The sequence below is a fragment of the Lactuca serriola genome, chromosome 7 (assembly GCF_051521515.1).
Source record: "Lactuca serriola cultivar US96UC23 chromosome 7, Lser_US96UC23_V15, whole genome shotgun sequence".
Classification (NCBI taxonomy): domain Eukaryota; kingdom Viridiplantae; phylum Streptophyta; class Magnoliopsida; order Asterales; family Asteraceae; genus Lactuca; species Lactuca serriola.
This window is the reverse complement of record NC_136414.1, coordinates 202,315,938-202,388,026: the sequence shown is the minus strand read 5'-3', so window position 1 is coordinate 202,388,026 and position 72,089 is coordinate 202,315,938. Positions and strand designations below refer to the sequence as shown.

General features: G+C 39.6%; 2 protein-coding genes and 1 non-coding gene across 4 annotated transcripts; 1 reads left to right on the top strand and 2 right to left on the bottom strand.

Annotated features, from left to right (window-relative positions):
- Positions 1-41,943: 41,943 nt before the first annotated feature.
- Positions 41,944-45,357, top strand: LOC145062641 (putative WD repeat-containing protein C2A9.03). 2 transcript variants are annotated; one of them, XM_079010223.1, is made up of 10 exons: positions 41,944-42,041; positions 42,801-42,944; positions 43,013-43,180; positions 43,268-43,354; positions 43,467-43,601; positions 43,700-43,810; positions 43,946-44,037; positions 44,130-44,235; positions 44,478-44,564; positions 44,775-45,357. In XM_079010223.1, the coding sequence occupies exons 2-10, from the start codon at positions 42,804-42,806 to the stop codon at positions 45,186-45,188; spliced, it is 1,341 nt and encodes a 446-aa protein (XP_078866349.1). In that variant the 5' UTR covers positions 41,944-42,041; positions 42,801-42,803; the 3' UTR covers positions 45,189-45,357. The 2 variants fall into 2 exon arrangements, with proteins under 2 accessions (XP_078866349.1, XP_078866347.1); XM_079010221.1 differs by having other exon boundaries at positions 42,035-42,170.
- A 2,109-nt stretch (positions 45,358-47,466) lies between these two features.
- Positions 47,467-47,538, bottom strand: TRNAW-CCA (transfer RNA tryptophan (anticodon CCA)). The gene has a single exon. It is a non-coding gene; the product is annotated as a tRNA-Trp (tRNA).
- A 1,091-nt stretch (positions 47,539-48,629) lies between these two features.
- Positions 48,630-50,679, bottom strand: LOC145062338 (WPP domain-interacting protein 2-like). The gene is made up of 3 exons (XM_079009955.1): positions 50,470-50,679; positions 49,228-50,199; positions 48,630-49,116 (listed from the first exon to the last, which is right to left on the bottom strand). Exons 2-3 carry the CDS (start codon positions 50,195-50,197, stop codon positions 48,662-48,664), a joined length of 1,425 nt encoding a protein of 474 aa, XP_078866081.1. The 5' UTR covers positions 50,198-50,199; positions 50,470-50,679; the 3' UTR covers positions 48,630-48,661.
- Between the last annotated feature and the right edge of the window lie 21,410 nt (positions 50,680-72,089).

Here is a 72,089-nt window from a genome sequence, read left to right as displayed (position 1 = left end):
AGTGACCGGAAAATCGATGGTAAGCACATCTGCCGCCTCTCCCTCTCCTCTCCGCCGTTATTCCCGGTTATCCGGCGTCGTATATATCGATTGCTGCCGTCGGCAGCCTTGTGGTCGTCGTTTTGGGTCGCCGCTGCCATCTGTCGCCACCTCTGTGCATTCCGGCGATGTTCTGCCACCTTGCAGGTGGCTGATTATGTGTGTGTGTTCGACTTTATGGGTTGATTTTGGGGCTAACAGTGGAATGTGTGTGTTGTTTTGGGCATGGAAGCAAGGTAAACTGCCACCACCACCACGTGAGGTGGTGGCTGTCATCACAACTGCCGATGTTGTCGCCTCGAGATGTGTGTGTAGGTGTTTTAGTGTGTGTATGAGCGTTTTTGATGAGTGTAATATTATATGTATCAGTTGGTTGGCTGGAAAACTAAGAACCGCCACCACCACCACCATGAGGTGGTGGCTGCCACCATGCACCTCCGTGTGTATGTGTGTGTGCTAGTAGGTGTGTGTGTGTTTATTTGAGATTTAGCATTGTAAAGTGTAATTACAAATGGGAATAATGAAAAGATATTGAAAACCACCACCTTACGGTGGTGGTTGCCGCCTCTTGCTGCCACCGGGCGCCGTGTCGGGTGGCAGTGTGCTAAGTTGTGTTGGGATTGCTAGTGTGGGATGTTTGGTCAAGGGACTAAAACCCTAATGGGCCCAATGAGGCTTAATGGACATAAAATCCCAAACATGTGATCGATGGGATTAAGGAAACCCTAATGGGTCTAATGGACCCTAATTGACCCAAAGAGACCTTAATAGGCCCAATAAAGCCCTAAATGACCTAAAAGCCCAACAATTTAATAAATGGGCTAGTATTTGGGTTGGAAAACCCTAATTCCATCAAAACCCTAATTTTGGGGAATTTAGTCGGAACACACGGGAATTATTAATATCGTGGAATAATAAATAATAATCATTGGCCGAAATTAATATAGGCAATATTCGGCTTAATGGATTAAGTCCTTAGTGGATTAAGTCCCTAATGGGTTAAGTGAGAAACACTTAACCCTAATCATCATTTTATGTGAAACCCTAATTTCTCTTGGGTTTATTGTTGGGTCTTGATGGTTGGATTATTATTGGGTCATCCAAAGTCAAACAATTAGACTAGAGTAATTAGTTGGGCTTTCGGGTAAGGCCCATATGAGGAGTTGGGCCCAATTTAGAAAATTGGGTCATAGATGGGCCATAGTTTGGGCCTTAATGATTATATGAGGTTGGGCTTTAGAATAAGACCATGTGTAGGCCTAGGCCCAATTTGGAAAATTGGGCCATGTGTTGGGTTTTGATTCCTAGTTAAATTTGGGCCTATGGATTGGGCCTTGGGCTTGAATAAAGCCAACCTGGGGTAATGTAGTAATTATCCAAGTATGTTTTTATGATTATGTGCTGGGACCCAATTATTAATTGGGTGTTATTTTGGTATTGACAGTTCGGGAACCTGTCATCCAACAGCTAGGGTTGAGTCTGCGGGACTACAGTAGTGTGGGATTGTGTCTACGGGACTTCAGCAGTGTGAGGTGAGTTACCTTCCAGTAGGGGTGGGTCTAAGGCCACAATGCTGACCCACCAACAGGGGTAGTTGGTTGTCTTTGTGATAATTATCTTGGTCTGTTTATGTGATATGCTCATGTGATATGCTTATGAGATATGCTTATGTAACATGCTTATGAGATATTATTATGAGATATGATTATGTGATATGCTATGTGTGTCAGTGGTAGTAGTAGGGAATAGTCCTTCCTTGACTCGGTCGTTAGGATCGAAGGGTAGGTCAGTACCCCAGATATGCTTGACTATATGCTTATATCATGTTATTATATGATAGTGGTAAGGGGTGAAATAGTCCCTGGTTACTGTGACATCCCCAAAATCACGGCCAGAAAAGACCGATTTTCATTTATGCTTTTTAAAATAATTTCAGAGTAAATCCTTTTGATTTAAAAGTGTTGCGGAATTTGTTCCCAAAACAAAACATGATAAAATAATATTTATCAAAGCATTTCATCAAGAGATGCATTTCATAATCAAAACTCGGGATGTCATGTTCCGATACAGACCATAAAGCATAAACGATAACATTACAAGTCATTCAACAAATATATACATATACAGACTTGTAAACAAAACAACTTGATGATTCAACCATCTTATGCCCTCGCGCCACTACCTGTAATACAAATAAAACTGAGTGGGTCGGGCTTGGGAGCCTGGTGAGCATATAGGGTTTTCAACCCACAATAAATAAGTTATATTTAATTTCACCAACCAATCACTATCCCGATTACCCATTCCCGTTATCCTCACTTTACGTCCCTAAAATAACATCTATCTCAAGGGACCTAATCTAGGATTTTCATCGGGACGGACATCACTGCGAAGGGGTTTCCTCAACAATAGATATCCTAAAGGCAACCATGAGGGGGATAGAGTACACCGGTGAACACATCGTTCACAACACCTACAGGTTATGAACCTGCTAGCGTTCCACTGGACTGTCTAGAAAGAGTCCGTGGTCGTTATCCATACTCCGCTGAATAACTAGATCAACAACAACAACAACAACATCGAGGCCTCTCATCTGTTTACTACACACCAACTATCTACCCATGTTCTACCCAACATGTTAGTAGATAAAATATATATTCTCATACATAGTTTAAAACTTGTATATCATTTTCATTCAATATATATTCCACATAACAGATGAGGCATACCACATAACACGTATTTCATAGAAAAACAATTCAAATCTATGAGATAGAATAAAGTGAATATCCATTCACGCATACAATCACAAAATATACACATAACAAGTATATCGTATAAAATACTTCATAGTTACTCGTTAGAAGAAAGTAACTACACCCTCACACATATAAACCACAATTTACTTAATACACTCAAACCGCACTTGTATTATTATCGTTTTTATGAAAGGTAGTATACACTCACTTGATCAGAAGATGATCGGACATCACTACGACTTGCAGAAGTAGTAATCCTCAGCAGATCTGGAAGATCTCCACAAAAATCGAACTTCTCGCGGGCAGAGCTTCGGCTCGAGAACCGCACTTCTCGGGATCTTCAGGATCTCGGGACTTGCCTCGGGGCTAGAGTATGATACCGGGGCTTCGGGGTATTTCTGGCACGCAAAACGATGCAAAACGGGTGAGAGAAGAGAAGAAATTGGCAAAAGACTCGGCTGCCTTCGGATCCTATTTATAGAGGCTGAGCCTCGCACGTACGCGGGGCGTACAGGTCCGAAAAACGTCACTGCTTACGTATCCGAAGCCACTTGCTGCGATGTCGACACCTTCGGAGTACGCAGGGCGTACACGAGTACGCGGCGCGTACCTCGGATCAGATCGATGACTACTCTTCGGATAAAGCTTCTGATTTTTCAATTAAAAATAAATATAATTTATTTATCAAACTTTGGAAATTCATATCTTCTTCATACGAACTCCGTTTTCGACGTTCTTTATATCCACGCGAAGGTGAGACTACGCTCTACAACTTTCGTTTAGACTCCGTCGGCTAATTTTGATTTTATTTTTATTATTTATTTTTAATAGGCCGCGACAGAAAAACTTCGCTATAAATTCATAACTTCTTCGTTTGACGTCCGTTCTCGCCTAACTTTTTATCGCTTCGATACCAACAACGAGACCTTCGATCCTCGTTTAGAATGCTTCGGCTAAAAACCGCTCGATCTCAAATCGAGTATTTCAGGCTGGACACCGCTAAGCAGAAACTTCGATAAATTATAACTTCCTCATACGAAGTCAGATTTGGGCGTTCTATATATATTCGGAAACCTCGTTTCAACTACTACAACATTATCCAAAGATATTAAGTTTATTTTACACTTAAATTTTGACGCTTATTTTTTATTCTTAATTAATCAGACCACATAATTAAGCAATTAAGCACAAACACACATAATACTCAAATCATACATTCTTATTATTTCAAAACGGGTTACAAAAGTTAACTTAGACTATTACATTGCTAAAAATGGCAAGCCCGGAAACACAGGCGTTACAATTCTCTCCACCTTAGAATGATTCCGTCCCCGGAATCACACATCGACAAACAAATGCGGATAGCGACCCATCATGTCACTCTCCGTCTCCCAGGTGAGATTCGGCCCATTCGCGTGTTTCCATCGGACAAGCACTAACCCAACCATCTTGCGTCGCAATTTCTTAGTCTTTTGGTCAACAATTGCCTCTGGTTCCTCAATCAACCTTTTGTTCTCATCAATTCTCAATTCAGAAATTGGAATTATGTCGGGAACTTCTCCCGTGAACTTCCTCAAATAACACACATGAAAAGTGTTATGAATTCCATTCAGTTCTTCTGGTAGTTCGAGCTTCTAAGCTTGGTTCCCAATCCTCTGAAGAACTTTAAACGGTCCAATAAACCTTTGACTCAACTTTCCCCTTCTACCAAATCTTATAAGTCCCTTCCACAGCGAGACTTTAAGCAAAACTGAATCCCCAACCTCAAAAGTCATCGGTCTTCGCTTTTTGTCAGCATAGCTCTTTTGACGATCCTGAGCTGCTAACATTCTTTCCCTAATTATTTTCAACTTTTCAGCAGTTTGATGAACCAATTCCGGTCCCATAAACTGCTTTTCCCCAGCCTCAAGCCAACAAGACGACGTACGACACTTCTGTCCATACAATGCTTGATAAGGTGCCATCTTAATGCTCGAGTGGAAACTATTATTGTAGGAAAATTCTACCAATGGTAAATGTTCATCCCAATTACCTAGGAATTCCAAGGTACACGATCTCAGCATATCTTCAAGTGTTTGTATCGTTCTTTCGCTCTGACCATCAGTCTGCGGATGGTAAGCTGTACTTAAACACAACTTAGTACCCAATTCCTCTTGTAGACTTTTCCAAAATCTCGAGGTGAAACAGCTATCACGATCCGACACAATCATTAACGGAACACCGTGAAGCCTCACAATTTCCTTCACGTAAGAACTCGTAAGCTTTTCCATAGACCATTTCTCCTTGGCCGCTATGAAATGCGCACTCTTAGTGAATCGATCAACGACCACCCAAATCATGTCGTGACCATTCTTTGTTCTGGGCAGTTTAGTGACAAAATCCATAGCAATGTCTTCCCACTTACCCATTGGCACAGGCAAAGGTTCTAAACTCCCGTACGGTTTCTGATGTTGTGTCTTTACTCTCGCGCAAGTCACACACTCAGCCACATACTTTGCACCATCAAGCTTCATCGTCGGCCACCAGTAGTAGGGTTTCAGGTCCCTATACATTTTAGTGCTACCCGGATGAATCGAGTACATGGTCTTGTGAGCTTCTTCCATCAGAAGATCTCTGACTCCTCCTGTCTTAGGTATCCAAATCCGATCTTGGAACACCTTCAGTCCGTGACTGTTTACACTGAACACCAACGTTTTACCCAAACGTTCCTCCTTTCGGTCATTCTTCTCAGAAGCTTCGCTTTGAGCTTTCTTGATACTTTCCAAAATGGTCGAGACAACTTCAATTCTCAACGCTCTTGGCCTTTTCCTTTCAAGATTGACTTTCCGACTGAGAGCATCAGCAACAACATTAGCTTTACCGGGGTGGTAAAGTATCTCACAGTCATAGTCTTTAAGTAATTCCAGCCAACGTCGTTGCCTCATATTCAATTCCTTCTGATTAAAGAGATATTGGAGACTCTTATGATCAGTGAAAAGTTTGCACTTCGTGCCATAGAGGTAATGCCTCCATATTTTCAAAGCGAAAACTACCGCTGCCAACTCCAAATCATGAGTCGGGTAATTCTTTTCATGCTCCTTCAGCTGTCGAGACGCATATGCTATCACCTTTTCTCTTTGGGTCAGAACACAACCCAATCCAACCCCAGACGCATCGCTATAAACAGCAAAGTCTTCAACTCCATCGGGTAGAGAAAGTATCGGTGCCTCGCATAGCTTCTTCTTTAGTTTCTCGAATGCTTCTTTATGCTTATCACTCCAAGCATAAGTAGCTCCTTTGTGGGTCAAAGCTGACAATGGACTAGCAATCGAAGAAAAGCCTTGGATAAACCTTCGGTAATATCCAGCTAATCCCAAAAAGCTTCGAATCTCCGTGGGACTTTTTGGTTGCTCCCACTTTGTCACAGCTTCAATCTTTGCTGGATCAACCATTATCCCTTCTTGCTTGACCATGTGACCCAAGAATTGGACTTCATGAATCCAAAAATCACATTTGGGGAACTTATCATACAGCTTCTCCTTCTTCAAGACTTCTAACACTTCTCGCAAGTGTCTGCCATGCTCCTCTTGGCTTTTCGAGTAAATCAGAATGTCGTCTATGAACACTATCACGGATTTATCAAGGAAAGGATTACAAACCCTATTCATTAAATCCATGAATGCTGCCGGAGCATTGGTTAGTCTAAACGACATAACCAAGAACTCGTAGTGTCCATATCTAGTTCTGAATGCAGTCTTCTCTATATCCTGCTCTCTTACTTTCAGCTGATGATATCCTGACCTAAGATCGATCTTCGAGAAATAGCTCGAACCTTGAAGTTGATCGAACAGGTCATCAATCCTCGGCAACGGATATCTATTCTTTATTGTTGCCTTGTTCAGCTCTCTGTAATCGATGCACATTCTCATACTTCCATCTTTCTTCTTTACGAATAACACCGGAGCTCCCCAGGGTGATTGTAACGCCCGTGTTTCTGGGCTTGCCATTTTTAGCAATGTAATAGTCTAGGTTAACCCTTGTAGCCTCGTACGCCCCGCGTACATGCGAGGGTCCAACACTATAAAAGGGGATTCGAAGGCAGCTCATTTCTCATTCAAAATTTCTTCCTTCTCTCTAGTTCTTTGCCTCGTTTTGCGTGCCGATTGTACCCCGAAGCCCCGGTATTATTCCCGAGCCCCGAAGCGAGATCCGAAGCCTCGAGAATCCCGAAGAGCGTTATTCCCGAGCCGAAGCCCTGCCCGCGAGGAGCCCGTTTTTGTGAAGATCTTCCAGATCTACGGAGAGACGCTGCTTCTATAAGTCGTAGTGTTGTCGGATCATCTTCTGATCAAGTGAGTGTGTAGTTATTTTCTTCCAAATACAATAATATGAAGTATTTTAAATAAAATACGTGCTATGTGTATATATTTTGTTGTTATATGTGTGAATGTATATTCACTCTCTTCTATCTCATAGATCTGAGTTATTCTCTATGAAATATGTGTTATGTGTGTGTGCCTCATCTGTTATGTGAAATATGCGTTGATCAAAGCATGCTATAAAGGTTTTTATCTATGTATAAAAATGTATATATTTATCTACTAATATGTTGGGTAGAACATGGGTAGATAGTTGGTGTGTAATAAACAGATGAGAGGCCTCGTTGTTGTTTGATTTAGTCATCTAGCGGAGTTTAGATGACGACCACTGGCTATTCTAGACAGTCTTGTGGAAACATTAGCAGGTTCGCCACTTGTAGGTGTTAATGAGCTTGGGTGTTCATTCGCTGTACTCCATCCCCCTCATGGTTGCCTTATTTGACTTATATTGCTGAGGTACCCCCGAAGCATGTGTTGTCGCCCCGATGAAATATTCTTAGACTAGGTCCCTTGTGTTAGTTGTTTTAGGGACATAAAGTGAGAATAACGGGAATGGGTAATTGGGTTACTGTTGGTTGGTGAAAATTAAATATGATTATTTATTGTGGGTTGAAAACCCTATATGCTCACCAGGCTCCCAAGCCTGACCCACTCAGTTTTATTTGTATTACAGGAAGTGGCGCGAGGGCATGAGATGGATGAACCATCAGTTGTTTTGATTGCAAGTCTGTATATGTTTATATTTGTTGAATGACTTGTAATGTATTCGTTTATGCTTATTGGTCTGTATCGGAACATGACACCTCGAGTTTTGATTATAATGAAAAATACATTTCTTTTAAGAAATGCTTTGGTAAACATTGTTTTATCATGTTTTGTTTTTGGGAACAAATTCCGCAACTCTTTCAAATCAAAAGGATTTACTCTGAAAATATTTTTAAAGCATAAATGAAAAACGGTCTTTTCTGGCCGAGATTTTGGGGATGTCACAGTTGGTATCAGAGCATTAGTTTAAGCGAACTAGGAATTTGTAGGATTTCTAGACTTAAACTTAGAATGCTAAGTGAAGTTTTGAGATGTGTGTCTGTTGTGTTTTAGACACGAGCACTGGTTTATTTTAGGAAAATTGCCTAAAATGCTTTATGTGCTAAATGTTATATGTTGCCATATATGATATTATTTGTTCGGATCTATGGTCTGTTGCCGACCGGATCTAGAAACCTTATGTGTGTAGGATTCTAAGCGTACGTCTACGATATTAGAACTAGCATGTAAATGTTTCGGAGTGATAAGGATGATTTGATTATCTATCGTGATTGAGGATCTAATTTCACCTTATTCGGTGTGTAGATCAAAATGGTGAGAACCAGAAGTGGAGTTGGAAATGCTGACGAAAACAGGAATCAACCACCAGTGACTGAGCAAGTACCTGTCGTAGCAGCAGCACCTGAGCCAATAACCATGGCTGGTGTACAAATGATGATTCAGACGATGTTGGATCGTCAGATGGATGAAACTAGACGGTTGCTTCAGCAGCATCGTGAAGAACTGTCAATTCGTGTGGAGGAGCCTGAATTAAATGAAGGGCACTCGGAAGGGGGAAACTTCAGTGGGTCTATTGGTCAAGCCAACCCACCGATAGTTAGGCAAGATAACCGTGATGAAAGGAATGATGGAATGGGATGCAAGTACAAGGACTTTCTAACTTGCAAACCATCAACCTTCAATGGAAAGGAGGATCCGATTGGAGTTATGGATTGGATCTCCGAAATGGAGTTAGCCTTTATGACTTGTGGCTGCAGAGGCAATTTGCAGACTATCTATGCCGTGCGACAATTCCGAGGTGGAGCCGTTCGTTGGTGGAACACTCTAGGGAAGAAGTTGAGCCCTAATGAGCCACTGCAATTGTCATGGGCAGAGTTCTTGGTGCAGTTCAAGCGCAAGTTCTGCTTGGCTCAAAATTTGTTGGAGTTGGAGAACAAGTTCCTGACATTGACGAAAGGCAGCATGTCAGTTGATGAATACACCAATAGCTTCACCGATAAGATGGATTTTGCCTTGCGTATCGTCCCAGATGAGTTGACAAAGGTGGACCGGTATGCGAAGGGACTCCCATGGGAGTACGAGGTGCCAGTACGTTAGGCACTTACTCTAGAGGCAGCTATCTGGGCTGCCAAGTCTGTTGAGAACATGATAAAGGGAAGAACCACCGTCAAGGTTGAGGTTGGTGAGAAAAGGAAGTTTGAGGGAACATCTGGTTCCGGTAAGAAGGGAAAATTTTCGAAATCTGATTCGAAAAAGTTTGGAGGAAAAGGAGGCGAAGCAAAGTGGTGTGATAAGTGTAAGAAAACGCACTTTGGGAAATGTAGCGAGGATGTGACCTGCTACAAGTGTGGGAAGGTTGGACATTTTGCCAATGAATGTCCGAACAACAAAAGGATGTGTTTTGGTTGTAATGAAGAGGGGCATATTTTGAAAGACTGTCCGAAGAAGAAGGAGGCAGCTAGGCCCAACATTCCACCAAAGCCGAAGGCGAGAGCCTTCCAGATGACACTCGAAGCTGCGAAAGATGAAGCTGATGTCGCTTCAGGTACCTTTCTCGTAAATAAATTACCTTCTCAAATTTTGTTTGATTCTGGAGCCAACTACTCCTTTATTTCGCATGAGTTTGGTAGAAAGCTAGCTTTGCCTATTGATAGACTAGATGATGCTTTATTAGTCGAAGTAGCTAGTGGCAAGTTTGTACCTGTTAGCCATCGTATGAAAGACATCTTAATCGACCTTAATGGGAATAAGTTTCGCGAGGAATTATTGCCTATCGAGCTTAATGGTTTCGACATCGTGTTGGGAATGGATTGGCTTAACGCCAATGATGCCGAAATTTTGTGCAAGAAGAAGATAGTTAAAGTAAACCCGCCGGGGAAGGATTCATTTATGGTGTACGGGGACAAACGGCGAGTAAATTCTGGAATCATTTCCCTAATGAAAGCCAGGAAGTGTTTGACCAAGGGATGTACATCATCTTTAGCATTCGTGATCGATGCTAAGAAGGAAAAGAAGGTGATACAGAGTATACCAATGGTGTGTGATTATCCGGAAGTATTTCCCGAAGATCTTCCTGGATTACCACCTGATAGACAAGTGGAGTTCAGAATAGACTTGTTACCAGGGACAACGCCAATAGCAAAAGCACCTTACCGATTAACACCAACGGAGATGAAGGAGCTAATGATGCAACTTCAGGAGTTATTGGACAAAGGTTTCATTAGACCTAGTTCATCGCCCTGGGGAGCTCCGGTGTTATTTGTGAAGAAGAAAGATGGAAGTATGAGAATGTGCATCGATTACAGAGAACTGAACAAGGCAACAATAAAGAATAGATATCCGTTGCCGAGGATTGATGACCTATTTGATCAATTGCAAGGTTCGAGCTATTTCTCGAAGATCGATCTTAGGTCAGGATATCATCAGCTGAAAGTAACAGAGCAAGATATCGAGAAGACTGCATTCAGAACTAGATATGGACACTACGAGTTCTTGGTTATGTCGTTTGGACTAACCAATGCTCCGGCAGCGTTCATGGATTTGATGAATAGGGTTTGTAACCCGTTCCTTGATAAATCTGTGATAGTATTCATAGACGACATTTTGATTTACTCGAAAAGCCAGGAGGAGCATGGCAGACACTTACGAGAAGTGTTAGAAATCTTGAAGAAGGAGAAGCTGTATGCTAAGTTCTCCAAATGTGATTTTTGGATTCGTGAAGTCCAATTCTTAGGTCACGTGGTCAACCAAGAAGGGATAATGGTTGATCCAGCGAAGATCGAAGCTGTGATGAAGTGGGAACAACCGAAAAGTCCCACGGAGGTTCAAAGCCTTTTAGGATTAGCCGGATGTTACCAAAGGTTTATCCAAGGTTTTTCCTCGATCGCTACTCCATTGACAGCTTTGACCCACAAAGGAGCTACTTATGCTTGGAGTGATAAGCATAAAGGAGCATTCGAGAAGCTAAAGAAGAAGCTATGCGAGGCACCGATACTTTCTTTACCCGATGGAGTTGAAGACTTCGCTGTTTATAGCGATGCGTCTGGGGTTGGATTGGGTTGTGTGTTGACCCAAAGAGAAAAGGTGATAGCATATGCGTCTCGACAGCTGAAAGAGCATGAAAAGATTTACCCGACTCATGATTTGGAGTTGGCAGCGGTAGTTTTCGCTCTGAAAATATGGAGGCATTACCTCTTTGGCACGAAGTACAAACTTTTTACTGATCATAAGAGTCTCCAATATCTCTTTAATCAGAAGGAATTGAATATGAGGTAACGACGCTGGCTTGAATTACTTAAAGACTACGACTGTGAGATACTTTACCACCGCGGTAAAGCTAATGTTGTTGCTGATGCTCTCAGTCGGAAGGTCAATCTTGAAAGGAAAAGGCCAAGAGCGTTGAGAATTGAAGTTGTCTCGACAATTGTGGAGAGTATAAAGAAAGCTTAGGAGGAGGCTTCTGAGAAAAAATGACCGAAAGGAGGAACGTTTGGGTAAAACGTTGGTGTTTGGTACAAACGGTCATGGACTGAAGGTATTCCAAGATCGTATTTAGGTACCTAAGTCAGGAGGAATTAGGGATCTTCTGATGGAAGAAGCTCACAAAACCATGTACTCAATTCATCCTTGTAGCACTAAAATGTATAGGGACCTGAAACCCTACTACTGGTGGCCAACGATGAAGCTTGATGTTGCAAAGTATGTGGCTGAGTGTGTGACTTGTGCGAGAGTAAAGACACAACATCAGAAACCGTACGGGAGTTTAGAACCATTGCCTGTGCCTATGGGTAAGTAGGAAGACATTGCTATGGATTTTGTCACTAAACTGCCCAGAACAAAGAATGGTCACGACATGATTTGGGTGGTCGTTGATCGATTCACTAAGAGTGTGCATTTCATAGCAGCCAAGGAGAAATGGTCTATGGAAAAGCTTGTGAATTCTTATGTGAAGGAAACTGTGAGGCTTCACGGTGTTCCGTTAACGATTGTATCGGATCGTGATAGCCGTTTCACCTCAAGGTTTTGGAAAAGTCTACAAGAGGAAATGGGTACCAAGTTATGTTTAAGTACAGCTTACCATCCGCAGGCTGATGGTCAGAGTGAAAGAACAATACAAACACTTGAAGATATGCTGAGAGCATGTACCTTGCAATTCCTAGGTAACTGGGATGAACATTTACCTTTGGTAGAATTTTCCTACAATAATAGTTTTCACTCGAGCATTAAGATGGCACCTTATCAAGCTTTGTATGGACAGAAGTGTCGTACGCCGTCTTGTTGGCTTGAGGCTGGGGAAAAGCAGTTTATGGGACCGGAGATGGTCCATCAAACCGCTGAAAAGTTGAAAATAATTAGGGAAAGAATGTTAGCAGCTCAAGATCGTCAAAAGAGCTATGCTGACAAGAAGCGAAGATCGATGACTTTTGAGATTGGAGATTCGGTTTTGCTTAAAGTCTCGTCGTGGAAGGGACTTATAAGATTTGGTAAAAGGGGAAAGTTGAGTCCAAGGTTTATTGGACCATTTAAAGTTCTTCAGAGGATTGGGAACCAAGCTTACAAGCTCGAATTACCCGAAGAACTGAATGGAATTCACAACACTTTTCATGTGTGTTATTTGAGGAAGTTCACGGGAGAAGTTCCCGACATAATTCCAATTTCTGAATTGAGAATTGATGAGAACAAAAGGTTGATTGAAGAACCAGAGGCAATTGTTGACCGAAAGACTAAGTAGTTGCGACGCAAAATGGTTGGGTTAGTGCTTGTCCGATGGAAACACACGAATGGGCCGAATCTCACCTGGGAGACGAAGAGTGACATGATGAGTCGCTATCCGCATTTGTTTGCTGGTGTGTGATTCCGGGACGGAATCATTCTAAGGTGGAGAGAATTGTAACGCCCGTGTTTCTGGGCTTGCCATTTTTAGCAATGTAATAGTCTAGGTTAACCTTTGTAACCCCTATTTGAAATAATAAAAATGTATTATTTGTGATTTATGTGTGTGTTCTTAATTATTATAATTTAATGAATTAAGAATAAGATAAGCGTCAAAAATTAAAGTATTAGATATGCCCGATATCTTTGCATAAAGTTGTAGTGGTTGAAACAAGGATTCCGGAGATATAAGAAATGCCAAAATCCGAGTTATAACGAAGAAGTTATGACCTGTCGAAGTTTCGCGACGGAACCGGCACGACGCCGAGTGACGTAAAATATGAATTTAAGATAGAGCGATATTTAGCCTTAGCGATCTAAACGAAAGCCGTAGATTTCGTTAAACCGAGAGCGTGCATAAAAGGAACGCCCAAATCTGACTTCGTATGAGGAAGTTATGATTTTCTGAAGTTTCGACGTGGCAGTATGCAGCCCGAATACTCGATTTGAGATCGAGTGGTTTTTAGCCGAAACAATCTAAATAAGAATCGAAGATCTCGTTGTTAGTAGCGAAACGATGAAAAGATAGGCGAGAACGAACGTCGGATGAAGAAGTTATGATTTTATAACGAAGTTTTCCTGTCCGAGCCTCCTAAAAATAATTAATAAAAATAAAATTCAAAATGAGCCGACGGAGTCTAAACGAAAGTTGTAGAGCGTAGTCTCACCTTTGCGTGGATATAAAGAACGTCGAAAACGGAGTTCGTATGAAGGAGATATGAATTTTTGAAGTTTAATAAATATTTAATATTTATTTTTATTTATTCTCCGATATTATCCGAAGAAGGGTTAGGCGGTCTATCCGAAGTACGCGCCGCATACTGCTGTACGCCCCGCGTACAGCGAAGGGCACTCGAGTATTCCGAAGTCGTATGCAATGACGTATGAGGGCCGATGACGTAAGCGCTGACAACCCCCGAGGCGTACGCCCCGCGTACGTGCGAGGGTCCAGCACTATAAAAGGGGATTCGAAGGCAGCTCATTTCTCATTCAAATTTTCTTCCTTCTCTCTAGTTCTTTGCCTCGTTTTGCGTGCCGATTGTACCCCGAACCCCCGGTATTATTCCCGAGCCCCGAAGCGAGATCCGAAGCCCCGAGAATCCCGAAGAGCGTTATTCCCGAGCCGAAGCCCTGCCCGCGAGGAGCCCGTTTTTGTGAAGATCTTCCAGATCTACGGAGAGACGCTGCTTCTATAAGCCGTAGTGTTGTCGGATCATCTTCTGATCAAGTGAGTGTGTAGTTATTTTCTTCCAAATACAATAATATGAAGTATTTTAAATAAAATACGTGCTATGTGTATATATTTTGTTGTTATATGTGTGAATGTATATTCACTCTCTTCTATCTCATAGATCTGAGTTATTCTCTATGAAATATGTGTTATGTGTGTGTGCCTCATCTGTTATGTGAAATATGCGTTGATCAAAGCATGCTATAAAGGTTTTTATCTATGTATAAAAATGTATATATTTATCTACTAATATGTTGGGTAGAACATGGGTAGATAGTTGGTGTGTACTAAACAGATGAGAGGCCTCGTTGTTGTTTGATTTAGTCATCTAGCGGAGTTTAGATGACGACCACTGGCTATTCTAGACAGTCTTGTGGAAACATTAGCAGGTTCGCCACTTGTAGGTGTTAATGAACTTGGGTGTTCATTCGCTGTACTCCATCCCCCTCATGGTTGCCTTATTTGACTTATATTGCTGAGGTACCCCCGAAGCATGTGTTGTCGCCCCGATGAAATATTCTTAGACTAGGTCCCTTGTGTTAGTTGTTTTAGGGACATAAAGTGAGAATAACGGGAATGGGTAATTGGGTTATTGTTGGTTGGTGAAAATTAAATATGATTATTTATTGTGGGTTGAAAACCCTATATGCTCACCAGGCTCCCAAGCCTGACCCACTCAGTTTTATTTGTATTACAGGAAGTGGCACGAGGGCATGAGATGGATGAACCATCAGTTGTTTTGATTGCAAGTCTGTATATGTTTATATTTGTTGAATGACTTGTAATGTATTCGTTTATGCTTATTGGTCTGTATCGGAACATGACACCCCGAGTTTTGATTATAATGAAAAATACATTTCTTTTAAGAAATGCTTTGGTAAACATTGTTTTATCATGTTTTGTTTTTGGGAACAAATTCCGCAACTCTTTCAAATCAAAAGGATTTACTCTGAAAATATTTTTAAAGCATAAATGAAAAACGGTCTTTTCTGGCCGAGATTTTGGGGATGTCACAGTTGGTATCAGAGCATTAGTTTAAGCGAACTAGGAATTTGTAGGATTTCTAGACTTAAACTTAGAATGCTAAGTGAAGTTTTGAGATGTGTGTCTGTTGTGTTTTAGACACGAGCACTGGTTTATTTTAGGAAAATTGCCTAAAATGCTTTATGTGCTAAATGTTATATGTTGCCATATATGATATTATTTGTTCGGATCTATGGTCTGTTGCCGACCGGATCTAGAAACCTTATGTGTGTAGGATTCTAAGCGTACGTCTACGATATTAGAACTAGCATGTAAATGTTTCGGAGTGATAAGGATGATTTGATTATCTATCGTGATTGAGGATCTAATTTCACCTTATTCGGTGTGTAGATCAAAATGGTGAGAACCAGAAGTGGAGTTGGAAATGCTGACGAAAACAGGAATCAACCACCAGTGACTGAGCAAGTACTTGTCGTAGCAGCAGCACCTGAGCCAATAACCATGGCTGGTGTACAAATGATGATTCAGACGATGTTGGATCGTCAGATGGATGAAACTAGACGGTTGCTTCAGCAGCATCGTGAAGAACTGCCAATTCGTGTGGAGGAGCCTGAATTAAATGAAGGGCACTCGGAAGGGGGAAACTTCAGTGGGTCTATTGGTCAAGCCAACCCACCGATAGTTAGGCAAGATAACCGTGATGAAAGGAATGATGGAATGGGATGCAAGTACAAGGACTTTCTAACTTGCAAACCATCAACCTTCAATGGAAAGGAGGATCCGATTGGAGTTATGGATTGGATCTCCGAAATGGAGTTAGCCTTTATGACTTGTGGCTGCAGAGGCAAGTTGCAGACTATCTATGCCGTGCGACAATTCCGAGGTGGAGCCGTTCGTTGGTGGAACACTCTAGGGAAGAAGTTGAGCCCTAATGAGCCACTGCAATTGTCATGGGCAGAGTTCTTGGTGCAGTTCAAGCGCAAGTTCTGCTTGGCTCAAAATTTGTTGGAGTTGGAGAACAAGTTCCTGACATTGACGAAAGGCAGCATGTCAGTTGATGAATACACCAATAGCTTCACCGATAAGATGGATTTTGCCTTGCGTATCGTCCCAGATGAGTTGACAAAGGTGGACCGGTATGCGAAGGGACTCCCATGGGAGTACGAGGTGCCAGTACGTTAGGCACTTACTCTAGAGGCAGCTATCTGGGCTGCCAAGTCTGTTGAGAACATGATAAAGGGAAGAACCACCGTCAAGGTTGAGGTTGGTGAGAAAAGGAAGTTTGAGGGAACATCTGGTTCCGGTAAGAAGGGAAAATTTTCGAAATCTGATTCGAAAAAGTTTGGAGGAAAAGGAGGCGAAGCAAAGTGGTGTGATAAGTGTAAGAAAACGCACTTTGGGAAATGTAGCGAGGATGTGACCTGCTACAAGTGTGGGAAGGTTGGACATTTTGCCAATGAATGTCCGAACAACAAAAGGATGTGTTTTGGTTGTAATGAAGAGGGGCATATTTTGAAAGACTGTCCGAAGAAGAAGGAGGCAGCTAGGCCCAACATTCCACCAAAGCCGAAGGCGAGAGCCTTCCAGATGACACTCGAAGCTGCGAAAGATGAAGCTGATGTCGCTTCAGGTACCTTTCTCGTAAATAAATTACCTGCTCAAATTTTGTTTGATTCTGGAGCCAACTACTCCTTTATTTCGCATGAGTTTGGTAGAAAGCTAGCTTTGCCTATTGATAGACTAGATGATGCTTTATTAGTCGAAGTAGCTAGTGGCAAGTTTGTACCTGTTAGCCATCGTATGAAAGACATCTTAATCGACCTTAATGGGAATAAGTTTCGCGAGGAATTATTGCCTATCGAGCTTAATGATTTCGACATCGTGTTGGGAATGGATTGGCTTAACGCCAATGATGCCGAAATTTTGTGCAAGAAGAAGATAGTTAAAGTAAACCCGCCGGGGAAGGATTCATTTATGGTGTACGGGGACAAACGGCGAGTAAATTCTGGAATCATTTCCCTAATGAAAGCCAGGAAGTGTTTGACCAAGGGATGTACATCATATTTAGCATTCGTGATCGATGCTAAGAAGGAAAAGAAGGTGATACAGAGTATACCAATGGTGTGTGATTATCCGGAAGTATTTCCCGAAGATCTTCCTGGATTACCACCTGATAGACAAGTGGAGTTCAGAATAGACTTGTTACCAGGGACAACGCCAATAGCAAAAGCACCTTACCGATTAGCACCAACGGAGATGAAGGAGCTAATGATGCAACTTCAGGAGTTATTGGACAAAGGTTTCATTAGACCTAGTTCATCGCCCTGGGGAGCTCCGGTGTTATTTGTGAAGAAGAAAGATGGAAGTATGAGAATGTGCATCGATTACAGAGAGCTGAACAAGGCAACAATAAAGAATAGATATCCGTTGCCGATGATTGATGACCTATTTGATCAATTGCAAGGTTCGAGCTATTTCTCGAAGATGGATCTTAGGTCAGGATATCATCAGTTGAAAGTAAGAGAACAAGATATCGAGAAGACTGCATTCAGAACTAGATATGGACACTACGAGTTCTTGGTTATGTCGTTTGGACTAACCAATGCTCCGGCAGCGTTCATGGATTTGATGAATAGGGTTTGTAACCCGTTCCTTGATAAATCTGTGATAGTGTTCATAGACGACATTTTGATTTACTCGAAAAGCCAGGAGGAGCATGGCAGACACTTGCGAGAAGTGTTAGAAATCTTGAAGAAGGAGAAGCTGTATGCTAAGTTCTCCAAATGTGATTTTTGGATTCGTGAAGTCCAATTCTTAGGTCACGTGGTCAACCAAGAAGGGATAATGGTTGATCCAGCGAAGATCGAAGCTGTGATGAAGTGGGAACAACCGAAAAGTCCCACGGAGGTTCAAAGCCTTTTAGGATTAGCCGGATATTACCGAAGGTTTATCCAAGGTTTTTCCTCGATCGCTACTCCATTGACAGCTTTGACCCACAAAGGAGCTACTTATGCTTGGAGTGATAAGCATAAAGGAGCATTCGAGAAGCTAAAGAAGAAGCTATGCGAGGCACCGATACTTTCTTTACCCGATGGAGTTGAAGACTTCACTGTTTATAGCGATGCATCTGGGGTTGGATTGGGTTGTGTGTTGACCCAAAGAGAAAAGGTGATAGCATATGCGTCTGGAATGCTCTCGCCTTTGGCTTTGGTGGAATGTTGGGTCTAGCTGACTCCTTCTTCTTCGGGCAGTCCCTCGACATGTGTCCTTCCTCACCACAACCATAGCAAACTTTCTTAGTGAGGGTACATTCATTAGCATAGTGCCCTGGCTTTCCACACTTGTAGCATGTGTTCGCCACCTCACATCTTCCATGATGCTTCTTCTTACATTTGTCGCACCACTTCGCTTCACCTCCACTTCCCCTCGAACCAGACTTCGAGAACTTGTTTGTCTTGTTGGACCCTGAAGTTCCATCGAACTTCCTCTTTTCCCCAACATCTATCCTTTCCAGACCCTTTTCCTTCTGCTGGGCCTCCACATTCTTAGCTGCACGAACAGCCGTTTTCAGAGTAGTTGCCATCTTGACTGTCGGACCAAAGTCGGCAGGCAGTCCATTGGCCGACTTTTTTAATATCGTGGAATAATAAATAATAATCATTGGCCGAAATTAATATAGGCAATATTCGGCTTAATGGATTAAGTCCTTAGTGGATTAAGTCCCTAATGGGTTAAGTGAGAAACACTTAACCCTAATCATCATTTTATGTGAAACCCTAATTTCTCTTGGGTTTATTGTTGGGTCTTGATGGTTGGATTATTATTGGGTCATCCAAAGTCAAACAATTAGACTAGAGTAATTAGTTGGGCTTTCGGGTAATGCCCATATGAGGAATTGGGCCCAATTTAGAAAATTGGGTCATAGATGGGCCATAGTTTGGGCCTTAATGATTATATGAGGTTGGGCTTTAGAATAAGACCATGTGTAGACCTAGGCCCAATTTGGAAAATTGGGCCATGTGTTGGGTTTTGATTCCTAGTTAAATTTGGGCCTATGGATTGGGCCTTGGGCTTGAATAAAGCCAACCTGGGGTAATGTAGTAATTATCCAAGTATGTTTTTATGATTATGTGCTGGGACCCAATTATTAATTGGGTGTTATTTTGGTATTGACAGTTCGGGAACCTGTCATCCAACAGCTAGGGTTGAGTCTGCGGGACTACAGTAGTGTGGGATTATGTCTACGGGACTTCAGCAGTGTGAGGTGAGTTACCTTCCAGTAGGGGTGGGTCTAAGGCCACAATGCCGACCCACCAACAGGGGTAGTTGGTTGTCTTTGTGATAATTATCTTGGTCTGTTTATGTGATATGCTCATGTGATGTGCTTATGAGATATGCTTATGTAACATGCTTATGAGATATTATTATGAGATATGATTATGTGATATGTTATGTGTGTCAGTGGTAGTAGCAGGGAATAGTCCTTCCTTGACTCGGTCGTTAGGATCGAAGGGTAGGTCAGTACCCCAGATATGCCTGACTGTATGATTATATCATGTTATTATATGATAGTGGTAAGGGGTGAAATAGTCCCTGGTTACTGTGACATCCCCAAAATCACGGCCAGAAAAGACCGATTTTCATTTATGCTTTTTAAAATAATTTCAGAGTAAATCCTTTTGATTTAAAAGTGTTGCGGAATTTGTTCCCAAAACAAAACGTGATAAAATAATATTTATCAAAGCATTTCATCAAGAGATGCATTTCATAATCAAAACTCGGGATGTCATGTTCCGATACAGACCATAAAGCATAAACGATAACATTACAAGTCCTTCAACAAATATATACATATACAGACTTGTAAACAAAACAACTTGATGATTCAACCATCTTATGCCCTCGCGCCACTACCTGTAATACAAATAAAACTGAGTGGGTCGGGCTTGGGAGCCTGGTGAGCATATAGGGTTTTCAACCCACAATAAATAAGTTATATTTAATTTCACCAACCAATCACTATCCCGATTACCCATTCCCGTTATCCTCACTTTACGTCCCTAAAATAACATCTATCTCAAGGGACCTAATCTAGGATTTTCATCGGGACGGACATCACTGCGAAGGGGTTTCCTCAACAATAGATATCCTAAAGGCAACCATGAGGGGGATAGAGTACACCGGTGAACACATCGTTCACAACACCTACAGGTTATGAACCTGCTAGCGTTCCACTGGACTGTCTAAAAAGAGTCCGTGGTTGTTATCCATACTCCGCTGAATAACTAGATCAACAACAACAACAACAACATCGAGGCCTCTCATCTGTTTATTACACACCAACTATCTACCCATGTTCTACCCAACATGTTAGTAGATAAAATATATATTCTCATACATAGTTTAAAACTTGTATATCATTTTCATTCAATATATATTCCACATAACAGATGAGGCATACCACATAACACGTATTTCATAGAAAAACAATTCAAATCTATGAGATAGAATAAAGTGAATATCCATTCACGCATACAATCACAAAATATACACATAACAAGTATATCGTATAAAATACTTCATAGTTACTCGTTAGAAGAAAGTAACTACACCCTCACACATATAAACCACAATTTACTTAATACACTCAACCCGCACTTGTATTATTATCGTGTTTATGAAAGGTAGTATACACTCACTTGATCAGAAGATGATCGGACATCACTACGACTTGCAGAAGTAGTAATCCTCAGCAGATCTGGAAGATCTCCACAAAAATCGAACTTCTCGCGGGCAGAGCTTCGGCTCGGGAACCGCACTTCTCGGGATCTTCGGGATCTCGGGACTTGCCTCGGGGCTAGAGTATGATACCGGGGCTTCGGGGTATTTCTGGCACGCAAAACGATGCAAAACGGGAGAGAGAAGAGAAGAAATTGGCAAAAGACTCGGCTGCCTTCAGATCCTATTTATAGAGGCTGAGCCTCGCACGTACGCGGGGCGTACAGGTCCGAAAAACGTCACTGCTTACGTATCCGAAGCCACTTGCTGCGATGTCGACACCTTCGGAGTACGCAGGGCGTACACGAGTACGCGGCGCGTACCTCGGATCAGATCGATGACTACTCTTCGGATAAAGCTTCTGATTTCTCAATTAAAAATAAATATATTTTATTTATCAAACTTTGGAAATTCATATCTTCTTCATACGAACTCCGTTTTCGACGTTCTTTATATCCACGCGAAGGTGAGACTACGCTCTACAACTTTCGTTTAGACTCCGTCGGCTAATTTTGACTTTATTTTTATTATTTATTTTTAATAGGCCGCGACAGAAAAACTTCGTTATAAATTCATAACTTCTTCGTTTGACGTCCGTTCTCGCCTAACTTTTTATCGCTTCGATACCAACAACGAGACCTTCGATCCTCGTTTAGAATGCTTCGGCTAAAAACCGTTCGATCTCAAATCGAGTATTTCAGGCTGGACACCGCTAAGCCGAAACTTCGATAAATCATAACTTCCTCATACGAAGTCAGATTTGGGCGTTCTATATATATTCGGAAACCTCGTTTCAACTACTACAACATTATCCAAAGATATTAAGTTTATTTTACACTTAAATTTTGACGCTTATTTTTTATTTTTAATTAATCAGACCACATAATTAAGCAATTAAGCACAAAACACATAATACTCAAATAATACATTCTTATTATTTCAAAACGGGTTACAAAAGTTAACCTAGACTATTACATTGCTAAAAATGGCAAGCCCGGAAACACAGGCGTTACAGTTACCGGTTGAAAGATACCGATGGCAGATACCGGTTGAAAGATACCGATGACGGACACCGGTTGAAAGATACCGATGGCAGTTACCGGTTGAAAGATACCCGAAGGGGTATACAGAACCCACACAATGCTAATCTGTCTTTTTATGATATGTTAGTATGTGATCAACATGTTTATGATATGTTAGTATGTGATCAACATGTTTATGATGTTAGTACGTGATCAATATGTTTATAACATATTATTATGTGATAGTGGTAGGGGTGAAATAGTCCCCGGTTACCGGTTGAAAGATACCGATGGCAGTTACCGGTTGAGAGATACCGATGGTGTTATGTGGTATGTGTTATGATGGGGGAACTCACTAAGCTTCGTGCTTACAGTTTACAATTTTGGTTTCAGGTACTTTGTTTCAAAGGAAAGGAGCCGGCTTGGTCGCAGCGCATCACACTATGTTTTTCGCACATAAGATCCTTGGGATTATACTCTGATATGGTTTCATAATATGTATATTATGATTATTCACACTTTGGTTTTATGTAATAACCTAATTAAAAATGAAATTTTTGGCCTTGAATTTTGGGACGTTGTAATGTTAGTTATTAGATCAATCACATGTGATTAATAACTAGCATACAAACGGATTTTCTATACTTTAAACTGTTTTACCAAACAAATGACTTCAAACTGCTTATCAAACTATTTTACATGTCAAACTCTTTATCAAATTCACTTTTGTATACTAAACCTTTCTTTTACAGTTTTCAAACTTATATATTGTTAAAACCATGTCTACTACATATATAGTTATTAAATAAGGTTTGAAGGACTTAGGAGAGATAACCCACTTTATTTCCTGTCCTTGTTTGGTTGTGGACTTAAAGTACTCGGTTGTTTGTCCGAGTGTCGTTGAATCCTTACTTATATATTATGTATATATGTATAGATATAAAGACTTTTATCTCAGTTCAACACATTCAGTCGTACAAACAAGTGTACTAATAAACTATAATAGGTATAGTTTAGGGTTATACTACTTACTACTTCTAGTCCAATGAAGCATACAGGAGTCAGTTCATTCATGAGTCATTACTTACTATTACGAGAACTTATACATCTATACTACTATGAGAACATATACAACTATACTATGATGAGAACTTATACAACTATACTAGGATGAGAACCTATACAACGATACTATGATGAGAAACAATACATTCATTACACAAGTACATACATTACATATACAAGTATACTATAACATAAATGCGATCCACTGTATCGGCGCATGCCTTCATCGTCATGGCCTGAGTTGTAACCATAATCTCTTGGAGGGAGAGCGTGAGTTTGTGTATAGATCTATACTACATTGACTATCCTACACCTTGCTGCTAGCTACAGTGGGACCGGCAGGTCTTCGGGTGCCAAATGTCATACCTTTTGACGACTTACATTGTCGTGTTTCATAGTCGATAGTATGGTACAATTTATCACATAATACCTTGATATAAATCCGGTTTAACGTAGTTAGTACAACAGTAGTTCCTATAATACAACACTACAATACTACATTAATTTACCCTTTACATTTATTTGGTGATTACTTCACTTAAACATTAATGTACAAACTATATTTTGATAATGATAGTTACACTTGGGAAAATTACACACTTTTACAAGAAACAAGCATACAAACAGTTGTGCCTTCATAGAAGGCTGCTTTTAGTAGAAAATATAGGATTTTCTAGGAGTTACAAACTTTTACAAACACTTACAAACATATTCATACTTTTACTACAAACGTTTACAAATTCGTACTTCAAACACTGTTTCAAACATTTTGATACAAACATAGACACTAAATACTTATGAACTCACCAGCTTTAATGTTGATAAACCCTTTCAAAATAACTTGTATAGCTTTTGAGAAGATGGAGCGCATACAAGACTCATCTTCTATTTTGATTCATGTTTTGGTGTCTTATATACTACAGAACACACTTGTATTAAAATTATATATTTAATGCAATGGATGATGTTGTTTACTTGTTTACTATTATACTGTGTTGTGATACTGTAAACGTCCTCCGCTCCAGAACGTTTCCACCGTTCTTGGTTTTGGGGTGTGACACCTCTCATCCACCGTTCTTGGATCCCAGGATGGTGGGAAGAATCTGAGATTTTGTGTGGTGTTTCTTTTCAGTATGGAGATTACGAGGCATGATGAGAGTGGATCCAGGTCAGGATCGGGAGCTGGAGAGAGAGTTCCGGGCGGATCGGTGCCGCCCGAGGTTATCGGTCAGATGAGCACGAGCGAGTTGGATGCGAGGATTCGTGAGATCCTGCGTGATGAGATTGCTGAGTTGTTCCGGGCTGAGTTGCCAGAGTTGTTTGGGTCGATTAAGACCGCCATGGTTGAGTATTTTGATGAGCGCTATGCAGCTCTCACTGAGACGGCTGCCGCCGCGGCTACAGCGGTTGTAGCAGCGGCAGGGGGAGAAGCTAGTCGGGGTTTTCAGTATCGGGACTTCGATAATACGAAGCCTCCCACATTCGATGGAGTTCAGGACCCGATTGTTGCTATGAGGTGGTTATCAGACGTGGAGGGGTGTTTCTTCACGTGTTCATGCCCTGCTGATCAGAGGGTGAGGTGTGCTCTGAACCTGTTGAGGCTCGGGGCGAAGGATTGGTGGAGATTGACCACGGGGTCATATTCGGATGCGCAGAGGGCTGCGGTTTCATGGGATCAGTTCAGAGAAATGTTCAGCACTCGTTATGTTCCGCAAGTTGAGAGGGAGAGATTGGCTCAGGACTTCCTTGAGCTGAAGCAGGGTTCAGAGTCGGTGACTGAGATCACCAGGATGTTCACTGAGAGGGCGATGTTTTGCCCAGAGTTCGCTTCGGAGCAGGCTCAGATGTCTCGATATCTGAGCATGCTCAAGAGGGACATCAGACAGTTTGTGTCTGCGCAGAGGTGCGAGACCTTGTTGGAATTGTAGGAGGCCGCTAGGCGGCGTGAGTTAGAGATTGAGTTGTAGTTGCGTGAGCTGAGGCAGGCTCCGATGCAGTCGCAGTCGACGTCGAAACGGTCCAAGACCGTTGATGTGTAGAGTGGGGGATCTGAGCAGTCACACTTGTGGGAAGTGTGGGAGGGGTCACACCGGGGTTTGTAGGTCCGGTGGTGCATGCCGCAAGTGCGGAAAGGAGGGGCACTATGCGAGGGATTGTCGGCAGTCAGCGCCAGTTCGGGATTTGAGGATTTGCTATCATTGTCATCAGGTTGGGCATTTGAGGGTCAACTGTCCACAGCTTGTTGCAGGACCGGTGCAGGCTCCAGCACCGGCCACTTTGAGGATCACAGGTGGAGGTCAGGGTGGAGCAGAGCCCCCAAGGGCTCAGGGTCGTGCTTTTCAGCTTGTAGCAGAGGAGGTCAGGGCAGTGCCGGATGCAGCTGCGAGTATGTTTCTTTCTTGATGTCTTGTTATCTTGTGATTATTGTGGTGAAATGTTTATGAGCTGGTATTTTGTTTGGTTTTCGATGTGGTATTCGTCATTTTGCGGGTTGTGGTTTTGGTTATGGGTTATTGTTTTGGGAATTCCGTTGGTTATCATTCATGAGGGTTATTAGTGGAAACCCGACATTGGGTTGCACGCCGGGTAGCATCTGCTTTTTGAGGAGTGGTTAGATGCAGACTGAGTTTCATTCGAGCAGGTTGATTAGTGTTGATGTGAGATCTCATTGAGGTTGTTTATGCTTGTGAGAAGCAGTCCGCGTGTAAGTGTTTTCTTTGTGCAAGAGTTGTTCTGGGAGGTCGGTAATGGCGACCGGTGGTCGATAGTTAGTGCCCAAGTGGGGGAGAATTGGAGAATTCTCCGGGAGATCGATGAGTAATTGTAAGTGTTTAGCTGTTGGGATTCAGCAAGTGTACTGTCAGCCCATAGTATAGACTGATAGGAGTAAGAGTCGGACATGCGGGGCGGGATTCAGACCTAGGGCATTTGATTGTGGAGGGCCTGGGAGCAGGCCGAGATTGAGTATGTATGATGGAGTTAGAGTTCGGAACCCCTAGAGGGCTAGAACGGTATGCATGGGAGGATTTCCGGGGGGGATAGCTCGGAATGTTGAATGCTAGTTGAGCGGTCCGGATAGACTGAAGACCGGAAGGCGTACAAGTCAGGCCGAAGGCTCGGAGAACGGTCCATCCAAACTAAAGGCACTGAGAGCGGTCCAGATTAGCTGAAGGTTCTGAGAGTGGTCCAGATGGACTGAAGGCCTGGTGAGGCGGTCCAGTCATGCTGAAGACTCTGCAGGTATTGTTGGATCAGTTTGAGGATATGGGTTGTGTATGTTGCAGTGTGATTGCATTAGAAGGTCTGGCCCCGGGTAGTGATCTTGATTAGTCGAGATAGTGTAGGGGCTTGAGATTCCCTGCGATGAGAGTCAGAGGATGTGTGTTGGATGGATAGCGGATACGCTAAAAGGGTGGTGTAGTGTTGGGAAAGCATCATGGCACTTGTTGGAGTGGCAATATGGCCAAGTGGATTCCTTGGAAAAGGAAGTGAGAGAGGTGTGTAACTCCGAGAGGGAGTGCAAGTTCACGGAAGTGAAAGCGGCAGAGCAGAGTTTTAATTAGAGTAATTCGAGTATGGTTTTTGGAGCAGCGTGTTTGCGGCAGTGGAATAGAAGCTCATCCAGTTTGGGATGTCTGTTGAGGTTGCGGAGGAATTCCGCAGATGTAGAGCCAAGAGACTCGGAAGGGATGCAGGGAGAGAGTCTTGGGCTCTCAGTGTGATTCTGATCAGGGTATTGGATATGTAATAGTGGTTCATCCTGGGGGATGTTGGAGGATATCATCAGTGTATCAGGTTTTCCCAACCTGAGGGTGCTGGAGAAAGTTCAGCATGTGTATGTGATTGCAAGAGGAGAACTCGTGGGAGTTGCTCTAAGATTGAGAATGGGTCTTTCCGTCGTCACGGAATGGATAGAGTGGGATTCGGATCGGGGATCCGATGGTTCATGGCTTTCTAGCCCTTATGGGTCGAGTGATTGTTGGGATTTGGGGCAGTGATGCTTCATGGGTAATTCTCGGTTGTTGAGTGTGATTATCAGAGGGTACAGCCGGTGCCCGGCTGTACCCGGTGGTCAGGACACGGTAAGGAAAGAGAAAGTGTGTTTGAGTTTCGATGGGTATGCCTTGAGGGACTTGGCCCGGTTAAGGCCATGTGGCGCGTTGTGGGAGTATCGTTGGGATTGAATTGCAGTAAGCTTCGAGGACGAAGCCTAATTTAAGTGGGGGAGAATTGTAACATCCCGAAATATCAAGAGTAGAGTGGAAGGGCTAAAAGAGTAAATTGGGAAAGAGTGACTCGGCGAGTCCATGGATGGACTCGGCGAGTAGAGTCGCGATTTGGTCGCGTGTTAAGTAGCCGACTCGGCGAGTCAATGAGGTGGACTCGGCGAGTAGGTGCTGAGTGGAGAAACCCCTAATTCTTGGGTTGAGCCCTATATAAAGTACATTATGTTTTCCTCCCAGCCTCTTTATCACCCCTTGAGTCCCAGAAACCCTAAAATCATGGAGAAGCACCATTGTTGAGCAAATTAGAGCTTGGAGAGGTGGTTATTGAAGAGATCTTAGAGAAGGAGAGGCTTGGAGCAAGGGGCTTTGCTTGGATTCAAGTTTCATTGCAGTTGGGGCGTTCTTTTGAGGTAATATCTCGTCTTTGAGCTGCTATTTCCTTGATGCATCATTTTGGGGGTATTAGAGATTATATTTGGGAGTGTTTGAGTTTAGAGGTTAGATCTAAGGTTGCTACCTCAGATCTGGAAAGGAGAAGAGTTGGAATGCATGAAAGTCCCTATGTTGAGTGTTGGATGAAGCTATCATGTCCCAAACCTTAGCCCTAATGTGCAAAATGCATAGATCTCTTTGGATTCACGTAAAGTTTGCCACTTTACGTGATGGATGAGTTGTAGGAGGCTAGATCTATGTTTTGGAGCAATTGCATGGCCTGGAATGCTTCTGAATGGTTTCAGACCGGTGGTACTCGGCGAGTCACATGGGTGTACTCGACGAGTTGCTTGAAGATGAGCTGGAACTCGACGAGTTGGAAGAACAACTCGGCGAGTTGGATGAAGATGGCCTGGAACTCGGCGAGTTGTATGAACAACTTGGCGAGTAGGTTGAAGATAGCCTTAGACTCGGCGAGTCTGTTCTTGGGCTCGGCGAGTCTTGTCGAAGAGTCCCTATATTTTTCTGGTCGAGTCGAGAATCGGGGAGTCAAGGGATGACTCGGTGAGTTGTGTGCGAGTGGACTCAGAGTTGTTGAACTCGACGAGTCTTGGGGTGACTCGGCGAGTTAGGTCGCGGATTGAGGGAAGTTCTGAGTATGGGGACTCGGCGAGTCATCGGGTTGACTCGGCGAGTAGAGTCAGTCAGGGGTTGACTTTGACCTTGTCTTTGACCAAGGGTTGGCCTGTGGTTTCCAGGGGCATTTTGGTAATTGTTGATTATTGTTTTGAGTTCAGTGAATTGGTGGTTGTCCAGTGGTGGAGATCGTATCAGTGATCGGAGTAGCTTGGGTTATCTGTTCAGTCGGCAGTTTCGAGGTGAGTTATCCTCACTATATCAACAGGGTCTAAGGCACCAAGGCCGGCCCTTATCGGATTGAGATCCGGGTAGTTGTTGTTACGTTGTTGCTATGATTTGTTGCATCCTGAGAGCTAGGATGGTATATGTTAGAGACCTGATTGAGATCGGTATCCTGAGAGATAGGGAGATGCTATGCTAGTGACCTGTTAGGTCGGTATCCTGGTTAGGATGATGATATGCTATGTGATCTGTTTGATATGCTTGTTGACTGTGAATTGTTATATGATTGTATGTATATGTGCACATGGTTGTTTGGACTGGAGTTGGGTTGAGGTGGGTCCTGCTGTGTGCTGTAGGCCAAGATACCCAGGGCGGACCGGTTGTCCCGAAGGCCCAGCGAGCGGTCCGGATAGGCTGTAGGCCCCGAAAGGGCGGACCAGACGTGCCGAAGGCTCGGAGAGTGGACCTGATAGACTGAAGGCCCGGTGCGGGCGGACCAGTCATACTGTAGACTCAGAGAGTGGACCAGGTGGATTGAAGGCCCGGGAGCGGGCGGACCAATCATACTGTAGACTCGATGTATGTGGATAGACTCAGAGGGTGGACCAGGTGGACTGTAGGCTGGTGCGGCGGACCAGTCCCACAGTAGACCCGAAGTGCATGGCTGTTCTGTGATCGGATACGTTATGGCATGTTATGCGTGTATGGTATTTGTGGTTGGCATTTTGGGGATATCTCACTAAGCTTTCGGGCTTACAGTTGTGGTTTCATGTTTTTCAGGTTCTTCAGGAGACTGTGGCAAGGCGAAGGCGTGATCGTACCGCTCCTCATGATTTCATAGTATTGTGATTCTGGGAACACGTTAAATGTTTTGTATTGAAAACCTTTTTGTAAAGATTTAATGGAATTGAGATGTTTTTGAAAAATTTGAAATTGGTTGTATCTTTCGGTTGTTACATTAGGAAATGACAGAAACCCCTGAAGGCTGAATTAGAAGCAAAAACCAAAGACTTTAGGAAGCTTCAGGAAGAGTATAGCAACAAGTGTGAAAATTATGATTATATTAAGAGAAAACTTGCTGTTGTAACTGAAGAACTTGACGCTTTAAAAATTAAGTGTGGAAAAACAGATTTCAGTTTCAAAAATTATACTGCGTCAAGTCAGACAGTCGAGTCCTTATATGAAACCCAATTAAAATTCAAAGAAAATCAAAACAAGGGTATAGGGTATGATAGTGTACCTCCTCCTTATAATCATAACTACACATCCATCCCTATGACACAGGATGAAACTGACAGGGAGCCACATCTTCAATATGGCAAATGAGCTGGATTTGTGTCAGGAGGAGTTATTAATATTGAAGATACTAATGTTGTTACTTCTTGTGCAGGCAAAGTAACAGAGGATGAGAACAAGGAGAGCTCTTCTGAACAAACAAACGACCCCTTGAACTCTAAATCTGTTGCTTCTAATCAACATGCCGTTGGTAAATACAGGCCACCATTTCAAGCTAAACAGAGTGCCTGTTGCAAATGTGCGTGTGGGAAAAATAAGAGACAAGGCAAGGATACGCCACCAGGGACAGGAAGAAACAACTTCACAATAGGCCTGTCAAAAAAACCCGAAACCCGTTCTACCCACCCGACCCGTTTCGCATTTGGGTAGAATGGGTCGGGTAGAACGGGTAACGGGTATGAACATTCGGGTAATAGGTTAACCCGATAATAATATAGGTCGGGTTTTAGGTATGAATATTTATTTTCGGGTATACCCGAATACCCGCATTCATTTTTTAAATAATATCAAATATACAATGCAGTCACGTACGCACACTTCAAATAAAACAAAACCATTTGTTTCCTACTTATGAACGATGACTCGATAGTCGACGCAAACTTGCAAAGGGAATACGACGCTAAAGCTGAAGTCCTGAACCGTCATCACAATTCTCAGTTTCTCACTATCGCACAAAATGGAATTAAAAAAGTACATAACATATTATAATGATTTGTATTGTTATTATATATGTACTTGTTAATTGTATGGAGTATTTTCCTACCCGATTCATTATTAAACCAACCAACATGTAAAAATAAATAAATAAATAAATAAATAAATAAATTATCAATAATTACCCGACCCGACCTCAAACCCGAATACCCAAAACCCGAAAACCCGAATTACAATATAGGTCGGGTATCGGGTATTATTTTCTTAAGGAAATACCCGTTTTACCCGACCCGTTCTACCCAAAACCCGAAAATTTTACCCGTTCGACACCCCTACTTCACAGTGAAGAAAAAGACATGTTTTCAGTGTGGAACACCTGGTCACATTGCCCAAAATTGTCCAAATCGCGCATACGTTCCTTACTATGCACAAGGCTGGCAGAACGCGCCAAGAGGGAGATACTCCAAAAGAAACCCCTCAAGGTCACGTTCAGACCATGATGATTGGAACGCGCAGAAGGCCAAGAATCAAACCCACAAGGCCAAGAATCAAAATCCCAAGGGCAAGAAGGGAATGTCGGCCAAGAAGTCCAATCCAGGAGATGCTCCCGTGAAGCCAAAATCAAAGCCATCTCAACGGCCGACATCAAGTTCAAAAGCAAGTACCGAGCCACCCATCAGATCGAAAAAGAAATGGGTTAAACCCAACTACAAATGGGTTCCAAAGACTCACTCTCCCAAATCAACTAACGACTCCAATATTTCTACATCTTCTGTTTGTGATAAACAGGATATGTCATGGGAGAATGTACCGTGCAAGGATGACAAAGGTCGACCCGATTACAAAATGGACTGGGTTCCAAAGACCAACTGATCCCGCTCTGTGTCGGAGCAGCTATGGAGGCATATCATCAGACTTCGGTTTGTTGGTAGTAGCTGTTCCAAGCACATGATAGGAGGCATCTCTCAACTATACAACACTCAGAATTTTGTTTGAGAGTATGTGTCCTTTGCAGGAAAGGAAGAAAGGAAGAGATCACAAACAGGATTAGTGATTAATGACATGAAGAATTTACGGATCTGTTCTGAGATTATGCGTGTTGTTCTCAGACCTTCTGGATGCAAATTCAATCGCTGACTTATGGTTTGCGTTTTCTTCTCTATACTCCTGATTTTATCTTATTCTGATTCGCTTCAAAGACAAATTTTTGTTTTAGGATAGTTTAAATTTGCGCATTTACTTTCGTTTCTCTCCTATGCCCAAATTTAGGGGGAGAAATAAAAACAAAACAAAAATTAGAAAAGTTTCAAAAATCCAAAAACATTAGAAAATCAAAAAATCAAAAAAATATGTTGGTTATGGAATGTGTTTGTAGAAGATGTTTTAGGAAGTGATATTATCAAGTGATAACAGGCAACCTGAGTCTGCGTAACGTACCCAAAGTTGAAGGGTCTATGCTCTGGTTTGATGCGTCGGTAGGCACGAAAGATTCTAAATGGACTTGACTAGGCAGAGTTGAACTTAGGAAATTTATAGACTTGACAAATTTTGACCTAGTTAGATCCGTTCAGCCTGACAATACGACGCTCGGATAGGTTGAGCAGGGAGATATATATGGGAATCTACTCGTCACATTAAATGAACCCGTATTTGGAACCGTGGTTTAACTTTTCCTCGATGTGCGGATTCTGTCCTTAATTCCGGTTGGATGGGGTGACTGGTAAATTCCGATAAATTAGGTTTGTAGAATATCATTTTCTTTATTTCCGTCTGTTAGTCATATGTTGTCTCCTTTGCGTAACTTCCAATCCGACCTGGTACACAACATATGCAACTTTATTTCTCTGCATGTTATATATGTGAAATACCTCTTATCTGTTAGCCATATGTTGTCTCCTTTGCGTGACTTCTAATCCGACCTGGTACACAGCATATGCAACCTTCTACTTCTCAACCCCTCTGAAGTAATAAGTAATAGAATTCTGAATCTATCCTCTCTCTGAGTGGTTGTCTGCTCACCCGGTGTAAGGAGTACTCTGGAAGTTCTTGATGGCTGGGGCATATCAGGAAGCGGGAAACACGTTCTAGTACACTTAAAATTGAACACATACAGATTGTCTATAGATCTCGCTGCTCAATTTAGGTAGACAACAATATCCCTGGTCGTCGTCAGCTGAATGGTCCTTAAGATATAGTATTTAGGAACTTAGGATCAAATATAATATCTAAGAACTTAAGTTCACCTGTCTTGTAACAAATAGTATGTCCTAAATTTGTCACAATTTTCGTGTTTAAGTGGACAACAATACCGACAATCGACCAGACAAAGACGTGAAGATAGAAGGTACCGACAAGTGGACAAAGGCTGTCTAAAAACTTTGATCCCAAATCACTCTTAAAGTTAGATATAATTTTTATTTTTGTTAAATTTGTCATAGTTTCTTCTAATTTAAATATTAGGGGAGAATTAAAAATTAAAAATAATGAAAATAAAAAAAAATCAAAGAAAAATCAAAAAATTAAAAATCCAAAAATAGTGTTATTTCTGTTTTATTTCTTGTTCAGAAAAAATTAAAAATCCAAAAATAGTGTTATCTCTGTTTTATTTCTTGTTCAGAAAAATCAAAAAATCAAAAAATCCAAAAATATTTTTGTTTCTGTTTTTAATTTGTATGCTAAGTTTTCTTTTAGTTTTGTTTTGTCTTGAAAAGTGATTTCAGATATAGATAAGACTCATGGAGTTTGTGTTGAAGATTTCTGAGCCAAATATTCGTCCGTGAGCATCGAAGAATTCGCATTCGAAGGAGCAAGAAATGAAGATTATTCTTTCGACATTCAATCTTTCAACCCCAGAAGCAAGGTGAAGCTGAAATTGAAGAATATGTGACGGATTGCATTGAAGCCTCCTCAATCAGTTTGCTGCTATCTTAAACCTGCTGAAGTGATCCAGAAGATTTGTTCTCTCTGATGTTCTCTCTGAAGATTCTCAAGCTGAAAGCGCTATCTTTCAAGAATCAGTACATCAAGCCTCCTCACCCAACGTGCGTTCAATGCCAAATTTTGAAGAAATGCCCAACTGCTCAAGATGAAGTCATTCATTGAAGATAAATGTTGAAGCCAAGATCTCGATGAAGATTAACAAGATAAGCCAGCTACTTTTTAGGGGGGGCTTGTTGGGTCATTTAAGAAAAGAAAAGAAAGCTATAAACCAAGGGGGAGATTGTTGGGTCAATATTATCGTTTATACTTTGCTTTTCTAGGAAATTGTATTTTTATGTAATATCTTATGTGTTTACGGTCAAGTTTACGGCCAAGGAGGTGTTTACGGCCGTAAACAGGTTTACGGCCGTAAACCCTGTTTACGGCCCATGTCCACCGACCCATATTCTTGTGTATATATATAGGGGTGAGGGGTGTGAGAAAAAGATGGATGAACCCTAGAGATTATACGACCACGAGAGAAAAAGAGAGAGCATATTGTGTGAGAGAATCTATTGTAAGGAATTTCATTCATATCATCAATACAATCAAGATTCCTAATATTCTTCTTCTCCTTCTCTTCTTATTGTGATCTGGCATCATCCGTTTGATTGGGATTCCGCACCATCAAACGGATCTAATTGATACACAGGCGTATTTGGGGATTTACAGAGTACGCAGGGTGTATATCTTCAGTACGCTGGGCGTACTCCCCAGAATGGTGTTTTGGGCTTTTGAGGTTTGGGCCATTGTTGGGTTTTCATAGTTTGGGTCTTGTTGGGCCATTAGATCCATTTTGGACTTCTGGTTGGTACCTTTTACGCTCCTTTGGATGTTAGGCTCATAAAGGGGTTTTGGGGGCCCAATTTGGGAAATTGGACAATAATTAGGCCTTGGATGTTTATATAGAAGTTAGTCCTTTTGGATTATTAGTTTGGGCTTGGGCCTTGGGCAAAGCATAGGGAAGGGTAAAAAATGTCTTTTACCCTAGATTGGACTCTTAAGGTAAGTCGTGACCCAATTATTAATTTGATGTTGTGGGCAATTGATAGCGTGTGATTGTTAGCAGGTCTGTAGTCAGAGGGTATTCGTGGGTCTCCGCTAATCAAGGTGATTCTTGTCACTATATCCATGGGTCGAAGGCACCAATGCCGGCCCATTACGTGTTATGTTGAATGCTAGTTGTCTCTGTGATACTTGCATGGAAGACCATGGGGGAGCCCATGACATATTAGGTAAAGACCATGGGGGCCCATGGCATTTGGATATCAGACCATGGGGGAGCCCATGACATTTGTAACGACCCAAAAATAAAGGGTGACGGGTTCATACCCGATTATGCACATATTCCCCCATAGTTACATTTCCAACCCCCAACCCAATTCTCTTCAAAACAAGTCCTTAATTTACAATCTAAACCCTCCCTTCTGAAAATCATTACTCAACAAGTCCGAATACTTACCATATGGTCCCTCCATGACCAATTATTTTCAACTTAGGCACATAATTTATCCTTTTTGCCCCATCCATCCAAGATCCTTTCAAATTATATCCGATATTTATTCTTTAACCCCCGAAACTAACATTTCGATAATTATTATTATTTGATTTTGGACTATAATAATATAATATAATAATAAAATTACTTCTCGTGGTTCCGGTTTTATCATTAATTATTCAATTTTAAACTGGATGTTACAACATTCCAAGTAAAGACCATGGGGGAGCCCATGACAACTATATGTATGTTGCATGATATTCCATGGTTGTATGTTATGTGGTTTTTTGGGAAAATCACTAAGCTTTGTGCTTATGGTTTTCAGTTCATGTTTCAAGTACTCCGGTTTTCAAATCGAAGGGCTCGGGATGATTGCAGAACACACACCACATTTTCCGTATTTTGTGAATTACTCTGATTTGTTGATGTTTTGTTAAAACTTAGTTACCCTGTTTTTATGGGAATATATGTATTAACGATTTATTTATCTAAAAACAAAAAATTTTATGTCATGATTTTGGGGACGTTACATACAAGAACGAAGTTGATATCATAACTTAAGTAGTAAACACAACTGCAATGGTGGCAACCATAGAAATCGGCCAAAAAGTCCATTGAGAATGGAATCGTAAAAGATTCTAGCGGCGAAATCAAGGTGTTTTAAGATACACAGTTTGACCCATGTAAGCTAACAGAAGACATGGAAACACCACAAACGAGAAAATAATATGTATGGATGGAACAGTGAAATGCCCTAAATCGGCAAATGTAACAATTGGTAAAAATAGGTCAAAGTTCGTAGGTCAAACAACCACGAACACTACTGAAAAAGGACCTATTATGTAGTATTCCTTGTTATTGAGTGCAATTGAATTCATTATACTTAAAATTGCATATGGAATACCTTTATTTTTTTTCAAAGTTCACAGTCGTTGACAATCGAAAAACAATTCACAAAATAAGTATTTGTTAATGCCCTAAAAATAAAATTTCCGCATTAAGTATACTTTAGAGCTATAGACAAGTAATTTGAATAAATTATGTTCACCCGACTCCATGTATAGAAAGAACGTCTAAAACGGAGATCGTATGAGAAAGTTACGCCCCTTTCAAGTTATAAAAACAATATTTATCTGATTTTCCTGAAACAAACTTTGCATTGCTTCGTTTGGAATAGCTACGAACTTTGTAATTTGTTTTTGAGCATGTTTTTGAACTCAGACTATAATCTATTATTTGATTTCATTTTTATGACATTTTTAATCCTGAGCAAAATCAAATTCATAAAATTTGTCGGATCATAACGAATTAATCGCGAAACTTTAAACGACATCTTCCGGAGTTTCGTATATCATGATTGAATTCTATTTGCATTTCTGGAATCATCACGACTTAGACAATCAACAGACACTTTCAGAACAATTTTACAAAGTCGGGATTAATGACATACGAATTGAGGCTTGAGGGGAGTGAAAAACCCATGCATGACATCATGCATGGTACAAGCAAGTACCATGCACATGTATGTAGCCTAAAAAGGTCTTCGAAAAAGTCAATTGAAGCTTCCAAAAAAGAAACAATGCTCCAAATAGAAGCAAGAGGGTACACACTCTTTCTCTCACTATATATAACTTCTCATATATATATATATATATATATATATATATATATATCATGATGGAAGAAGCCTCCACCAGAGATTGTTTTTCAGTATCAGGAAGACAGTAATAGAGTTCCTCACATTTTCTCATGTGAATCTTTCCATGAACACGTAACACTCGTCATTGTCCATGCTTGCGAAATCAATGTTCACCAACCTCGAATTAATATCGTCGGTGGATCGTATGGGATACTTGGAAAAGATACTTTAGAAGTACACATCCACAACGAGGTAGACAACAATAGTTGAAGAAAGAAAATAGAGGAAGGAATTAGATACAATTGAGTCGAACGAAAAATGATGAATAAAGTATTGTCAATATAGTTTCATTAAAAATCCTAACAAAGAAACACTCAACAATTAGAGTAAATTACACGAATCGTCCCTGGGATAAGTGCCAAATTGCACGTTCAGTCCATATTTTTAAAAATTAACTCAGACCGTCCCTCAGGCATTTGAATACTACCCGCCCAGTCACTATTGTCGTTAAACATTAGATTTCTCCGTTTGGGTGCCCCACGTGCCCTGCACGCAGCGGTATTTTTGTTATTTCATGTCTTGTACCCCTATTAGAGCCGTTGCCCCTCCCCTGCTTTCATTTATCTTCGTCACCCTTTTTCCCCATTACTTCTTCCCCCTTTCGTTCTTCGATTTCCCTTCTCCAACCAACAAAAATGGCAATTAGATGCAATTGTGGAGCTGAAGCCGTGATTCGTACCTCATGGAGCAAGAACAACTCAAGAAAACGTTACTATGCTTGTTCTAACCCGGTTAATTTTGATTTCTTGATAAATCTAACCTAATCTCCTAATTTCTCTTATTTTCTGTAAATTTTAACATTGCTAAATTTTTCTACATGGTCTTTTGCAGGCTCGTGGTTGCAAGTTCATTGGTTGGGTGGTGGAGGATCATGAATGTGCTTGTATGAACATAAGGATGAAGCTTGAACAACAAAATCTGAAACTGAAGTTGTATTGTAACGCCCGTGTTTCTGGGCTTGCCATTTTTAGCAATTTAATAGTCTAGGTTAACCTTTGTAACCCCAATTTGAAATAATAAAAATGTATTATTTGTGAATTTGTGAATTATGTGAGTTATGTGTTTATTTGCTTAATTATGTGATATAATTAAATTAAGAATAAAATAAGCGTCAAAATTAAAGTGTGAGATAAGCCTGATATCTTTGCATAAAGTTGTAGTAGCCGAAACGAGGTTTCCGAATATATATAGAATGCCCAAATCTGACTTCGTATGAGGAAGTTATGATTTTCTAAAGTTTCGACTGGGCAGTATGCAGCCCGAATACTCGATTTGAGATCGAGCGGTTTTTAGCCGAAACAATCTAAATGAGAATCGAAGATCTCGTTGTTAGTAGCGAAACGATGAAAAGATAGGCGAGAACGGACGTCAGACGAAGAAGTTATGATTTTATAACGAAGTTTTCCTATCCGGGCCTTCTAAAAATAAATAATAAAAATAAAGTCAAAATTACCCGACGGATTCTAAATGAAAGTTGTAGAGTATGGTCTGACCTTTGCGTGGATATAAAGAACGTCGAAAACGGAGCTCGTATGCGAAAGTTACGCAATTTAGAAGTTCGACGAGTCAATTACGCCCAGCGTACTCAGTCGGATGCAATTTGTCTGACCAATACTCGAGTGCCACAGATCGACGAATGCAGTGACGTCAAAGTACGCCCCGCATAACCAAGTTACGCCCCGTGTAATTTGAGATTACGCCCCGCGTAATCCCAGACCCAGCAGCCTATAAATAGAACTCGAGATCAGCCATTTCCTTGCGATTTTTCTTACTTTCTCTCTAAGTTTTTGCCTTGATTTGCGTTCCAATCATATCCCGAAGCCCCGGTATTATTCTCGAGCCCCGAAGCAAGATCCGAAGCCCCGAGGATCCCGAAGAGCGTTATTCCCGAGCCGAAGCCCTGCCCGCGAGGAGCCCGGTTTTTGTGAAGATCTTCCAGATCTACGGAGAAACACTACTTCTGCAAGCCATAGTGCTGCCCGATCGTCTTCCGATCAAGTGAGTGTATAGTCCCTTTTCAATACACGATATTATACAAGTAATTGTTGAATGTATTTGAGAATACGGGAAGTATTCTATATAAAATATGTGCTATGTGTATATATTTTGCAGTTATATGTGTGAATGTATATTCATTCTCTTCTATCTCATAGATCTGATATATTCTCTATGAAATACGTGTTATGTGTGTATGCCTCATCTGTTATGTGGAATATGTATCGATTAAAGCATGCTATACAGGTTTTTAAACAATGTATAAAAATGTATATTTTTATCTACTAATATGTTGGGTAGAACATGGGTAGATAATTGGTGTGAAATAAACAGATGAGAGGCCTCGGTGTTATTGGTGTTATTCTAGTCATTCAACAGAGTATGGATGACGACCACAGACTATTATAGACTGTCCTGTGGAACACTAGCAGGCTCATTACCTGTAGGTGTTGTGAACGACGTGTTCACCGGTGTACTCTATCCCCCACATGGTTGCCTTTAGGGCACTTATTGTTGAGGAAGCCCCTCTGCAGTAATGTCCGTCCCGATGAAAATCCTGAATTAGGTTCCTTATAATAGAAGTTATTTTAGGGACGTAAAGTGAGGATAACGGGAATGGGTAATCGGGTTTTATTGTGGATTGGTGAAATTAAATATGATTATTTATTGTGGGTTGAAAACCCTATATGCTCACCATGCTCCCAAGCCTGACCCACTCAGTTTATTTGTATTACAGGAAGTGGCGCAAAAGCTTAAGATGAGCGAATCATCAAGTTGTTTTGTTTACAAGTCTGTATATGTATATATTTGTTGAATGACTTGTAATGTTATCGTTTATGCTTTATGATCTGTATCGGAACATGACTTCCCGACTTTTGATTATGAAATGAAATCATATTTCTATATGAAATGTTTTGATAAATATCTATTTTATCATGTTTTGTTTTTGGGAACAAATTCCGCATCTCTTTTAAAATTAAAAAGGATTTACTCTGAAAATGTTTAAAAAGCATAAATGAAATCGGTCTTTTCTGGCCGAGATTTTGGGGATGTCACATGTATCTAGCTATTAGTTGGTTCCTGTTTGTGTCAATTCTAGTGTACAAAGTATAGGATAAGCTGTTAGACCAAAGTTGGATGTATCAGTTTAAATGTTAATGAAAATTGGGTGTTTTTTTTGGATGTATCAGTTTAAATGTTAATGAAAATTGAGTGATTTTTTAGTAATTGCCAAACATGTATTCAGACCAAATTTGGATGTATCAGTTTGCATGTATTCAGACTAAAGTTGGTAATTGCCAAACATGTATTCAGACCAAAGTATTCTTACCAAAACAACAATTTATGTCATATCATTAAGTCATCAAACCATTACAAACATGCATCCATACATTAACAACCTAATTAATCATTAAGTCATTCAAACCATTACAAACATTAAGTCATCAAACCATTACAACTATCAAAGTTAAAGAAGTAGCACAACATTAGTTCAAACTGAAATTACAGACCCAAAATACATGAAATAACATTGTTTCAAGTACATCAAAAGCATTAGCATTCAAAAGACAAGAAAGTAATACACAAACACTAAACCATCAGACTTTTCCCCTTGTTCACAACACCTGAGTTCTATCCCACACAAGCATTTTGTCCCACATCACTACCACTGGCCTGTGATCCTCCCACTGCCTGCCCCTTTCAGCTCCTTCCATTATGCCCAATATTTCCACACTTTGAACATCTAACTGTTCTGGTCCCGGTAGCACTATCATCTTCAGTAGCACTATCCTCACTATCAGTTGAATCTCCACTACCCTCACTATCACTAGATCCACCTAGGGCTTCACTAAAGGTTTCCATAATAGGGGGTTCCATGTTTGGTTCTCTCACAGATTCAACTTCAATAGGGAATTCCATTCTAGGGGGTGAACTATGTGCAACATCAATATGACTAGGGGATTCCATGTTAGGTTCCATTGTAGGGGTTTGCATTCTTGGTTCTAAAACAGGGGGTTCAATTGTGGTTGTGTCGATCCATTCAAGACACAACCTTCTAGAACAAGAAGAGGGTTCAACAATCTCTTCAATATGAGTTTTTGAAGGGTTAGGAGACATAGCATATGTATGCAAGTTGGTACGCCAAAATTCTATATACACATCTAAAAGCTTGTGTGAAGCAACGTAGGACCTTAAGTGGTTGACATCTTGATCACTACCCAACACAAACAACCCAAAATCTAAATCCCCTAACGGTCGTTTAAAATGATAATACATAACCTTACCTTCTTCAACGCAACCCAACTCTTCCATCATATCATCAATGTCGTGAACAGAGAACAAATCACCGTCGATCAAGTCCACAAATTTTTGTTGTCCCTTGATGTATTTTCTCCCAGGAAATTTGGTAAACTCTACTCCATAGTGCAACCGTATACTAAAAACAGTTGGATTCCCACCTTCACAAGAAAAAAAAACAACAATATTTTCAAAATCAGAGACAAAGTGATCAAGAACAGAGCATAAAATAGTTGGCTTTCCTTACCGTAACTTGCTACCAAATCGATTTCATCCATCTGTGGTCGTATTCGCCACCCACTCATCTTCACTCTTGACGGAAAACTAGGGTTTTTGTGAGACGAGAAAGGTTTTGATCGAGGATTGGGTATGCAACGTTTGGGTGAACTGGATATGGCGCCATACACAGTTGATGATATACACGCGGCATGAAATGACAAAAATACCCCTGCGTGCAGAGCACGTGGGGTACCCAAATGGAGAAATCTAACGTTTAACGACAATAGGGATGAGCGGGTAGTATTCAAATGTCTGAGGGACGCTCCGAGTTAATTTTTAAAAATAGAGACTGAACGTGCAATTTGACACTTGTCCCAAGAACGATTCGTGTAATTTACTCCAACAATTACAACAATAACCCGCTCACTACTTAAATGAGCTGGCAAAAAGATAACCGGCTTGCCCTTTCATTTCTTCGAAAAAGATCAAATAGACCCAATAAAAATAAATTTATTCCCTCCTAAAACAAATAAATAAGTGAAGGGGACTAAATGAACAATTCGAAATACAATAACCGACATGAAACGATGAAATCAAATTCGACAGCGTCTAGCCATCTACCTTTATGATACGACGTTGTTTTGGCAAGCACTAGATAGCGATTGCCGATAGGTAGGCACCTCTCTCGTCTCTTCGCTTTCGAGAGAAATCTCTCGCCATTTTTTCTGCCCGAGTATTGCTTTCATTGCATGCCTACTGAATTTAGGTTTCGTTTTGATTTGATTATCTGAATTGACGAAGGTATGTTGATTTCCATTGTTATTTGGCGTGATTAATGGTTGCCTCTCCTGTTGTTGAAATTGATCGTACTGTTTTTTTTTTTTTTTTTTTTTTTTTTTTTTTTTTTTTTTGTTTTTTTTGTTAAACGCATGTTCTTGAGACGATATGCATATATATCCGCATTTTGTTTTAGTAATTATGAATGTTAATGTTTGAATTAGGGTTTTTTCTGATCAGCGCTTGCTCTGATAATCCGCTTGCTTTTGTATGAGTTCGCTGTTGTTTAGAAGTTTAATATTTCTTTTACTTTGTAGTGTAGTCTGGGAAGGAGGTTTTGAATATGCAATTGGTTTTTCGTTGATTCTTTTGATTTAAAATCATGACATATTTGGTTTATTGTTTTCCCAATACTAGTTTAGCACTAACTTTCCATAGGAACTGCATATTCTGCATAGAGATTCATCAACTCTGAAATCAAAATCAGGGAATGGATTCTTCAAAATGCCAGATCATGACATATCTGATTTATTATTGACATGTGATGTGTCTAATCTGTAAGATGACTGTTGTAGCTTGTAGGTTATACCTTTTTTGAAGTGTGAAACTTTTTTGTTTTAGTAACTTTTATGGCCATGGTTGTTTTCTTGATAGATCATGTCAAATGACCTGGATAATGATGGTGAATACATGGGTGATGAACATGAAGCAGAAGATGTAGAAAACAATATTTGTGATGAGTTACATGGTAGAGATACAGATGGTTCAGACTCGGAAATTGATGAACATGATCATATGGTTCGTGTTATGACCTTCAATGGAAACATAAATTTTTTAAAATGTTAATCAAGTGATTAATAATGCAGAATTATAAGTTGGGAGATACATATGCTGCTCAGGTAAGAAAAGGGAAGGACATTCAAGGTATTCCATGGGAGAGGCTCAGTATTACTAGGGAACAATATAGACAAACTAGGCTAGAACAATACAAGAATTACGAAAATGTCCCTCTATCTGGACAGAGTTCACAGAAGGTACTAATTAATATTTAATTATTCTTCTATGTACATTCATCATCATACTGAATGTTTGGCGATTTTTTTTTTTTTTTTGGGAAACAGCAATGCAAAGATACAAACAAAGGAGGCTCCTTTTATGAATTTAGATCCAATTCAAGATCCGTGAAGTCAACAATTCTTCATTTTCAGGCATGCTGACAAGTCCATTTTGATCTTGAATTATCTGCCTAACTCCTAAGTATATTATTTTTTGGGTTTAATTAATTACATTATGATATGTTTTTTTTTGGGGGGGATTTAGTTGAGGAACCTGGTATGGGCTACATCAAAGCATGATGTGTACTATATGTCCCATTTCTCTGTCCTTCGTTGGTCTTCCTTAACTTGTAAGAAATCATCAGTCCTTAATTTAGCAGGACACGTGGCACCACGTGAGGTGCGTGCTTTTTGTTCCCTTTTAGTTAATTAATTAATTTCTTCTTTTACATTATATTTTATGTTAGGGTAATTAATTAAGTAATTATAATATTACAGAAACACCCTGGAAGTCTTCTGGAGGGATTTACTGAAACTCAAGTTAGTACACTTGCAGTAAAAGATAATTTATTAATTGCTGGTGGATTCCAGGGAGAGCTTATATGCAAGGCAAGTATTATATTATACAATTTTATTTATTTTTGTGTAACATTTTGCTCTGTGAAGATATATATATATATATATATATATATATATATATATATATATATATATATATATATATATATTGATTTACGGGTGCAGTATTTGGATCAACCTGGAGTTTGCTACTGTTCGAGGACAAGTTATGATGATAATGCCATCACTAATGCTGTAGACATTTATACCACTCCTAGGTTGGCTTGATATCAATTTTGTTTATTTAACAAATTTAAAAAATAATAATAAAAATTCGCGTGAGTTTATCTATCTTTTGATTGTTTTGCAGTGGTGCAGTTCATTTTGCAGCCTCGAATAATGATTGTGGGGTCCGGGATTTTGATATGGAAAAGTTTGAGATGTCTAAGCACTTCCAGTTTCCTTGGCCTGTGAATGTATACACTCTCTTTTCCTCCCTTTGTTTTGTACCTTTTTCTATCTACTACTATTAGGAAAGGAATCGGAATCGTTCATTCCACTGGAATTTGATTCCGTTGGTTTTGTTGGTATAAAAAATTATTTCTATTCCAAACAATATCATTGACCATAATTATACATTCCATTCCATCTAACCAAATAGTGGATAGAAACTTTTGATTCCAATGTGATAAACTTGAAACTTGATTTATGCATGCAGCATACATCAGTCAGCCCTGATGGCAAGCTTTTTGTAATCGTGGGAGACAATCCTGAAGGAATTTTGTTCGATTCCACCTCCGGAAAGGCAAGTTTTTTACTTTTCAACATATTCTTACATCTTTTTTTTTTTTTTTTCCATTAGAGTAAATTACACTTTGGTCCTTTAAGTATATCTGATTTTTGGAATAGGGACCAAAATTGCAAGAGAAGACTTGTTGGAACCAAAACTTTGAAAAAACCAGCTATACTCGAGGGACCAAAAATGTAAAATTTGACCTTTTTGTTTTCTTTGCAGAGGGTTGCAGCTTTGAAAGGACACCTGGATTTCTCATTTGCGTCAGCATGGCATCCAGACGGCAACACATTTGCCACAGGCAACCAAGACAAAACATGTCGGGTGTGGGATGTCCGACACCTGTCCGAATCAATAACCACTCTCAAGGCCAACTTGGGGGCAATTCGGTCAATTCGCTACTCATCCGATGGCCAATTCATGGCTATGGCCGAACCGGCTGATTTTGTCCATGTTTTTGATGTCAAAAATGGATACCAAAAACAACAAGAAATCGACTTTTTTGGTGAAATATCGGGCGCGTGTTTTAGTCCCGACACCGAATCGCTTTTTATTGGCGTGTGGGACCGGACCTACGGGAGTCTTCTAGAATACGGAAGAAAGCGTAACTACTCTTATCTTGATTGTTTAATTTGATTTTGAGTGCTGCTGCATGGAAAAATGGTTGGATAACCAAAAACATAGATATATGTACACAGGGATACTAGGTAGGTAGACACATTGGCAATGGCTTATAAATATATACGTCATGGTTTCATTGTTTTTAGTAAATATCAAATAATTATTTACATATTTTATTCCTTAATATTTGATGTTAATATGACTTGTAAATCAAATGTGAGGGTTTTATGTATAGTAGTTTAGACACAAACAATAATACTACAATAATTAATAGATAAAGGGAGTTAAGAGGTAGGCAGTCGAAACTGTTTCTGAATATCTAACGATACATATGGTATACAAACTTTGGAAAAAGACTATTTTAAACATTTCAGGAAAAAGCTTTGAAAAGAGTAGTCATCATAAGTCCTGCTCCTGGATCTCAAATTCTCAATTATTTATTTGAAATAGGTCAAACAAAATTGGATTTAAGTGTTTGGCTTCCTGAGGAATGTTTGTTTTAATCTTGGAAAAAAAATCATTTTTTACACATGGAAAATAAAATTTAAAAATAGGCTACTTGAGGCGAACATGGAACCTTACAAGAGCGGAGCATCTTGTTAAGTTTAGTGGAGCCATGAACAATATGTTTAAGTCTTTTATATGGTTTAGGAGCTGAAATAACATTTAACCAACTTTGTCTTGTTTGGTGTGCTCCTTATCCGGATGCAACACAATGGCTTATTAACAATCCAATTAAGTATTAGTTTTTTAGGCCGTGGAATATGGTGGACAGGCCAAACAACTACACCTCACCACATCTCATTTAAAATGTGGTCAACCTCACCACCATCTTCTTCCACACCATTAGTTGGTGTACTTGCAATGAGAAGAAGTGAAAGGAACAAAGAATAAAGAAGAAGAGAGGAGCATAAAAGAAGAGTTGCATGACTGTGGTCTTTCGTGATATACACCACATGAGGCCATGATCATGGCTCCGGATCATCAACGTAAAATTTTTGGGATGATGTGTATGGTCGTTGTCTTTCTCCAACTGATCACCACGAGACCTTGTGCTATGTATATATCCTATGGCCTAAAGTTCACCAAACTTGTCTTGTTTTGTGTGCTCCTTATCGGAAGGTTCCTTTAAACGTGGTCACATGCTCATTCCGTCTTAAAAATACACACGTTAACATATGGTAACGGAGACATTGAAAATAAAATTTCTGAATAATAAAAAAAGATGTTTCATGATATTTTTTCTTTCCCAAAAGCAATCATTTTTGCGATCTAGAAGGAAGTATGAAGATCAGAGGCAGACACTAGGGGAGCCCGGGGTGTCCCGGGCCACTGCTCTGATTCCAACAATTAGTGTAATTTATTTATTTTTTCAATTAGGTGCAACGTTTTGAAATATCAGTGTCACTATTAATTTAGATTTGTTCGGAAATTTTTTTTGGTGCCACCACTACTCAAACTTTCTGCGTCCACCACTGATGAAGATATTTAGATGTTATGTGGAATTTGCTCTTTAGATACTGGAAATAAGCTATCATTTTATGATATATATATAAGGAGTTTGATTTTTTCGAAAGGCATGATATCTATCATATATTAGAGTTTTGAGACTTGATACCAAGATAATGGAGTAGCCTAAGTCCATTTATTCATGACATATTAGTTCCATCATAGAGTGCCGTTGTTAAGCAATAGATAACTAAATTCAATAAGAAATCTTTCTTATAACAAATTCTTATATTTTAAAGATAATACAAAATAAAACATGTCTGAGGGGTTTTGTTTACAAGTTGCGAATAGCAGAAATTAGCTTGAATTGGATTAAAAATGGGAATTATTTCCGATTGATTTGTTTCCTTAGGCGATGTGATTGAGGCTCGATTTCAAGTTTATCTGTTAAACCCATGGTTATAAATAATCTTTTAGGAGATATCGAACCAAAATCCTAAAACACTTGGAAAACTTGTGAGAGTTTGATCGAGAATATATCAAGTTTAAGGTACAAATTCGACCTAAATTCTAAAACTCTTCATTGAAATTTGAAAGAATTATTTTAGTTATTAAAAGTTGTTTCTAAGTAGATTGATTGATCGAGTCAATTGAGGTATTGTATCTAAATAGAGGTCGATTTGTTTTAGGTTTGATCATAAAATTCATCTACATACGTTCTATAAATGTAGATGAATCTTAATGAAGAATATCAAAAATCAAACGTTTTTTAGTTGATTTCAACATAAATATACTTGTGACAAAGGAAAAAAATAGTTACAAAAATAGGACCCGATTTAGGATTTGAACCCTACGTGAATCGAACACGCAACCTTCTGATCTGGAGTCAGACGCGCTACCATTGCGCCAAGGATCCTTGGTGATAGTTCCTCCTAATATAATTATATATACAAAGACCGTTCGACGAATGTTTCCGTATTTTGTCTGTTTTTTGAGCGACATAATTTGAGTTAAAAATTTTGATTTTGCAGATGATGCAAAAAATCCGATATTATTTTCCATGTGCTGCTGATGATGATATACCCACATGTTACATGTGTGGAGCATCTTTTCAATACACAAAGCACTTTTACCAACATTTGAAGAGTCACACTGATCGTGATTGGCTGGAAATTCTCCCATTAGAACTTGATAAATCAATAGTAATTGTCTGTCGTAGTCTTCTCCAGGTTTCATCGAAAGACTAGTTTAGATCAGAACAACAATGGCAATAATAGTGATAGTGCCATATTGATAGTGATTAAGGCAACTGATTATAACAACAAAAAAATGATTTGATTTGAACCTATTTACAAGTTGTTTATGTTATATGCCATCCATTCAATTTTCTTTCATGGGGTGTTGATCATATATCATTCATTTACAATGCCTACTATTTTGGGTTTTTTATTTAGACGCCATTTTGAATTTTTTTGTTGTTGTTAAAAAAGGTAAAGGGTTATTTGATTGCAACTACTTGATAGTTGTTGATTGAATTTGATCTAAGTTGATAGTTGTTGATTGAATTTGATCTAAGTGAATCAAACCGGTCAGTCTAGGATCTAGAATCTGACTGAATAAAAGGCATTTCAGAGAAGTCAAAACCGAAAACCGAGTAAAAGACTTAATGATCAAACAATTTGAATCTAATCGATTGATATTCAACTCAATAATAAGCATATCAAACAACCCTTAAAATCATATTCAAAAAATTTCATTCACTTTAAAAATGATTTTACAACACTTTATGATAAGTCTGAAACAAAAATTACCAAACAAAACTGAAACATTAATAACAGCTAAAAAAAGTCATATTACAAACAAAAGATCACCCCCTGATATATATATATATATATATATATATATATATATATATATATATATATATATATATATATATATATATATATATATATATATATATATATATATATATATATATATATATATATATATAGTCTATCAATATCTAAACAAAGTGGAAATTTAATTTTAACTAATTATGTAGGTATAACCTTATTTTGGGATGAAAACTGCAAAACAAACACATACACACCAACAAGAAGCAAAAACAACTGAATCATAAAACACAAACCATATCTCCATACCCTATTTTTCAATTTCCATGCTTCTTCAACTTGTACCTTTTCTTCTACTTCTAGCTTCTTTTGTTGTACCATAAGATTATTGATTTGATCCATGTGACCCTCCTTCAAGTTTTGGATTGTTTTTAAGATGACTAGATATTCCAGCTCAGCTGCGATTCCTTGCATCAATAGTTCTTCATAATCTTTCTTTATGTCTCCAAGATTCAAGATCGATTCAAGCTCAAAGATCTTTGCGTTCTTGAGCTCGATCATAACCCGAGCCTCCTCAATCTTAATGTTACTGGATTGGAAGGACTCGTCAGAGGAGAATGTTTCTTCTTTACCAACATCCCTCAATTTCTGGACTTCTGTAAACAATAACAATTATGATGATGAAGATGAAGATGAAGATGAAGATGAAGATGAAGATGAAGATGGAGTTTAATTGTGAATGATGATTAGAGGAAAAGTTACATTACCTCTTTCAAGTGCTTCTTGAGCCAAATGGAGTGGAATGATAGAATCTACCAGAGTGTCATGATCACCATTAATTTTTTCTTCCTTGACTTCCCAAGAGTTCTCAGCTGCTAAATCTTCATGTGAAACATCTTCAGAATCAGCTTCGTTTTTGTTGAATGCAGTTTGAGTTTGTCTGTCACCATTTTCAGCATCATCACTGTAATCTTCCTCATAGTTACCCAACCTGACATTCTTTCTACCATTGCTTGTTACAGAGTTAGAACCCTGTGTGAATACAAAGTTTGAGCTTCTGGAGTCAGATTCCATACTGGAAATGGAGTTTTCCTTCTTGAGTTTGAATCCTCTTGGCTTCTTGGTTTGATTTTGATTTTTCTCCGGTTGATCACCAGGTTGTACTGATATACCACCTGAATTCTTCCCATTCGAGCTCTTCATACCTGCTACAGGAAACCTGTGGTTAGGTTTTGGAGCACTAGCGGCTGTGGAAGATCTGCTGTTTTGATCCTCGCTGTTGTCGGAATCTGCCCTAGAAGCAAAATCAGATCCACGTCCTAAATCTCCGTAAAGCAGATTATGATCTAAAGGATTATCGTGAGCATGTGACATAGCGTTTGTTGATGAACTAGATCCTTCACTCCTTTGTTTCATGGCGTTTGGTAAACCAATCATACCTCTCTTCCGATTGCTATCTAAACTACTATTCGTTTCCTTGCCAGCTTCTCTAGGAATCCTCCGCCATTTCCGTAATCCTCGCCCTTTCGTGGCCGGCGACGGCGACGATCCTATCGAGCCTCCCGGCAATATCTCTGTTGTGTTCGCTACAGTACCTTCGGCTTTAATGACATCCACGATTTCAGCATCATAATTCCCATTATCTTTCAGTTCGGTATCAATTTCACCGTTTTTTTCCAACCCTTCGGTCTCTATCAATTCATTATCCTCCACTGAACGCTCGCTCCCGAAATCCATAACTAAAATATACTGCTCGTGTATGAATTTCAAACGAAGGTAACAAAAGAGCTGACACCGGACTCCCGAACTCAAATCCAGATCAAATTACGGAAACCAAATCTCGAAAAAGGATCTATATAAATTGAATTCAGGATTTCCAATTGGATATTGACTGGATTCAGTTCAATACTATCTACCTTAGATTGTTACCTCAAAGACGTTCAATTCGTAATTGGTGTGTTGGAAGTGGATCAATCGAAGATAAAGAAAAAAACGTATTAACAACGTACCTTAGACGCCATAGATGATAGAAGAGAGCTTCGATTAGAGAAAATATAGTGATGGTTGATCGGATTGAAGAAACAGGAAACCCTAGATTAGAGAAGGATATGAAACTTTATAGCGATGAGACTTATGAAAAAGTAAGTGTTTTGGAGAGGTACAGGTACTACAGTACAGACGAGCCACATGGAGGGCACAGTGACGAAAGAGGGCGATAAAAGATAAAAGTCTTATTCCCTTTAAAACCCGGTTAAAATATGGGTCATGATCGGAACCATTATAAAATATCGAGTAAAATACAGCTTAGGTCCTTGAGGTTTGCATAAAAAATCACTTTTGGATTTTATCATGGTCCTTATTTCACTGTTTGGTATTACCATCGGTTTTTGGGATTGTTACCATATGTTAGGGTCCGTTATTATCAATGTAAAAAGACTAAAATTCCCCAAGCTATATTTGATAACCTTTGGCTCCATTTCTGTTAAATTAAAAATAAATGTCTTAAAAATAAAGTTCGTCGTATTTTGTTGTGCCTCAACAGCCGATTGATGGAGGTGGAACCCTCCTAGCATCTCCACCCCCGACCTCGATGGTTGGAAAAGTATTGTCGAAGCTGGATTAGCAATAGGCAGACACATTGGGTGTGGGAGGTGGCTAAAGCGACAAATTGGAATCATCTTAAGAACAAATTGTTCGAGAATGCTCTTGCAAAGTTTGATAAAGATACCCCTTATTGGTGGAAGAGGGTGTCGGAGATGCATCTGGGGTATACAATTATGTGGAAATATATGGAATTGAAAGATGATGTGATCAGTAGTGAAGCAGGGCTATATCCCAAGTATGGGTATAATAATAACATGTGTGCCTTCACTTTGGAATGGGGCAATAATCATGGTTTTGATACAACCAGATCTCCACCTTATGGGGCAGTAATCTTGGTTTTGATACATCATGAATTAACCTTTTCCTCATAAGTATTGTCTCGAGGTTTTCACCCTCGAGGCCATCGATCGACATTTTCAAAACTTGCATACCGTTTACCACATGTTGCCCCCGAAGTAATTTTTGTTCTTCGTGCCTCAAAACTACCTTTTTTTTGTAGGGCAAGATGTTCGTCAAATTGTTCCTATATATACCCAAGTCCTTTAATGCGCTTTCCTTTTCTTTATTCTTTGAAGAATATGTAGCTCGCTTCGCTTTATTAGGCTAGCAAGCGGTTCATCGATATCTGTCACACCCCAGGCCGAGGCGGCGGAACACATCGGGCCATATTACTAAGTTCATGGATCACAGTGTAACGCTCGATCCAAGTATTATTCATTTTTGGTCCCTTATATATTAGGTTGTTGCTTTTTGGCCTTGTTTTGCAAGTTTGAAGGGGAAGAGGGGCTATTTCCATCAAGTTTGGACTTTTGTAAGCGGAGCTCGAATGCGAGGTGTTCCCTTGGGGAGCGTATGACATTCACACGTGGAGCTCAACCCCTAATTTTTAGGGTGGCATATTTAAACACCTTAAGTCCCAAGTGTTGGTCTCATTTCCAGCCTGCATAGTCTCCAAAATCTCGAAACCCTAGAGCCTCCAAGAGTGTTGTGAGCTCATTGTGTGTGTTTTGGTGTATGTTTGAAGCCCATTCAAGGAAGAGAAGCTTTGTGCAAGGTGGTGGTTCAAGTAGGAGCTTATAGATCTTGGTTCTCTACTCCATTTCCAATTCATTTGAGGTATAAAGCTCTAACCTTGCTCATTAGGAGCTTAGATCTAAGCCTTAATAAAATTTAGTCCCCTTTTGGCCCCTTAGTGAGGTCTATTAGTTTGTGATCACTCCACACGCTTTGAGTTGCTCCTCTTGGTCTTTCTGAGGTTCTAGACTCATAAAGTTTGCATCTTTAGAGATATATAAGTCCCATGCAGGAGATTAAGCCCTTTTATGGAAGTTGAATGCTATAAATAATGTGACTTATGAGCATTTGATCTGGCATGCGGAATTAAAAAACACACAAAGAACACGGTGATTTGGGTATTTAGGAGACGTATTCGATCATGAAAGGTGTTACAAAAAAGTATAAGCTAGATCTAGACAAATAAATAGCTCACACTAACACTCTCAATGTTAGATCTCTCAAGCACACCTTTATAAGTGGTATGGAACCCACCTTATATAGAGGTGTTTGCATCTCTCTCTCTCTCTCTCTCTCTATTTTTCATGTCACAAGGCTACTCTACCACATGAAGTGGGTCTACATGAGTCAAACCACAACAAAGTCATACATGGATAACTTTGCATCCCAACATTCTCCCCTCAAAGTTAGGAATGAATGACCTACTTCAAATCTTCCAAAATTGAGCAACTCCACGAACCAAGCCTCAAGCGTGACACATGTAAAAATGAACTTCAAATCTTCAATTCTTCAATGACCTTCCAATCCGGGTTCTAGAGTGTGAGATCATACAAACCGAGCATTAAAAGGTAATTAGGAGTTTCCAAATCTCCACAATATCACCCAAAAGCTGAGCATAAAAGTAAACCCCAAAAATCTTCAATAAGTCCAAATCCGTCATGAACTAATCACTTTCGAATCTCCAATTGAATCACTTCATAAACTTCGTTGCTCAATGTCACTTCGATCTTCAAGTACGCATAATATGAAAAATTCAACTTTCGAATTCCCATATTTAATTCTTTCTTCTTTTTTATAATAAAAAAATGATTACAAAACCAAAACGGAATAAGAAAGCACTCAAATTTGGAAATTTTCTATCTAAATCTCCCCCTTAACACATGGCATAAACATTTGCAAAAATCCAGAAAATCTAAAAAATCTTCAATTTTCATATTCGTTCATGGACCGCCTTTGATAAAATTTCACAAATTATGGTAGAAATTGTCAATTTCGAAATTCTGCAGTGACCCGGTGTGCCCAAAACAACCTAAAATGCGAAACACTCCCCCAATTGCGAAATTGGGCATAAAGTGTTACTTCGCATTAACTGCAGGGTCCTGTTTCAAAAAATAATCCAATATCTCAGAATTTTCTGCCCAATTTCGAAGTTAGGTAAATACTGCCAATATTTTGAAACATCAAGGATTCGAAATGAAAAGTCTGCATTTAACACAAACTTTTATCCCCATTTCGAATGTGGACCTTTTCTGTCACTTCTTTGAAAGTTAAAGGATTCAAATCGACATGTTTTGTTTCTTCTTCATCTCACTTTGAAACCAGGTACGATCCGTGACTATGTTGATACCCAATCGATCCTCACAACCAAACTTTCAAAACCAATCATTTTTTTAATCAATCCACCCATTTCGAAACAACAAACCATGACCCTATTTTGAAATCTCGATGCTCAGCCTTCGAAATCCAACATGCTACCATCGACATCAAGACTTTGAGACCCCAAAATCGAATTCTGAAACACACAACCTTCACCTTTAGTTTGTTCGATTGTTGACTCCAATAACCCATTCGCTAACGAAATTGATCGACCCAAGCCTTTGAAATATGATCAACCCAACACATCGATATCCACTACTTCGATCAACGACTCCAAAATTCCATTTGTTGTTTTCCTTAGTGCATTGTCCAGTACATGACTCAACATTGATATCTGATAAGAATTCCAACCTTCGAACCATCTATCCTTCCCATTTCAGTCGATGTCCAAAAGCAAATCTCCAAATAATGACCTTATGTGTTATTCAATGTTGACTTCCAAAAACATCAATTCGTCATTCCCAGCTCGTTCCCAAGTCAATTTCAAGATGTGTTAGACATCCAAATCTAAAATCAATTTAATCACCACAAATTGATCCTTCGAAATAAAAACTTAACTCCTTTAGATTTTCAAGTAACCTACTTCGATATCAACCTTGACCATAATAAAGCTTCGTTTTCCAAATCATTATTCAAGTATCGAATGTCATTCACGTCTTAGCTGTTAGTTTTTACTTCATAATTGATTTGATTTTTGATTGACTTTATGTATTATGTGTTTTCTTTGGGTGAAAATTGAAGCAAAGGCTTATTATGTGTATAATTTGTGTATTGATTTGTACCATTGATCTAATTGATGGGTTTTAGCCATAAGAACTTTCCTATGTGCGCATGCAAAACCCTAATGCTTGGATCTAGGCTTTCTAATTAAACATGCTTTGAATCCAAGACTTCTAATGGCTAATTAGGTTAAATAACAACATTGAAACAGATCTAGAACCATACCTTTGAATTCCTTGTTGATCTTGTAGTCTTGGAGCTTCTAGAGTCACAATTGTCACTCCTCTAATGGCTTACAAACACCAATAGCAAGGAAGATGATTTAGGAGAGAGGAGAGGGGAGGAAATCGGCCAGGGTTCTCTTACTTTAGGTGAGGTGCCGATTTGCCTTGGCTATGGGGTCTATTTATACTTGTAGACTCCTTAAGGGTTACAACCTAAACCCTAATTGGATAATCTTCTCTTAAGGCTATCCAAATCCTTTCCTTAGATAACTCATTGGACGATTTTGAAGCTATCCTAGCTTCTAGAATCCGTCCACTATATATCAATAAGGATTTATAGTCTAAAGCTTAACTATCAAACAATTGACAATTTATACCCCTTTATTTAATTAACCTCTTTAGGTCACCAAATTAATTCCAATTAATTCTATGACTTATATCAATCAAATAACAATATATTATTCTTTATATTATTCTCATAATATATTAATAATATTTACTCTCTCTTAATAAATCATCCTATCAAGTTGCTATGGTGAAGGCAACCCAAAAGGACCATGCACAACCGGGTCAAATGCTTGCCTAATATAGTTGAAGCCTTAGACACTATTCCAATAGTCTCCTACTTGGATAAGTCTAGTAACTATATGCACAAGTACAATTCGGTTTGCAATCGTAGCTCTCAAAGACGCTGTCAAACTCTGATCTAATCAATCTTGTCCTTTAGATAAGGGATTGTACAGTCCTCTGTTAGATATCATGCTGACAATCCTATGGAATAGTTAGTCAAGCATTTAGGTTTCTCGATCTCTGATTTATTCGACATAGAACTTAATCGAACACATCAATTCAGTTCTGACCGGGCCCGACACATAAGTCAAATCAAATCATCGAGCGGCCGAGATATTGCTTTTACCTTCTTAGATAAAAGTTACAGATAAACTTCGACTTATATGCATTTACTTATTCATTAACCTACTATACACAACAATGCGTTTTATAACACCGAGTTACTGATGCGTTTTCGCATTATCAATGTACACTCAATTAACAAATAACAAACCATATATCTAGGTTTTAAGACCATATGATATTATCGTCTTGCGATCACCCTTTTATATCATATTCCATAAGGTGATTCCAGCAAGCGCGGGTTTGTTCCAATGCTCAAAACTAGTTCATAAGCACTCATGAACGTTGTAGCAACCCTTTGCTATGTCTAAAACCATTTAGACAATCTACACACCAATTCATGACAATCTTCATTCATATCTACTTCCAACATATGAACGATTGTGGACAATTTGAACAATTCTATTATTCCTAATAATTTCAATTATTCTGGAAGTCAAAACATGCAAAGTGAAACAATAGCTAAACAATTAACATAAGATAGTAACATTACTCATAAATAAAACTCCTTTATTTAATCATCAAATGTTAATTACATTTATCTATTACACATTTCTAATACTATCTAATATATGCTAATATCATCCTTCAGCCCAATACTCCTAGCATGCTGCAAGTGCATAACCCTACTCAGTCCCTTCGTAAGCGGATCTGCTGGGTTATCTTCCGATGATATCCTCTTCACTACGAGTTGTCCTTCTTCTACACGATGTCTAATGAAGTGATATTTTCTGTCGATATGTCTTGATCTACCATGATCCCTCGATTCCTTGGTCAAGGCAACCGCTCCTTCGTTATCACAGAAAATCTCCATGGGCTCCTTTATGGCAGGTACAACTCCAAGATCACCGATGAAGTTCTTCAGCCATATTGCCTCCTTCGACGCTTCGCTCGCTGCAATGTACTCTGATTCGCACGTTGAATCAGCTACGGTTTCCTGTTTGGAACTCTTCCATGTCACTGCTCCTCCATTTAGGGTAAAGACCCAGCCCGACTGCGAACGGTAGTTGTCCCTATCGGTCTGAAAACTGGCGTCACTATACCCTCGCACCTTCAAGTCATCACTCCCTCCGAGGAATAAGAACCATTCCTTCGTCCTCCGAAGGTACTTAAGGATATTCTTCACCACAATCCAATGTGCTCTGCCAGGATTCCCTTGATATCTGCTAACCATGCTCAAAGTGAAGGCTACATCAGGGCGAGTACAAGTCATAGCGTACATGATTGAGCCAACTGCGGAAGCGTATGGTACTCGGCTCATTTCTGCTATCTCAACTTCGGTACTCGTACTTTGAGTCTTACTCAACTTGGCATTACTTTGTATCGGTAATTCTCCCTTCTTCGAGTTTTCCATACTAAATCGTTTTAGTACTTTATCCAAGTAAGTATTCTGACTATGTCCAATTAGTCTCTTACTTCTATCTCTTACTATCCTTATTCCCAAAATGTAAGAAGCCTCTCCGAGGTCCTTCATAGCGAAGCACTTCCTGAGCCAGGACTTAACCTCCTGCAGAGTCGGGATGTCGTTTCCTATGAGTAATATGTCATCGACATATAGAACGAGGAAGCTTACTATACTCCCACTGGCTTTGACATATACACAAGATTCGTCTTCGCTTCATACAAATCCAAACTCTTTGACTTTCTCATCGAAGCAAAGATTCCATCTGCGAGACGCTTGCTTAAGTCCATAAATGGACTTCTCAAGCTTACACACTCTATTTGGATGCTTCGGATCCACAAACCCCTCTGGCTGAGCCATGTAAACATCCTCAGCCAACTTTCCGTTAAGGAAAGCGGTCTTGACATCCATTTGCCAAATCTCATAATCATGAAATGCGGCAATTGCTAGCATCACTCTAATAGATTTTATCTTCGCAACTGGTGAGAAGGTCTCATCATAGTCAACTCCGGGAGTTTGAGTAAAGCCCTTCGCAACCAATCGTGCTTTATATGTGTGTACTTTTCCATCCACGTCGGTCTTCTTCTTGAAGATCCATTTGCACCCAACGGTCTTACGTCCGGGCACATAATCAACCAAATTCCAAACTTGGTTGTCATACATGGATTGGATCTCGCTATCCATTGCCTCTTTCCATTTCGCAGACTCCGGGCCTGCCATGGCTTCCTTATAGCTATTAGGTTCATCAAGATTTATTAGTGTACCATCACTAATATACGTGTCCCCTTCGGTAGTAATATGAAAACCATAAAACTAGGGATGAACTCTAACTTTATCGGAACGTCTAAGAGGTAAGGACTCGTCAATTGGTTCAACCGGAGTTACCTCCTCGGGTTGAGTGCCAGCGGTAGAGGTTCCTTCATCTATCGAATCTTGAATCTCTTCAAGCTCGATTTGCCTCCCACTGTCTCCTTGGCTTATGAGTTCTCGCTCTCGGAAAACTCCTCTCCTCGCAACGAAGACAACATTGTCCTTCGGTCTATAGAAGAGATATCCAAAGGATGTCTGTGGATAGCCGATGAAAATACATCGCTCACTTCGAGGTTCAAGATTGTCGTGAGTATCTCGTCTTACGAAAGCCTCGCAACCCCAAACCTTGATATGTGCCAAAGAGGGAGCTTTCCCTGTCCACATCTCGTCAGGTGTTTTGGCAACCTTCTTGGTAGGGACTCGGTTAAGGATATGGGCGGCAGTCTCTAAGGCATACCCCCAGAAAGAGATAGGTAGTGAAACACGACTCATCATAGAGCGAACCATATCCAATAAGGTTCGATTACGCCTTTCTGCCACACCATTCAACTGCAGTGTCCTAGGAGGCGTCAATTGCGAAACTATTCCACGCTCCTTGAGATAATCGTGGAATTCAAGACTTAGGTACTCTCCTCCTCGATCGGATCGAAGCATCTTGATTTTCCTGCCCAATTGATTCTCCACTTCATTCTTAAACTCTTTGAACTTTTCAAAAGTTTCAGACTTTTGCTTGATTAATTAGATATACCCATATCTACTATAGTCATCGGTAAAAGTCACATAGAAGCGGTTCCCATCCTTCGTGGTTGATCTAAATGGTCCACATACATCGGTATGTATTAGGTCCAATAGACCTTCACCCCTTTCACATGTACTCGTGAAGGGTGACTTAGTTATCTTTCCAAGTAAACAAGACTCGCATGTGTCATCTTCCCTAAGGTCGAATGACTCCAACACTCCATCCTTTTGGAGTTGGGCTATGCATTTCTTGTTGACATGTCCAAGACGACAATGCCACAAGGATGCTTTATTCATACTAGTGGAAGAATCTATATTCAAAACATCATTTCCTAAGTTATCAACAATCATAACAGTTTCATATATTCCATTACATGGTATAGCTTCAAAGTAAAAGACACCATTTAGATAAGCCAAAATAGAACCATTCTCATTATTAAAAGAAAATCTAAATCCTTGTCTATATAAACCATGAAATGAAATGATGTTTCTAGCCATTTCTGGCGAATAGCAACAATTGTTCAAATCTAAACATAAATTATTCCTAAGCACTAAAGAATACACTCCAATCTTGGTCACATGCGACGATCTTCTGTTCCCCATGATTAGATTGATCCTTCCTTGCTCCACATCCCTACTTCTTCTTAGTCCCTGCACATTAGAACAAATGTGATAACCACAACCGGTATCAAGAACCCAAGAAATAGCATGATTAGAATCATTAGATTTAATTGTGTATATACCTGCGAAAGATGGCTTGATCTTTCCTTCTTTGATTGCTTGCAGGTACTCTGGGCAGCTTCTCTTCCAATGTCCTATCTTGTGGCAGTGGTGGCACTCTGCCTCTTTCGGGTTAGGGCAGGGCTTAGCGGGATCAACTTTGGTCCCACTAGAAGAGGCACCATCTCGGGCTTTGACCTTACGATAGTTCTTCGATGAAGCCTTCCTCTTCTTTCCCTTTCCTTGACCAATAGCCAAGACAGGAGCAGCAGGCGGATTGGGAGTTGGTGCAACAGACTTGTCTTTGAAGTTGCTATCAGCAATCCTCAAGAGACCTTGGAGTTTTCTTAGGGTGACCACTTCTTTGTTCATGTGGTAGGTCATCCTAAATTGGTTGTACATCGGAGGCAAAGAGTGAAGCACCATGTCGATCGCCAAGTCATCCCCAAAGTCAACATTTAACTTGCGAAGGCGGTCGACATACCTTTGCATCTTTTGCAAGTGCACGGTAAGAGATTCTCCATGACCCATCTTAGCAGAAATCATGTTGGTGAAAATCTCATAACGCTCTTGTCTCGTGTTTTGGTGGTATCTCTCCAATAAGTCTTGATGCATCTCGTACGGGTACATGTCCTCGTAGGACTTTTGGAATTCGGAGTTCATGGTGGCAATCATGATGCAATGTACCTTCATTGCATCTCGCTCATGAGTTTCAAAAGCGGTGATTTCAGTCGGAGTAGCGATTTCGGGGTTGATCTTCTCAAGCTTCTCATCGAGGACATACTCCTTATCCTCATAGCGAGCAATGGTGCGAATGTATCTTATCCATTCGCTAAAGTTCGTTCCATCGAAGGTGACCTTTTGGCAAAGGCTCATCAATGTGAAAGAACTAGCAGCAGCGTTGTTAGCGTTCGACAACTACAAATAGAAAGGACAAAGATAGATTAGAATAAGAATCCCTAATTATCACCCAATAAGAAAAATTAGGGCTAGGATCCAACAATAACATTTACATACTAGAAAAGGGATGCCGTAATCTAACATGCAAATAAATTGAAGGTAAGTGAATGACGATTCACTAATTCTCCATCACAAAAACCTAAACTATTAGTCCTCAGTGTATTGAGAATTCCTAGGTTCGGATGAGATTCATTGAAACTATTCAATGGCATGTTTAAATCTCGATATGCCCCTCTTGTTTGTGACTGGGATACCGAGGATCACAAAGCGGGTATGAATTACCATGCAAATTCACATGGTGCCTTCATTGTAACGATCACCTATTCGATGTGCCGGTAAACCACATACGCTCCATCGAACTATGATAAACAATGAATCACCCTTTGCCACCTTTGCTTAGAACCAATTAGTGTGCCGGTAAACCACACACGCTCCACTAACTTCTTAGCATGGGTGCAAAGTGTAATTTCATGGGATTGCATCAATTCACTTTTCCTAAAGTAACTAAGATTGGGAAATTTTAAAATATGTGTAGTTACTTTGTATTACTTATTATACTTTTAATGAGAGGATGAGGTTGCCCTATCCTACCCGTTCGGCTAACGACCCTCCACCAATCAAGCAAGGGGTGGGTGTGAGTGTACACCCATTAAGCGCCATTTTATAGGCCGCAACCTTATACCCACCTTATAGATTGGCTTCGTGAATGAGGCCTACTAACGGTAAGACTAGCATTTAGTTATACATATATATATATATATATATATATATATATATATATATTATTCTAGTAATATCATATTAGTATAGGGTTGTATTTTAAACCTTTTAAAATCTAGGGTTTTGAATTTTAAGTTGTCTAAATTAAAACTTTTAATCACAAAATATAAATTTCAAAACTTGAGGGCAAGTTTTAAACATTTAAAACATGGAGTATCAAATAACAAATAATTCCAATTAACAATTAATATCCTAATTATCTATATTTGATTTTATTTAAGATTTCTTTTTAAGATAATTACCAAAATAATCAAAATAATTAATTAATTATCATATAAGGAAATTAAATATTTTATTTGTTGATAAATATCTTTAATTAGATCAAGATAATAGTCATATATATCAAAAAATTGGATTAGGGTTGATCTAATATGATTAAGGTAAGTTTCCATAAGATAATTATGAAAAAATCCCGAATCTGGCCATTCCTGACGCCTGGACTCGTCGAGTGCACAAAGGGACTCGCCGAGTCAGGCCTACTCGCCGAGTCCACTTTGGAACTCGCCGAGTCCATGACTCAGAAACCAAAAAATTGAATTTTGCAGGTTTGTTTCAGTTAATCAAGCAACAATTTAATGAAAACCAAGCTAGGCTCTGATACCACTGATGGGTTTTAGCCATAAGAACTTTCCTATGTGCGCATGCAAAACCCTAATGCTTGGATCTAGGCTTTCTAATTAAACATGCTTTTAATCCAAGACTTCTAATGGCTAATTAGGTTAAATAACAACATTGAAACAGATCTAGAACCATACCTTTGAATTCCTTGTTGATCTTGTAGTCTTGGAGCTTCTAGAGTCACAATTGTCACTCCTCTAATGGCTTACAAACACCAATAGCAAGGAAGATGATTTAGGAGAGAGGAGAGGGGAGGAAATCGGCCAGGGTTCTCTTACTTTAGGTGAGGTGCCGATTTTCCTTGGCTATGAGGTCTATTTATACTTGTAGACTCCTTAAGGGTTACAACCTAAACCCTAATTGGATAATCTTCTCTTAAGGCTATCCAAATCCTGTCCTTAGATAACTCATTGGACTATTTTGAAGCTATCCTAACTTCTAGAATCCGTCCACTATATATCAATAAGGATTTATAGTCTAAAGCTTAACTATCAAACAATTGACAGTTTATACCCCTTTATTTAATTAACCTCTTTAAGTCACCAAATTAATTCCAATTAATTCTATGACTTATATTAATCAAATAACAATATATTATTCTTTATATTATTCTCATAATATATTAATAATATTTACTCTCTCTTAATAAATCATCCTATCAAGTTGCTATGGTGAAGGCAACCCAAAAGGACCATGCATAACCGGGTCAAATGCTTGGCTAATATAGTTGCAGCCTTAGACACTATTCCAACACTAATGGGTATGTATTTGGTTGAATTTGGGTATGTATTGATGTGCGTGTATATATATATATATATATATATATATATATATATATATATATATATATTATAGATTTTATATACACTTCTAGATTTCATAATATTGTGTGTGTGTATTTGTTGGAGACGTTTTATGACAATAACACATACATAATAATTATCACTATCATATTAAGAGTTAATTATGTATGTTTGTGAGATATAGAAAGGCTTCGAGATTTGTACATAATCACTCTCCAATTTATCGTATATACTATTAATTGAGATTTGCAAATGTTACATGACATGTATAAATATTTTTATATTTGGTGTTGTTATATAATTTTAACTATATAATATATATGCATTGTGATTACACGATTGACTATTTGTCATATGCAATATGGGTTTATAAAAAATTATAGCAAATACATAATAGATTTTTGAAAAATACGCTCGCCACACATATATGTATATATATATGTACATGATTTTAGAACTTTTGAGTTATCTCTTCATTAAGATTCACAATAACTAAATTGGATAATAATATATTATTTCTAGAAAATATTGCCCATAATTGAAATCATATTGAAATCTACAGTTTAAGGTTTCGCGATTTACTGATTCAAAACGTCTAATTTTTTCACCTTCTATAAATATTCTTACTAAAAATATTTCAAGTATGAAGTTAAATATTAAACTATGACCTAAGTCCAAAAACTTTCTCGGAATTTCCATCTGAGGCGTGCAAGTTCCTCAACGAATAGAAACATCTTTAGCAGTTTTAAGAAAATCAGTATTATATTGGTTTGAATTCTTAAAACGGTCGTATCTTTTGCATACGAACTTCGTTTTGGACGTTCTTTATATTTTCGAAAAGAGGGAAACATGTACTACTAGACTAGAATATTTGTATTACTCACAAGTACTTAATACAAATTTTCAATTTTTCAGAGGTATTCCTAAGGTTGCAGTTTGAGTTGTTTGATTTGTTTGCCAAATTACATATTTGGAAGTAAGATACCATCTGGTACCTTATAATAGTTGAAATGAACTCATTTATTTCACATAAGATACACTAAAACTCAACGGGTCAAATTACCAAGAGATTTACTATGAGCATTACCTCCCTATTAGGGGAATTTTATCCCGAAATTCCGGGATGTCACATTACCTCCCCATTAAGGGAATTTTATCCCAAAATTATTAAGTTCTTGGATAATTTATTCTACTCTTATTCCATTCCAGTAGTGGGGGGAGCATCACTGAAAAATTGCGGATACTTTTGTTTCATCTGGCCCTCACGTTCACAAGTAAACTCTGGCCCTCTACGAGGGTTCCATCAGAATTTTACTATAGGTAAGCGAATTTGTTTGAGGCTTTTGATTTCCCAATCCATGATCTCCATTGGTTCCTTCATGATGTGAAGCTTAGTTTTGACATGGATCATATCAAGAGGAAAGACAAGAATCTCATTAGAGAGACACTTCTTAAGATTAAACACGTGGAAGGTATTGTGAACTTTATTTAGTTCTTGAGGTAACTTGAGTTTGTAAGCCACCGAACCAACCCTTTCTACGCTTTCGAAAGGTCCGATGTAACAGGGGGGTTGTCTTACCTCGTTTTCCAAATATGATGGCACCTTTCCATAGTGTGACCTTTAGTAGGACATGATCTCTTACTTTGACTTCTAAGCGTTTATGTCTCACATCAACATTGATTTTCTGATGACGACGTGCGGTATTTTAATCGTTCATTTACCTTAACGATCTTCTCCATTGTTTTATGAATGAATCAGGTTCGAGTGTGTAGAATATCTCTAGCATGCCTTATAGCTAATCGAGTATCTCCAACTTCTGTCCAACATATTAAATAATGGCATTTGTGTCCGTACAAGGCCTTGAATGGAGCTGCCTTTATACTAGTGTGATAACTATTATTTTATGAAAACTCAACTGGTAGCAAGTGAGTATCCCATGCATTACCAAAGTCTACCACACAAGCGCGAAGCATGTCTCCCAGAGTTTGTATTGTTCTTTCACTCTGGCCATCCTTCAATGGATGATATGCATTACTTATTTCGGTTTTGGTTGCTATGAACCTTTAAGGTGATTGTCCAAAATCTGGAAGTGAATCTTCTATCTCGGTCCGAGATAATATATATTGGTAGACCATGTAGCCTGAATTTCTCCTTGAGATAGGTCTTGATGAGTTTTTCCATCTTTTCAGTTTGTTTGATGGCTAAGAAATGGGTGGACTTGGTCAAACGGACAACTACTACCCAAATGGTGCCATAACTACTTGATATCTATGGCAACTTTGTTACGAAGTCCATGATTATTTGTTCCCATTTCTATTTCGGGGTTTTTCGTTTTAGTAGTAGTCCTTATCGATTTTGGTACTCTACTTTGACATTGGATCAAGTCAATCATTTACTGACATGCATGGAAATCTTTGCCTTCATGTTGGGCCACCAATAAAGATTCTTGAGATCGAGATACATCTTATCTGATCTAGGATGTACCGAATATCTCAATTTATGATCTTAGTTTAAGACTAGACTCTTGAATTCACCAAACTTTGGGGTCCAAATTGTGTTCATGAAATATCATATTCCGTCTTCCTTGAGGTTGAACTGTTTGTCCATATCTCGCAGGTTTTCTTCTACAATATTCTCGGGTTTGAGTGTTTCTAGTTGATCATCATGAATTTGGGTGGTGAGGTTCAAGTGGATGGTTAGGGTTAGAGCCTTTACACAAAATGGCTTTGCTCGCTCTTTCCTGCTTAAAGCTTCTGCCACGACATTTGCTTTTCCACGATGATAATGGATTTTACATTCATAGTTATTTAGCAATTTGACACACCTTCGTTATCTCATATTGAGCTCTCTCTGATCAAATATGTGTTGAAGGCTTTTGTAGGCAGTGAACACGATACACTTCACCCCATAGTGCCTCTAAATCGTTAAGGCGAATGCTACATCTCTCAAATGTAAGTCATGGGTATTTGTGACAAACCGGAATTTTCATTCGTACAAACCCTATAGTCCAGAACTTCAATTAAAAGTTAAATACTTTTCTGCTAAATTTTAGCCGGTTTAAAGTCCTTTTGAGTATTTTTATTAATTATTCATGAAACAAACGGATAAAAGGAAGTGATTTCTAGAATATCGGGATAGCAATGGAACAATAAACACCTTGGATTGGTGTTCACGGCCAAACAAGGAGGGTTTGGGTCGTGAACTCTCTTTAGGCCGCAAACTCATGCCTTAGGCATGAGTTTACTCTCCATTCTTTCACTTCCTAACTTCCAAACTCAAGAACACTTACCATTCTCTCTCAAGTAGCATCCCGTTCTTCACCCGATTTTCCAAAAAATGTAAGTGCTTCTTAACTTGATTTGTTGTTATAACCTAACATCTAGTTGTTATACGTCATTTCATCCATTCATTCTTGATTTTCACTTAGATCTTCAAGTGTTCTTCAAAACACCAAGAACACACACTGGTGTTCTTGGACCTTAAACACCCAATCAAGCTTCTATCTTGTAAGTACACTTGCCCTAGCTTCTTGTGTGCTTAGAATGAACTTGTTTACACTTATAAAACATCAAGAAACACATGATCAATGGAGTTTACAGCTAAGGGATGTTCTTGGGCCGTAAACTCTTCTAAATGGGGTTAAATGAACCCTAGTCCCTTCCTAAGCCTTGGATGCTAGTCTTGATCCTTCCTTGAAGTGTTTAGGACCTTAAACATCAAAGAAACATGTCCCCATAAGAGTTTACGGCCGTAAACACATAAGGAAATGGTCCTTAGGCCGTAAACTCTATAAGGTGGTGATATTGTGCCCCTAATGCTTCCTAAGGCTTGGACTTGATCAATGGATGCTCAATCTTGACTTATAAGACCTCAAAACACCAAATTTCACTTAGTACCATGAGTTTACGGCCATAAACTCATGAGGAAATGACCTTGGGCCGTAAACTCCATAAGGAGTGGTCCTTGGGCCATAAACTCCAATGCCATTGTAACATCCCGAAATTCAGGTAAAGCTATTTAACCCTTCTCCTTTTCCAAAGTTGTCAAGTTAAGTCCCTTAAGTAAAATGTTAGGCTTGTGAGTACGCTGGGCGTACTGAGGAGTACGCTGTGTGTACTCGCACGTTTAATTTGGACGCGGGCTCGCCTGGGTATGCTAGGTGTACCCAGGGTTACGCTGGGCGTAGCGAGCCCAGGTGTAAACCCTAATTTGGGGCTTGTGCACTATAAAAGGAATGTTATGGCCTGGACCTCAGCCTCCATTCTAGAGAGTGAAAACCCTAAAAGAGAGCCCTCCTTCGTTTCTAGCTAGTGTGTTGGTGTTCTAAGCTTCTAAGTGTCATTTCAAGGTGGTGGAAGAGAAGAAGAGGCCATTTTGGAAGCTAGAAGTTTGTGGGAAAGAGTAGATCCGAGCTTTTCAGAGGTTGGAGCTTCTTCCCGAGGTAAAAAGATCAAAGCTTGCCTTATCTTTTGTGTTGTGTGCTTTTTGGACCAATTTCTAGGGTTTTTGGTCCCAAGATGGAGACTTTATGAGCAAATGGTCTCCATTGGCCTAGATCTATCATATTTCAGGACTATATGAGTTGTATGTTCATAAAAATGCAATCTTGGACGTAAATATTGACCCATGCATGAGATCTAGACCTTTGAAGGAGAAAGGAAAGGTGTTAGAGGGTGTAGGGACCTTTACATCCATGCAAAGGCTTAAAGGTTCCGACTTATGGGATAAGAGGCTTTAGGAGAGTCAGATCTGGAAGGTGAAGGAGTGTCTTAACCATTTAAGACCAAAATCCATGGAATGGCTGAAACTGAGACTTACGCTGGGCGTAACTCTCAATACGCACAACATAAGGGGTTGAGATCCCGATTGTGGTTCGCCGGCGTACGACCCGCGTACAGAGAAGGTATGTGTCGCGTACTGCCTCCTGTTGAATTTTAGGGTTTTGGTCAACCTTTGGACTTTTGGGTAAGGGAGGGGTAAAATGGTCTTTTAGCCTTCTGTGGAAATTGTAGAGTGGATTTAATCACCAGCTTAAATGCTGATCTATGTTTTCAAAATAACTTGTATTCTCAGGTCATCAGTAGACAGGTACCGGTGACAGGTTTTTAAGAAGACGGAGCACAGCCAAGACTCGTCTTTTATTTTGATCGTTCATTTTTGGTGTCTATTACATTACAAAGAACACACATGTATTAAAATTATATATTTAATGCAATGGATGATGTTTGTTTACTTGTTTACTATTACTGTGTTGTGATACTATACATGATGTCCTTCGCCCCAGAACGTTTCTGCCGTTCTCGGTTTTGGGGTGTGACACATTGGTATCAGAGCATTGTTTATAATGAATGGAGTATATCAACCCATAAAATATATAGTAACTATAAATACAATGGGATTAAAACACTCTGGCTAAGAGTTTATACGTTTAAATAATAAAATATTTAACTAAGTATACACACCTACATTCATACTAAAATCAGTGTCACAATGAGAAATACAAAAGTATTACGATTGTTGAATATCGCAAGTAAGCTCAGCGATGTATGGTCAGTCCTGGGAGTGGCATAGCCTGATCAACTATGATGGTCCAAGGAGTGATTAGCATATGCCCAAGAATGGTTATGATGTGGTAACAAGTCTAAAAACTTACCAACACTACTACAATGAGAACTTTAGAACAAAACATAACTTAAAATACTATAGGAGTATTTCGTGTTACTATAAATATCTTAGTTAGTATGTATCTTAAACTGATTCTTTTACCCCTACTTCTCGCGCATATAACATGGCTGGATTCCATCATCATGGTGACCTGTACTTTCCACCCCACGACAATGCTGGATGGTTTGAAGAAGAGCCCGTAGATGAGCATCAAATCCCTTTGGATGATCATCACGCAGAAGGCTTATCGGATGGATCTGACTCCAAGCCCGAAGTCAACAACCTACCCCAAGTAGGTCAGGCCCCGAATAACAATCCCCGACCCGTGTTTCAAGGTCCCACACTGATATAGGCTTATTAAGTCATAAAAATCATGCATTATCTTAATACTTTATGTTGATTTTATCTCATTTAATGAACAAAAGGTACTTAATTAGTTTATAATTTCATTTTTCAGCAACAAAGACATGATCAAAAGGAAAATGAAGCGGAATTGGCGATTGGACGCTTGGATCTTGGATTTTGAAGAAAGAAGGATGTTGCTGGACAGCTTGACCCCTCGTCAGTGTTTTGGCCATATCTCATGAACCGTAACTCCGATTGACGAGATTCAAAATGTTCTGAAAAGTAGACACAATTTCGGACGACTTTCGTGTTTTGAGAAAATGCTGATTCGAAACGTACTCAGTGAGTAGGGTCGATTACTCGGCGAGTTGTATCGAACTTTCGCGATTCTGGACGCGCTGACTTGCCGTACACGGGTTTTAAGTGATGTACTCGGCGAGTAGGTCACTGGACTCGCCGAGTAGCCTCTGTTTTGTGAAAATATATATAAAGGGACTTTCAGATCGTTATCATAGCATGGAGAGAAACCCTAGGAGGCTGAGAAACGATTGGAAGTGCTGCTAGGTCGTGAGGAACTGAAGAATCAACCCTACATTCAATTGTGAAGAGAATCAAGACAATTTTGGTTTATTCTTAGTAACTTTTTGATTTGAATCATGTTTACATACTTTGATTTCGTTTTTGAGTTTATGTTTACTGCAATCATGAGCTAAAAACTTATTCTTCTGTTAGGGTAGACAATTTTGTGAACATGGATTGATTATTTGAGTATGATTAATTTGAATTGGTAAGTATGTTTTGTTAAGCTTGTTAAAGAACCTTATGTGTTGACAATAACTATTCTTCTGTTAATAAATCAGTAATTAAGTTGTATGAACATCTCTTAGTTATTAATTTCATATGATTTATTGTGACCACATAGTTGTATGTCTAGGAATAACGAATGTGAAACTAGAATTAACTAGAAGATAGGTAAGTTAATGTGTGAGCTTGTTTGATGAACATCAGCAAGAGGTTAATTGAAGGGCCAATTTATTTAACCACTACAAGTCTTACTTAACCCGAATCAATAATATAGGAAACCCGTTAATTTAGACAACTGGCCATTGCTTGAGTTAATTTGTTTTCTAAGAATTAGGAATAGCGAACGTGAACCTAATTATCTTAATCGGTAGCCAATGAAGAATTAATCCGATACATTAAAATCATCCATGGGAACAAATGAGTCGTACCTAAACAGAAGTCCTCTTTACTATTGAATTTAGTTGGTAATTAATTGTTTTAGTTGCTAGTTAGTTAATTTGTGTGTTGGTTATTCTAATTAAGTTTCTAGTCTTGTAAAACTAGAGAAAACCCCTTTTTGTTATTTGTTTTATTTAGATAATATTAGCATTTATTTTAATTGTTTACCGTTCCCTGTGTTCGATACCCTACTTGCTTGAACTATATTACTAATCGATAGGTACACTGCCTTTCGTGTGTTTATTTTGTGTCTAAGTTAGTAGGATTAAAACTAGTTCGTTTCACACACATCACACACCCTTATGGGCAAAAAACTTGAATCGCTGGAGCGATGAACAGGGTCAAACCTTACCTTACAACAGGGACCAAAGCTTTTACAACATAAGCGAGGGTGGCTCGGCTGACCGAGCCCTACCCATCATGGTTCGCAGGATTGCTCGGAATGTTGAACAAGGTCGGGCAGCCATCGGCCGAGTAGTGGAGATTGATGCCAACTCTGGTGTCAACACAGTCCGCATTCGCCATCTCGAAGAGGCGATGGAAAGAACCAGGAGGACCAATGAGACTCTGCAGCAACAACTAGCTGCCTCCCGAGCTGAAGTCATAGAACTTCGAGTTCGCCAGAGGGCTCATGAACGACACCTTCAAGAAGTTGTTCGTCAGATGGAAGATCTTAGGGTTCACCCGAGGAATTCCCATCGCCGTTAGAAGATGTCTAGTACATCTTTTCTTTTGATTAAGTAATAGCTTCCTTACCTATGCTCTAAGTAGCACTTGTCTGTAAATTATTCCTGTCTTTCAAGTACTTTATTAGGCTTCTAAACTGCCAACATTTTCCCCTATGGTATGATGTAAGACCTTTAGTTAGGTCATTTTCCCGAACTTATTTACATCATTAATACCAGTAATTTTGGCATTTTATCTAATCTATTCAGGAACTCTGGGGTCTTAATATGGTTGATTTTGATGTATCAACCTATTCCAATAGATTCTGTGATCTGGCAATTCTTTTCTCGGATATGGTTGCTCCTGAGAGCAAGAAAATAGAGCGATTTATTTGGGGACTATCGCCTCAGATACAAGCAAGTGTGCTAGCTTCAAGGCCTGCTACTTTTGACAGCGCTAAAGAATTGGCACAATCTATTATTGATCACGGAAACTACCAGAACACAACAATTGCTTCACCCGATCAACAGAAGGGAAGCAGCAACAATAGGAGGAAAGGAGGGTCTTCACAAGAATCCTCAAAGAAACAACAGCTAGTTACAGTAAATGTTGCTGCTGTTGTACCTACTGCTGTTCCTACTAACCCCTACCCAGCAAAGCCTTATGTGGGTAACCTTCCGAAGTGCAACAAATGTAACTTCCACCACACCGGACCTTGCTGGGAAATGCATTGCTCCAACTGCAACAGAAAGGGGCATACTGCCCGTTTCTGCAAGGCTCCCGCAAAGCTAAGCACTCAAGTTCCCAATGCTGAGGTGGGTCACTTCAAAAGAAACTGCCCAAAGGAAGCAAATACTGGCGGAGTGGGACGAGTTTTGGCTATGGGCCATGAGGAAGCCGTAGCTGATCCTACGATAGTTACTGGTACGTTTCTTCTCGATAATTCATATGAATGCATACTATTCGATAGCGGAGCAGAGAGAAGCTTTGTAAGCCAGAAATTTGTTCATTTACTTAAACGAAAACCACGTACACTAGAGAAATCATTCACTGTAGAAATAGAAAATGGGAAAACGGAAAGTACTAAATGCTTATACGTAGGTTGTACTCTAACTCTAGATGGTCATTCTTTCCAAATAGACCTCATGCCGGTATCAATTAAAAGTTTCGACGTCATAATCGGTATGGATTGGTTAAGTCGTCTTCGCGCCGACATCGTGTGCTTTGAGAAAGCAGTTCGTCTTAAACTCCCTAATAACGAAACCCTAGTTATCTATGGCGACAAATCTAGTACGAACCTTCACATCATTTCGAGTATTCAAGATCAAAAGTGCTTACGAAAGGAAAATCATGCATTCCTTACACACATCGTAGATACGAGTCAAGAGGTAAAGGAAATTCATAACATTCCAGAAGTATGCGGCTTTCCTGACATCTTCCCAGAAGAACTACTGGGATTACCACCGCAACGCAAAGTTGAGTTCAAAATCGACTTAGTGCGAGGGGCTATGCCAGTAGTCAAATCTCCTTATCGTTCATATTCGTAAATGATTAAAAGCCTCTAGAGACTGTCAGAAAAGCTACGCACACAAGCGAAGGAAACCTTTGGAATTCCAGGTGGGAGACCGATTCCTTTTGAAAGTCTCACCCTGTAAGGGCTTGATACGCTTCGGTAAGCGTGGAAAGCTAAATCCAAGATACATAGGGCCTTTCGAGATTCTTGCTAGGATCGGCCCTGTAGCTTACAAAC

Excerpts from the sequence above, each read along its gene's own strand:
- LOC145062338 (XM_079009955.1), bottom strand. The coding sequence starts at position 50,197 with ATGGATTTCGGGAGCGAGCGTTCAGTGGAGGATAATGAATTGATAGAG. Across the intron at positions 49,117-49,227 it reads TCAAGAAGCACTTGAAAGAG|AAGTCCAGAAATTGAGGGAT; the intron begins GTAATGTAACTT and ends TATTGTTTACAG.
- LOC145062641 (XM_079010223.1), top strand. The coding sequence starts at position 42,804 with ATGTCAAATGACCTGGATAATGATGGTGAATACATGGGTGATGAACAT. Across the intron at positions 42,945-43,012 it reads TTGATGAACATGATCATATG|AATTATAAGTTGGGAGATAC; the intron begins GTTCGTGTTATG and ends TTAATAATGCAG. Across the intron at positions 44,236-44,477 it reads AGTTTCCTTGGCCTGTGAAT|CATACATCAGTCAGCCCTGA; the intron begins GTATACACTCTC and ends TTATGCATGCAG.